At 35.8% G+C, this 72089-nt stretch overlaps 4 protein-coding genes across 12 annotated transcripts in view; 2 read left to right on the forward strand and 2 right to left on the reverse strand.

The window, feature by feature from the left end:
* Nucleotides 1–22858: 22858 nt before the first annotated feature.
* On the reverse strand, nucleotides 22859–24625 carry LOC129894417 (ammonium transporter 1 member 3). Its single transcript, XM_055970109.1, has one exon. It carries the CDS (start codon nucleotides 24470–24472, stop codon nucleotides 23084–23086), a length of 1389 nt encoding a protein of 462 aa, XP_055826084.1. The 5' UTR covers nucleotides 24473–24625; the 3' UTR covers nucleotides 22859–23083.
* Nucleotides 24626–43210: 18585 nt separating this feature from the next.
* On the forward strand, nucleotides 43211–45131 carry LOC129896100 (uncharacterized). Its single transcript, XM_055971924.1, has 2 exons — nucleotides 43211–43799; nucleotides 44645–45131. Exons 1-2 carry the CDS (start codon nucleotides 43557–43559, stop codon nucleotides 44900–44902), a joined length of 501 nt encoding a protein of 166 aa, XP_055827899.1. The 5' UTR covers nucleotides 43211–43556; the 3' UTR covers nucleotides 44903–45131.
* A 1641-nt stretch (nucleotides 45132–46772) lies between these two features.
* LOC129896940 (uncharacterized) lies at nucleotides 46773–60031 on the forward strand. Of its 9 annotated transcripts, none has more exons than XM_055972939.1 (10): nucleotides 46773–46980; nucleotides 47265–47294; nucleotides 49682–50095; nucleotides 50317–50401; nucleotides 50811–50886; nucleotides 55558–55638; nucleotides 56945–57078; nucleotides 58308–58557; nucleotides 58728–58791; nucleotides 59120–60031. In XM_055972939.1, the coding sequence occupies exons 3-10, from the start codon at nucleotides 49714–49716 to the stop codon at nucleotides 59638–59640; spliced, it is 1593 nt and encodes a 530-aa protein (XP_055828914.1). In that variant the 5' UTR covers nucleotides 46773–46980; nucleotides 47265–47294; nucleotides 49682–49713; the 3' UTR covers nucleotides 59641–60031. The 9 variants fall into 9 exon arrangements, with proteins under 9 accessions (XP_055828914.1, XP_055828910.1, XP_055828911.1 ...); XM_055972935.1 differs by having other exon boundaries at nucleotides 46803–46984; nucleotides 47265–47298; XM_055972936.1 differs by having other exon boundaries at nucleotides 46803–46984; nucleotides 47265–47298; nucleotides 49694–50095.
* Nucleotides 60032–67289: 7258 nt separating this feature from the next.
* The window catches only part of LOC129896938 (nuclear matrix constituent protein 1-like), a 9779-nt gene continuing 4979 nt past the window's right edge, over nucleotides 67290–72089 (reverse strand). Inside the window, exons 4-8 of the mRNA XM_055972931.1 lie at nucleotides 71919–72089; nucleotides 71750–71833; nucleotides 69502–71540; nucleotides 68591–68750; nucleotides 67290–67938 (exon numbers count right to left, since the gene is read on the reverse strand). The exon at nucleotides 71919–72089 is cut by the window's right edge and continues 100 nt beyond it. Of these exons, the coding sequence (XP_055828906.1) occupies nucleotides 67654–67938; nucleotides 68591–68750; nucleotides 69502–71540; nucleotides 71750–71833; nucleotides 71919–72089 (2739 nt within the window). The 3' untranslated portion in view covers nucleotides 67290–67653. The remainder of the gene's footprint in view (nucleotides 67939–68590; nucleotides 68751–69501; nucleotides 71541–71749; nucleotides 71834–71918) is intronic.

Below are 72089 nucleotides of genomic sequence, written 5' to 3' on the forward strand. Positions count from 1 at the left end.
ACTCATGCTTAAAATAATAATTAAGAGACTTCTCAAAATCAACTCATGGTCAAACTCTTTCTCAATCAAAGATGAAAATAGTCATTCTTTAAACTCAAAATAATGCATAATTTAATTAATGCAAAACGTTCATAAATCTTTCTTTAAAACTCCATCAATGCATAAAATACAAATAAAATCTCACTTAGGGTTCATGTGAATACAAACACGAATTCATACTCTCAACAAGACTCAACTCAAGAAACTCATCAAAGAATATACAACTAGGGTTCAAGTGAATGAAACCATGAACAAAACTCTCAAGAATTCAAGGTGTAAAATCAATAATAATCTCGATGCATAATTATATTGAACTCAATGAACGAAGAAATTATTCATTCGGAACTCAAGAAACTAAGGCTAGAACTCAACTCAATTCTTTAATGATAGAATTTAGATGTAGGGCACGTGGAAGAACTCAATCCAACGTTATGATTAGCCTTACATACCTGGAAGATTGATATTACAATCGAAACTCAAAAAATACTAGCTTTCTTGGAGGAAACCTTTGGTCTTAAAATCTTAGTACTTGATCTAGAGAAAAGAAACTCTTTTTATGGAGTCTTAGAGTGGAAGAACGTGAAAAACCTTGGGTGAAGGGCTTCTCTTTGATTCTTGAATTTTTGATTTGAAAGCCTTAGGGTTCTTGATGAAGAAGAAGAACCCTAGGTTAGTTTTGGGAGAGTTTCTTGAGACTAGATTATTTGGATTGATGACTATGAGAGGAAAACAAGTTAGTGGAATGATATATTCCTTCAAAACACTCAAAAATGACTTAGAATAAGGTTAAAAAGCTTTGGAAAGGATCAAATTGACCCAAGAACGTGTCCAGGAAGTTCCTAAAAAAAGGTGTAGGAAACCTTCACAGAAAACTCTATGGGTCATGAAAGTGTTTAAGACCCATAAAGGAGTTTCGTACAAACACTCTGCTCGATAGAGCTTCACTAAAATGGGCATAAATATTTACTCCAAACTCGAAATGAGACAAAATTGGTAGTGTTGGAAAGAGGACGAGCTTTAATTTGATAGGTCATGGGCTACCTAATTCTTTATATTCTTGGAGATATGATCGTTTGAAGTTGAACCATGTAAAATCTTTTACCGAAATTCAATCGGTAAGGAAGCTTTCAACTCGACTTTGTGCTAGAGGATCCTTATGACCTTAATTCATCTCCAAATCTATTCTCACACTAAAGAATTAACCTCCACACACGCACACAATTATAAATTATCCGGTACAACCCTATACACATATGAAGGAGGGCTCGGTCTTAGCTCAAAAAAAAAATTGGGGTATAACAATTAATAGTGTTTTTTTGGATAATGGACCTGCCCCTCTATCCTTCTCTACTTGAAGAATCTACTCAAACACACAGTTTGTAGGATCATTGAATTTGTTTCACTAGTCTAACAGTGTAATCACATTCAAAGACGAATACACCGCATAAAAATCACAGTCTGATCTTTACAAGAATTTTCAATTGAACTTCCAGGAATTGGAGATGGAAAAAGAAAGAAAGAAAGAAAAAAAGTCTCTTTTTTCTTAAGACTGCCCCTTTATAATTGTAAAGGGATACAACTTTTCAGAAGCATTCTGAATAATTGTGTCTCTTCCCTTTTATCTATTAAACTAGTTCTGGACACGTGCATTGCACGTGTTTCTCAAGCAAATTACTACAAATATTATAAAACAACTTAAATAGATTAGAATAAGTGCTTCATGAATTACACAAAATTTAAAGAAAAACATACAATTCATGGTAATACTATTTGATCGATAGTTATAATTAGGGCTGTACAGGACAAACCGATAAACCGCACCAAACCGACAAACCGAACCAAACCGGGAAAAAAACCCGACTAGTGGTTTGGTTTGACTTGGTTTGGTGTTTGGAAAAAAAACCCGACCATTATAGGGTTGGTTTGGTTTTAACTAAAAAAAGTCAAACCGAACCCAAACCGATCCGATTATAGATATACTACTTTTAAATTATGTTATACATAAGAATATTTATTAAAATATAATTTATAAATATTTTTTAAAATTTTTTCATAATTTTTATTTTCTTTCTTACATTTAGATTTAGAGTTGAGAAGCCCATCTAAATAATATACAAAAAAAAACCATCTTATAAAGTTATATTATAAAGTTAAAACTTCAAACAGTGTTCTGCCTCCATCTTATACGTTGATATTTTGTACTAGAACTCTTTTTAAGAAGCACTGCTCTGTGTTTTTTATTAGATACTATGAAAAACCCGAGTAACCCGAAAAACCCAAAAAACCCGAAAAAACCCGAAAAAAATTAATATCGAAAAACCCGACTTTATTGGTTTGGTTTGGTTTATAGATTTAATAACCCGACATAAATGGTTTGGTTTGGTTTGTAAAAAATCTGAATCAACCCGATCTATGTACACCCCTAGTTATAATCATTGGAACCATAATTATACTTGAAACTCTATCAAATGAAATTGAAATAATATCTCTTCATTTTGTGGAAAGAAATAAAGTTTCTTTAGTGTTGTTGAACATTATAAAAGTTTTTTTTTTTTTGCAACTATACACAGTAAACTTAATTTGTATAACCTTCCCTTATAGAGTTTCTACTAATATATCAACTGTTAAACTTACCAATTTTCTTATTGTTGATGCTTCAAGAACACATGCTATAACTATAAATATAAGCAACTCGACAAATGTAAGGCCTGATCAAATGTTAAAGTAAAAACTCAAACTAATGGCTAATGCTCCAATCATGTTATTGAATTGAGAAAGTTTTCTAAACTAAATGACTAATAACAATAGAGGACAGAGCTTACCAAATAATAATATACAATTTCATAAATATTAGCATGTTCAGGAAAATTGGAAGTAACAGAACTATAACATAAACATACATGGTACATAAGGCTAGCTATAAGATTGTTTTCAAAACCATTAAGTGAACAAGAATGCTATAATTTCATTAGATAACAGGAGGAAAATTAGTATCAACTGCTTGTGCCATGTGGCTTATATCCATTTCACACTTAATTTCGAAATCAGAATGATTCCACCTTTCTGCTTTCATTTACCAATTGAAATATATATTGATAGTGTGATAAAGAAATGAATTACTTCTGTCATTTTGACTCCTGAAATAAATTATGCAAATCCTCAATTTATTGGAGTAGTAAATTAGTCAAACGCGCGTATTTAATCTATATTGGATTACTCAAAGTAAATCTTGAAATTCTCTTATTTTGTATTTATCTAAGAACAAGGAAGAGACTGTTGGTTAACCTACTGAATTATGAAGAGATAATTTAGTTATTTATTTATTAAAAGACAAAATAGTCATCCAATAGATAAACTTAATTTAATTTATAGAGTTCTAATGAAAAGGTAGATCATCTCAATTAATTTCAAATTCTACTTATACAAGTAAAGCTTTTATCAAAACTTAATTATTTTTGGAATAATTTCATTAACAATTAAATTGTGTAACTTAAGATTTTCTTCAACTGCTTAATTTTGGTCTACCCAGCTTTTAAATGCACCATCATTATTCATTAAATGTACCACTATAACAATATGCTAACCATCCGAATGGTTTTGTTTTCCTTCACTTTTTTTAAAATTATTATTAGGATGTGTAAATTCCATCATTGTACCAAAATATTATTATATTATAGTATTATCTGTTTGAAGGGGGAAAAAGTCATTCAATATTTAAAGTGTAATATGACGATATATGATATATGATGTGGTATATATGATGATGGTATAAATAATATGATATGATTGCTATTTAATAGTTAATTTAATAAATAGATATTTTATAATATTTTAATTTAGTGTAGGGGTAATTAAAATCGTAATATAACTTTTTGATTTCGATCTTTCCATTTTTAGTAATATATGACATATGATATATGATGATTTAAAATAAATATATATATTATTTATTATTTAAATAGATTCGGATTGACCCACATGGTTTTCCTAATTTATAAAAATATCTCTCTATCTCAACGGTTCATTAGTTAATTATTTAACTATTGGCGGATCTCTTTGTATGTGTTGACACATACGAATTTTGTATTTCTCAAAAAATAACAAGATTTGACTCCTTTTAATATCCACCAGTGCTATATATATATATATATATATATATATATATATATATATATATATATATATATATATATATATATATATGTGTGTGTGTCATGAATTTTGATAAGGAAATAACACAAAGCACAGCTTTTTATACCATCTTTCTTGCAAAATGGACTACAGGCACCTCTTGTTTCTAATCTTTCTTTCTCCCTCAAGTTGTTTGTTCCTCATTGGCAATATGTTGGGAAAAAGTATCGGTTAATTTCCATTTTTTTGGACCACGTTTTCAAACAGAAAATAATAACAGAGAAATTAAAGAGAATAACAACACAAAAATTTAACGTGAAAATTCAATGCGGGAAAAATCACACATCACTCAGAAAAATATTCATTATATGGAAAAAATTTACAACTATATAATACACAATATTTCTCTCACACACCCCAATACCTAAAATACTATACCCAAGAGACCTCCAAGAGATATAATCCCTAAATCCCTTAATGGTAAAAAAATACAATATCATGTATTTTATACATTCTGATATTTGGTGTATTTACAAACAATGGAGCTAAGCTCCTTAAATAGCTAACAAAAGCTATTTTTCATTTGCTATCTACCGATGTGGGATAGCCATTTTTGACTAATATTTTTTTTTCTCCTTTTTCAAACCTACCAACAAATCTCCACCTTTAAAAATGAAAAAAAAAGTGAAAATTTCATAAATGACATTTATAAGATATTTTATTACTAGTTATAACATGATTTTTTATCTTTCAAATACTAACAGTAAAATACTAACATCTTATAATATTTTTTTAATATAATAAAATAATTAAAAAATGATTAGAAAAAACACAAAATAATAAATGTATTAATTATTTATCTTCCTTAAATCACTCAAACAAATTATAAATGGAAAAGATAATTTATAGTAATTGACATCTAATCAGGAGACTATAACTGATTAGATATTTCTATTGCTTAAATTACTCAAATTAGTTTACTCAATTTGTTATTTGCTTTTATGAAAGATTTTTTTTTCAATCGTCTTGTTGTCTTCTCTCTCGATCATTTTTTCTGGTTTTTGTTCTTATCATTTTTGAAAGATTTTTTTTTTGGTATTGACGTATTGACGTATTGACATGGAGAGTAAAGGATTATTATCGATATTTATACAATATGGTGGTAGATAAAATTGTACAGGTTAGTGCTATAATAATTTTCTTTATGATTGTTGTGTTCATTGATAAATATATATTTAAATAGTTCAGTTTTTTGAATTTATTTGTATTGAGAAATTTGATATTAATGTATAATAGTGTTCGATTTTATTGATTATGAATACATTAATATTGGTGTATTTAATTTTAATTTTTTTCAAAGAATGAATTACAGAATAAGGTAACATCTGAATTAGCGAATGTGATTTGTTTGGAAGAATCGTTCATTGAAATGTTATATGAAATTGGTACATAGTGTTTTTTTGTTGTCTGTTTATAGTGTGTTTTAATTTGGTATGAAATTAATATAAAACTGGTATATTATGTTTAGATATAAGAAAAAATTACCAGTGCGAACACTTTTTAATAAATAATTATTGATTTTAACGATACTTTTTACTTATTATCATTTATAGCAATACATAGCAATATTAAGATATATAGGTCATGTATTAAAAGTGAATTATGCATGCAATATAAATATTTTAAAATATATTATACTTGTTTGTAAGAAATTAACACAAAATGTATTATAGGTGTATTAAAGTATGTGATAAATATATTATTCATAAATAAAACTTGTATTATATGAGTTTTACAAATTCTTCTCACTAATATGTATTAAACTTGTATTAAAACTGTATTATAAGTTATTAGTGGGAAAAAATATTATTGTTACAAATGGTAAATATTTTTTTAATATAGTATATTTATGTAAGTTTCCCTAGATATAATCTGTTTACAGTTTGTATTAATTTGATATGAGATTGGTATAAATGTGGTATATTTTTTTAGAATTGTAGGTAAATTTTATGTGTATAAATTTGATATGTAACTGGATTTTAATTTTATAAAATTAATTGCTAAGCTTTATTCCAAATATTATACACAAATCAAATGACACTAAAACGTTTAGTTTATTGCATAGTAACACTGACAAAATAAAAATATAATATATGTTATTTAATGTCAAAAACTTGAAGCATAAATTTTACAGCAATCTAAATCAAAAAAAAGGAAGATATGAATCGAATCTCTATCTCGCAAATGATTTCAAGGGTTTTGGTGTAGGATAATTATAGTGTCCGGGGCCTATTCTTTTTCTATACGTGGTCCATCAAATTTTCTAGCAACAATACCGGTTACTTCTCTCTCGCTAATTGCGCCCTCACTGATCTTGTATGTTCCATATTGCCAGAGGATTGTGTCGTATCTTGGTATTTTGCATCAATATCAATATCACTCATGCCAATTTTATACCAAATAATACATACGTTATAACATCATGCACAATATGAATCTTCAATTTCATACTATTTACACATGTTATGACAATTTCATACCAAAAAAATACACACATTATAACAATATTCATCGTATGAAATTTATACCAACTTCATGCTAATTAAAAACAGAAAGTACACACCAATTTCATAATAAAGACTTTTGATAATGTTTCATATCAATTCCACATCAATTTCATAACAAATAATACACAAGTTATAAGAATTTCATACTAATTTCATACCAAGTAATGCACACATTATAATAATTTCATACTAATTTCGTATCAAATAATACACACAATATAACAATTTCATACTTGCATCTCTTTGCATATACACACAATACACCAAAAAAAAATTATTACCAAATATACAAGTACCCCAAGCAACACCACTAGAATAGCAAACTCCACCGGAATCAGACTTTACTTGCTACTCCACTAGGACGAAACTTCTGCTTAAAAACAATAATTCTAATTCAGAATTTTTTTCTGATGTGAAACATCAGACAAAGCTGCAACCACAGAGCATACTAAAACTTGAAAAAAGAATTATTCCATACCTAAGGCTCTGATACCACTTGTTTGGAAAAAGCACCGACGAATTCTCATCCCTTTCGGATCGCCTTCAAGAAAAAAAAATAACAGAGAAATTAAAGAGAATCACAACACAAAGATTTAACGTGGAAACTCAATGCGGGAAAAACCACACACCACCCAAAAAAATATTCATTGTATGAAAAATTATTACAACCATATAATACACAATATTTCTCTCACACACCCCAATATCTAAAATAATATACCCAAGAGACCTCCAAGAGATATCATCTCTAAATTCATCAATGATAAAAAAAAATACTATACCATGCATTTTATACATTTTGGTATTTGGTGTACTTTCAAATATTGGAGCTAAGCTCCTTAAATAGCTAACAAAAGCTATTTTTCATTTGCTATCTACCGATGTAGTATAGCCATTTTTTACTAGTATTTTTTTTCTCATTTTTCAAACCTACCAATACAATATGCCTTAGAGATCAAAGTCTTGCCCTTGTAGAATTCAACAAGTCTTTTGTTGTTGACTCATCTGCATCTTCTTTTTGTGACAAGCAATCTTATCCAAAAATAAGTTCATGGAACGTGAGCAGAGATTGTTTCTTGTGGGATGGAATAATATGTGATGAGATGACCGGTCATGTGATTGAGATTGACCCTAGTTGCAGCCATCTTGTTGGGAAGATTGATTCCAATACCAACCTATTCCAGCTCTCTCATCTCCAAAGGCCCACTCTTTCTATGAATGACTTCTACGTTACTCATATCTCGCCTAAATTTAGCAGATTCTCGAGCTTGACATATCTTGATCTTTCCTACTCTAATTTCTCAGGTCAAATTCCTTCTCAAATCTCTCATCTCTTCAAGTTACACTCTCTTTTTTTATCGATAAACAGTGAGCTCAGATTTGCAGCTCATGATTTCAAGATGCTCCTTCTGAATTTGACCCAATTAAGATAACTTCATCTTAGTTACATAAACATCTCTTCCACCATCCCTCTGAATTTCTCTTCTCATTTAACAAGTGTGATTCTAGATAACACGGGATTGAATGGAATATTACCTGAGAGTATCTTTAACCTGCCAAACTTGGAACTTCTTTCCTTATGGGAAAATGATCAGCTCAACCATAATTTTCCAAATACAAAATGGAATAGTAATGCATATCTTAAGGAATTGGATTTCTATGCAGTGAATTTCTATGGTAATTCCCTGCCTGAATCTCTACTTAATTTCTGCAATCTCTCAGGGCCAATTCCGAAATCTCTTTGGAATCTCATCAGTATAGAGTTGTTGAAGGACCAACATTTCCTCCATTTACAAGTGGACTGCAAAATCTGAATACACTTTGGCTACCAAATAACTTCCTAAATGGGGCAATACCATCCTGGATATTCTCTCTGCCATTATTGAGTCAACTACTCTTGAATAATAACCGTTTTTCCAATTAACTTGAGGATTTCGGTTACAATTCAGTACTAGTCGATATTGATATAAGAGAGAATGAGTTGCAAGGATATCTTCCCAAATCAATCAAGAACCTTGTGAACCTAGTCTCGATTGATATAAGCGATAATTATTTGCAAGGTTCTCTTTCCAAGTCACTTCAGAACCTTGTGAATCTAACGTCGCTTGATCTTTCATCTAACAATTTTAGTGGCAGTGTAGATGTCAGTGTCTTTTCAAACATCAAAAAACTCAAGCAGTTGGATCATTCGTATAATAGCATTTTTGTGACCAATGAGAACAACATCAAGTCTACCTTGCCCCAATCTCTTGAATACTTGTTTCTGTCTGCTTGTGAGGTAAACTATCTCAAGTTTTTGAGATCAGTAAATAATCTTTATTCTTTGGATCTTTCAAATAACAAGATTCAAGGACGCATGTTGACAAGTATTGACCTGATTCCTTTTCTATCTCTAAATACTATTGAATTACTATCACGACTCAAAAATCGAGGTCATGATGACATGCATCTCAAACTCCATTCCGATGCGTAAGCTAAAAAGTAAAACCATATAAGACTCCCAAAGGGAAATCAGACCACAAATAAATGCAAAATAAAGGACAACAACAACAACAAACCCAGTATAATCCCACCATGTGGGGTCTGGAGAGGGTAGAGTGTACGCAAATCTAACCCCCACCTTGAAAGGTAGGGCGGTTGTTTCAAAAAAAACCTCGACTTCAAGAGAGGAAAACAAGAGAAAAGGTCAGATAGGGACAAGCATATCGAAAACAAGATAAAAATAAGGAATAGCAAAAGTGAGAAAGTCATGGTAGAATGGTACGGAAAGAAAGAGGCATTAACTACTATAAATAAATAAGATAAGATAAGATAATCAAAGTATAATGGCCCCACACCTATAAACAACAATAAAAGTAGAAATCAAATGGCAATAAACAATGAGTAGAACTACAACTACTATGGTGTAAAGGATAATTCACATAGCCTTTTATCCTAATCTGAGTCCTCCACAAAAGGATAGAATAGCGAGATTATGTACTAGCCTTCTACCCTAGTGTGGGTCCTCCACACCCTCCTATCTAAGGTCATGTCCTTGATAAGTTGTAACTGCGCCATGTCTTGTCTAATCACCTCACCCCAATATTTCTTCGGCCTACCGCTACCTCTTCTGAAACCATCCATAGCCAACCTCTCACACCTCCTCACTAGGGCATTTATGTTTCTCCTCTTCACATGCCCAAACCATCTCAGTTGCATTTCCCGTATCTTGTCTTCCACCGAGGCCACTCCTACCTTATTCTGAATAGCCTCATTTCTATATACGTCGCTCCTGGTATGCCCACACATCCATCTCAATATTCTCATCTCGGCTACTTTCATCTTTTAAACGTGAGATATCTTAACTGGTCAACACTCTGCCCCATATAACATAGCCGGTCTAACCACCACTTTGTAGAACTTGCCCTTAAGTTGTGGTGGCACCTTCTTGTCACATAGTACACCGGAAGCGAGCCTCCATTTCATCCACCCTGCCCCAATACGATGTGTGACATCATCGTCAATCTCCTCCTACCTTGCATGATAGACCCAAGATACTTGAAACTACTTTTCTTTTGGATAGCCTGGTCACCAAGCCTAACTTCTACACCAACCTCATGAGGTGTCTCACTGAACTTGCATTCTAAGTACTTTGTCTTAGTCCTACTCAGCTTAAACCCTTTAGACTCCAAGGTATGTCTCCAATACTCAAGCTTAGCGTTAACTCCGCTATGAGTCTCATTGATTAGGACTATGTAGCCTGCAAAAAGCATACACCATGGCACCTCACCTTGAATTTGTCAAAACGCAAAATAAAGGACGATAACGAAAATATCCCAAAACCTGGTGTCATAAGTGTGAAGAGCATCTAGATACAAAATCTGAATTTGAATACACAGTTTAAGTCTCTGAATGTAGAAAAAATTGTAAATAAAAGATGAACTAGCGGCGATCTAGATCCTAAGATCTCACTACTGATCCGATTATGATGTATCAGCTAGAATCAACTACAGCGCTGGGTACCCTGACTAGTATCTGCATAAAAAAGGACACAAAAGTAGGGGTGAGTACAATCTACATGTACTCAGTAGGTTTAACCAAGTGAGTATAAGAAATTAATCAAAAGCTATGAAATAAACTAAGGAATGCTTCCACCTGCATGCAGAAAAGTCCCACGTCGGCTACTCTGCCGCCAATTTATATAGAACGACGCGAATATAGTAAACACATAATTATAGTTCAATATCACAATTAAACAGATAAAATAATTATCACAGGTGTCAATGCAATGCAATGCACTATGATGATGTAATTACATGATGGTATTGTAGGATCAAGGCTGTCTCACAACCTGTCGTATACACCTACTGAGTTGTGCTACCAAGCAGGACCCATGGGGGTCTCGCAGACCATAAACCTTGTCACAATCTTAATGTATCAACTACCTCACCACCCAGCCTGTGGCCAAATACTCATGATGTTAACATCTCTTCTACTCGCTACCTACTCGTGGTCAAGGGATCATAATGTATCCACTACCCTGCCGCAAAACTGCCTCGGTCAGGGACTCAAGGTACAAGGGCTTAAAGGTGTCACATTTTTTTTCTCAAAAAGAATTTCCACATATCTCAACTTCCCAATGATCAATGATAATATGATGAGGATGACTGCATTCAACTCATATAAGGCATGGAGGTAATTTACAACTCAACATATAATATAAGGTTCAAAGTTATCAAAACTTAACCTAAACATGATATTTACCCTCAATAGACAGTAATGGGAAGGAAATAGATCAAATTAAGTGTTCACCCCTTTCTCAACAATATTTCAATACTCAGGCATGCTCAAAAACCCCAACTCAACCCCTCAGGCGGGCATTACAAGTCAAATAACCTCTTTACATCTCTAACTCAGTTAAGTCATGGATTACACAGTCTCAATCACAAATAAAATATCACATAAGACCTCCTTTCGGAACTAGTTCTTTTCCTTTCTCTCTCTGCCCCTTCTCCAGGGCGGCAGATGGGTCGCCAAACGGGCTACACAACACATATAATCCCCCACATAGGCATCACAATATAAATTATCAGACCCAAACTATACTACCACCCCATTCCAAAGTCTACAACATAGAATTTGACTAATCACCCCAACTCATCCCAAGAAAAATAGTCAAACCTACCTCAATTGCCGAAACTGCACTGGAACACTCTACCGGACGAACAACCTTTGAATTCAACGCCCAAAATGATAACCCACTATCAGAATGAAACATACGCGTCATAAGGAGTCCAATGAAACCTATATTGATAGGTTTCAGAATCGGAGGTAAAATAGTCCAAAAATTGATAAATTTCAAAAAGGGTCAAATCTGAAATTTGATTGCAAAAATATGTTTACTAGTAATAAGAAACTCATGGTTGAAAAATCTATTAAAATAGAGTATAAAATGAGTTAGAAATCACCAATTTTCTTGAATTCGGATTAGGGAAGAAACAAGAAGTTTTGGGGGTTTGAATCTAACATTTAGGAGTTAAAATCATGATATATATAATGGAATATGAAAGATTTTAGTGAAATTACACTTACCCCACGAATTTACTCAAAGAATTCTCTCCAAAATCACCCCAAGGAGCTCAAGAAACTCAAAAATGATGGAAATGAGGGTTTTCCCCAGTAAACATTGTTCAGGTCAAAAATGACCTTCGCGATCGCGATCCATCAAAGCTCGCGATTGCGAAAGACACAAAAAGAAATAACCCATCGTGATCGTTAACCTCCCTCTCGTGATTGTGAATACAAAGTCCCTGACACATCTCGATCGCGTGACCTAGGGCCGCGATCGCGATGAACAATGGAGAGCTGCACCAGAAACAGAAACAACAGCTGAAACACCATTCAAAAATGCTCTCAGTTGGACCATCGGGAATTATTCAGGGTCCGATAAAAATAAACTGGATATGCTACTCTACTGAATTCGATATTTTGGACTCAATGAAATCGTCATATTTTCGAAAGGAAGTTGTTTTGACCAAAATACCCTCCCGGACCCCTTAATGGCCTAAAACTCAACTTTTGTCCTAAAAACTCAAAACGACGATTAAGGTCCTGAGGCTCTAAGTCAATGTTCAAATAGATCAAACTCGACATTTTGGATTCAACAGAACTGACAAAATTCTCATCTGATGCTCGAATCTCAAAACGTTGACCGAAGTCAAACAAACTTATTTAAAACCTCACTTTTCAACTTGAGACCTCAAATTCACATATTAACCTCAAATCTGATTACGACGACTCTCCTAGACCAATTTTCATATTACGGAGCTGATAAAACTAACGCAATCCCTTTTTGATACCCATAGCTTTGATTGGTCCCAAAAAACACTTTTTCACCTCTTTACTCTATAAAACTCAAAAATTGCTCGATTCACTAACTATTAAGGCTTTAACACATTAAACCATACAAACTGAAAAAAATAATACTCAGGGGCACTACTAATAAGGATAAAATGGTAATTTCGTATAAATTTCAAAAAATGACCCTCAAGGTCATTACATTTACAGTCCCATTTTCTTCAAGGGACGCTACCAATTCCACCAATCTCTGTAGAATTCTTCTTCATGTCAAATAATAATCTCACTAGGGAGATCCAATTCCTCTATTTGCAATATGACATCATTAATAATTCTAGATTTGGCAAGAAACAATTTGAAGGGAACAATTCCACCATGTTTGGGTAACACGAGTGACTAACTCGAGGTTTTGGATATGCAACACAACAGTCTTTCCGGGAATCTCCAAACAACTTTTAGCTTTCGAAGTGGACTGAGAAGCTTCAACTTGCATGGTAATAAGCTAGAGGGAAAAATCCCAAGATCCTTGGCCAGTTGCAAACAGTTGGAAGTTCTTGACTTAGGAAACAATCACCTCAATGACACATTTCCTATGTGGTTGGGCATCTTCCAGAGCTACGAGTTTTAAGCTTAAGATCCAATAAATTACATGGGCCCATTAGAACTTCAAGTAGTAGGAAACTGTTTCCTCAGCTTTGGATGGTAGATCTCTCTTGCAATGCATTTATAGCAGAATTGCTGACAAGTCTTTTCAGAAATCTGAAAGCAATAAGGAGAATTGTTCAAACAATGAAGGCACCAGGTGGTGACGCACAAACATATTACCAAGACTCGGTAATTGTTGCAACAAAGGTGCTGGAGCTTGAAGTTGTGAGAGTCTTGTCTTTGCACACCACTATGGATCTTTCAAGTAACAAATTTAAAGGCATATTCCTAGTATGTTAGGAAATCTCATCGCACTACGTGTGTTGAGTTTATCTCGCAATGGGTTGCAGGGTCATATATCACCATCACTTGAAAAGTTATTTGTAGTCGAATCATTGGACCTTTCATCCAACAAGCTTTTAGGAGAGATACCAAAACAACTGTTAGTAAACTGTATTGGAAAATATTAAACAGTAACAGAAACTTCTGAAAAATAATAAAGACTGAATCTGGAATTAATCAAAAAAATAATAACAGTATATGAATAATTATTATAAGAACAAAATCGAGCCCACTGAATACACAGTGTGTCCTTAAGGAAATTATTCCCCTCAAAGTACCCGAGGTTTTGGAATCTTTCCTCCCAGGGTAGAACGATTTACTCACCAAAGTAGAGGTACTGCTAATTTTGGTGACTGCGAACCACTTGATGGCTGTATTTCACACGAGTTTTAGGAAGTGCAGAAAGAAGAAGAAGATTGTATATTCAGAATTTCGTATGGAACATTCTGAGGATTAACAGATATTTATATAGACTGTTTACACCTTTTAAGAAAAGGCACCTGTTGGGAAAAGGTTTGCCTGTTGAGAAAAGGTTTGCAATTTTTCGGACAAGGTTGCAACCTTTCAAAAATCCGTTGGAAAAAACGGAGGGAAATTTTAAATTAATCCGGGAAAGAAACGGGTCGCGGGTCGCGGGTCAGGATTTTTTTCCACTTAATTAATTAAATAAATAAATAATATTAATTAATTAAAAATTTAAAGAAAATTTGGTCCAAAAAGATTATCAATCAATCATATCAATTGACCAAATCCAAATCCAAATCCAAATCCAAATCCAAATCCAAATCCAAAGCCGAAGCCGAAGCCGAAGCCGTAGCTGTAGCCGTAGCCGAAGTCGAAGCCGAAGCCGAGCCGAGCGAGCGACGACGACGACGGCGCGAGGGGAGACCCTCTTCTTGACCCTTTAGCAACATGAAAGAGTGCTTCTACTTTTAAATAGGAGACTTTTCATTTCCACCACCTATGTGGGACCAAAGCTTATTTAATAAAGCAAGAGAGAACATATCATTTCCTCTCCACTTCTTTTTCCCTCAATTTCCCATTCAACCTATCAATTAAACCCAACAATCCCCCACATGAATGGGGAATGTCTACAAGATAAAGAAATGCATGGATAAGTGTGTGATATACAAGCGAAGATTAATTGCATCTGGATAAGTAGGTTTCCCTTTGAACTTTCCATAGTGAACTTATATAGGATATACTCGATCAATCGGTAGATGAGATATCTTTGAACCATCGAACTTTGTTGTATAACTAGACAATATAAGTCACACACAATCAATCATCAACCATCTATGGTTCTCACGGTTGTGTTCGTTTCAGCCATGAACACTGCCTGGTTTCGTGAATGCATAGAGAATGGGCCTTTACTGTCATTCCCCTTGAAACGGCTTATACTTCACATTCACATAGATGATTTCTAAACGTGTAGTCCTATAGACACACTATCTAGTCATTTTCCGTCAGATTTAGATAATCATTAAAAAACCTTTAAAGCTTTATTAACTCATTAAAAAGCCTTAAGGTTTTATCCTTTGTTTCTGAACATTGTCATCATCACGAGAATGGATTGAGTTATTTGACAATGTTGAACCGTCAATCATAACTTTGTTTGATCTCTTTGAACCTAGTTCTTGGGATCTCCAGTCTACTAGGTAGAGTTACCGCCATGTTGACTTGTCCTAGGCCTTAACCCCATTCCCCTCGATGATCTTTCAACAGCCTCTCTAGATAAGCCTTTTGTTAGTGGATCCGATATATTATCTCTTGACTTTACGTAGTCAATAGTGATAACACCACTAGAGAGTAGTTGTCTAACAATATTGTGTCGCCGTCGAATGTGACGCGATTTTCCATTATACATAACATTTCCTGCCCTCCCTATTGTCGCTTGGCTATCACAATGTATACATATGGGTGCCAAAGGTTTGGGCCAAAATAGAATATCTTCCAAAAAATTTTGAAGCCATTCAGCTTCTTCACCAGCCTTGTCTAAAGCTATAAATTCAGACTCCATTGTAGAGCGGGCGATGCATGTCTGTTTTGATGATTTCCAAGACACTGCTCCTCCACCAACGGTGAAAACATATCCACTTGTGGATTTAACTTCAGATGATTCGGTGATCCAGTTTGCATCACTATATCCCTCAATTACTGCGGGATATTTATTATAATGCAAAGCATAGTTTTGGGTGTGTTTCAAATACCCCAAGACTCGTTTCATTGCCATCCAATGAGTTTGATTAGGATTATTCGTGAATCGACTCAACTTGCTAATAGCACATGCTATATCTGGTCGTGTACAATTCATAATGTACATCAAACTTCCCAAAACTCGTGCATAGTCCAATTGTGAGTCACTTTTACCTTCATTCTTTTGAAGTACAAAACTTACATCAATTGGAGTTTTTGCAACATTGAAATTTAAATATTTAAACTTATCAAGTATATTTTCAATATAATGTGACTGTGATAATGCTAGACCTTATGGAGTTTTATGATCCTAATTCCTAAGATTAAGTCAGCAACCCCTAAGTCTTTCATGTCAAATTTGCTAGCAAGCATACGCTTCGTAGCATTTACATTGGCAATGTCTTTACTCATTATCAACATGTCATCAACATATAAACAAACAATGACTTCATGATTTGGAGTATTTTTAATGTAAACACATTTGTCACACTCATTAATCTTAAATCCATTTGCCAACATTGTTTGGTCAAATTTTGCATGCCATTGTTTAGGTGCTTGTTTAAGTCCATAAAGTGACTTAACAAGTTTGCACACTTTCCTTTCTTTACCTGGAACTACGAAACCCTCAGGTTGTTCCATATAAATTTCTTCCTCCAATTCTCCATTTAAGAAAGCCGTCTTAACATCCATTTGATGAATTTCAAGACCATATACAGCTACAAGTGCCACTAACACCCGAATAGATATTATTCTTATTACCGGCGAGTATGTGTCAAAGTAATCAAGACCTTCTTTTTGTCTATAACCTTTGACCACAAGTCTTGCCTTATATTTATCAATAGTGCCATCAGCTTTCATTTTCCTTTTAAATAACCATTTTGATCCTAAAGGTTTATTTCCAGGAGGAAGATCAACCAATTCCCATGTATAAAAGGGCAGCCCGGTGCACTAAAGCTCCCGCTATGTGCGGGGTCCGGGGAAGGGCCTGACCACAAGGGTCTATTGTACGCAGCCTTGCCTTGCATTTCTGCCAGAGGCTGTTTCCAAGGCTTGAACCCGTGACCTCCTGGTCACATGGCAGCAATTCCCATGTATGGTTATTCAAAATTGATTGAATCTCACTATTGATTGCCTCTTTCCAAAATGCTGAATTAGAAGAAGACATTGCAGCTTTAAATGTTTGAGGCTCATTTTCAAGCAAGAATGTCACAAAATCTGGTCCAAAGGAAGTAGATATCTTTTGACGTTTGCTACGCCTTGGATCCTCTTCGGTTGGTTTACTTTCCTTTTGAACTTCTCTTGGTCGTTTAGATCTTTCACTTGAGGATTCACTTTTAGTTTTATACGGATAAATATTTTTAAAAAATTCAGCATTATCTGATTCAATTACCGTATTAACATTAATTTCAGGATTGTCCGATTTGTGAACCAAAAATCGACAAGCTTTGCTGTTTGTAGCATAGCCAATAAAAACACAATCCACGGTCTTTGGTCCAATTTTTACCCTTTTGGGCAAAGGAACTTGGACCTTTGCTAAACACCCCCACACTTTGAAATATTTCAAGTTGGGTTTTCTTCCTTTCCATAGTTCATATGGAATAGTTTGTGTTTTGCTGTGGGGTACTCTGTTGAGTATTCGATTAGCTGTAAGGATAGCTTCCCCCCACAAGTTCTGCGGTAAACCGGAACTTATTAATAAAGCATTTATCATTTCTTTTAATATTCGGTTTTTCCTTTCCGCAACTCCATTTGATTGAGGTGTGTAGGGGGCAGTAGTTTGATGAATAATTCCATATTCTAAACATATCTTTTCAAAAGGAGATTCATATTCTCCACCCCTATCACTTCTAATCATTTTTATCTTTTTATTCAATTGATTTTCTACTTCGTTCTTGTATTGCTTAAATGCATCAATTGCTTCATCCTTACTATTAAGCAAATATACATAACAATATCGACTGCAATCGTCAATAAAAGTTATAAAATACTTCTTTCCACCACGAGTTGGTGTAGACTTCATATCACAAATGTCTGTGTGAATCAATTCTAAGGGACTAGAATTCCTTTCAATAGATTTATAAGGATGCTTAGCATACTTAGATTCAACACATACTTGACATTTTGATTTATTGCAATCAAAGTTAGGCAATATATTTAAATTAATCAGTTTTCGCAAGGTTTTATGATTAACATGTCCTAAACGTGAATGCCATAAATTATTTGACTCAAGTAAGTAAGAAGAAGCTTGAACTTTATTATCATCAACAACCATTACATTTAGTTTGAAAAGACCCTCAGTGAGGTAGCCTTTTCCTAGATACATTTCATTCTTACTGACAACTACTTTGTCTGAAACTAGAACACACTTGAATCTATTCTTGATAAGAAGGCCGGCAGACACCAAATTCTTTCGCATTTCTGGAACATGATACACTTTATTCAGCGTCACCACCTTGCCGGATGTCATTTTCAGAAATACTCTCCCATATCCTTCAATCTTTGCAGTTGCAGAATTTCCCATATAGATGGTCGCATCAGGTGCTGCAGGGGAATAAGTAGAGAAGGCTTCTCGGACTGCACACACATGCGAAGTAGCTCCCGAATCAAGCCACCATTCTTTGGGATTACCTACTAGGTTGCATTCTGATAGCATTGCACACAGATCATCAATACCTTCTTTATTTTCCACCATATTGGCTTGTCCCTTTCTCTTGTCCTTTTTCGGAAGACGACAATCTGGAGCTTTGTGTCCAACTTTCCCACAATTATAACAATTGCCTTTGAACTTTTTCTTGTTCTGCTCCTGATTCTTTCCAAAAGGTTGCTTCCTTTTCTTATTCTTTGGAGCAGCATCTTCAACGATGTTCGCTCCCATAATTGTTGAATTTCCACGCAACTTCTTTTCTGTTGTTTTGTTATCTTCCTCAATCTTGAGACGAATCACAAGATCTTCCAACTTCATTTCCTTACGCTTGTGCTTTAGATAATTTTTGAAATCTCTCCACGAAGGAGGCAATTTTTCTATCATCGCAACCACTTGAAATGCTTCATTAACTACCATACCTTCAGCAATAAGGTCATGAAAAATAAGTTGTAATTCTTGAACTTGGGTTCCAACAGTTCTACTATCTATCATTTTATAGTCTATGAACTTAGCAACCACAAATTTTTTCAAGCATGCGTCTTCAGTCTTGTACTTCTTCTCAAGTGCATCCCATAATTCTTTAGAAGTTTTCACAGCACTATAGACATTGTACAAATCATCATCCAAAGTACTTAGGATGTAACCCTTGCATAGAAAATCTGCCTGTGTTCATGCCTCAGTAATCATAAATTTTTCATTGGCCGGCATATCAGCAGCGGGCACAGGAGGATCTTCGTTAGTGAACTTTTGCATACCAAGAGTAGTAAGCCAAAAGAACACCCTTTGCTGCCATCCTTTGAAATTGGCTCCAGAAAATTTTCCTGGTTTTTCTGCCGGTGGCACAGAAGTGCGGCTTGTTGCAGCAACAGTCGCAGAAGTAGTAGCAGTATCACTTGCCATTTCTTTTCACTGTCAAAATAGACAAACTGTCTTAATATTTCAGAATATCAGACCTTTTACAAAAACAACGATGAAGTTTTTATACTCTTCAAATCGTTGTACAAGTATGAACTTTAATATTCCAACGAAGTTTTTATACTCTTCAAATCAGAATATTTATTTCATACGGAGTAGAAAACCACACAGGTTTTAGTCTCCAAAGACAGAATACAGTTTGATTAGAAAACAATAATAATAATAATTTCCTTAAGATTGTTAGTAAACTGTATTGGAAAATATTAAATAGTAACAGAAACTTCTGAAAAATAATAAAGACTAAATCTGGAATTAATCAAAAAAATAATAACAGTATATGAATAATTATTATAAGAACAAAATCGAGCCCACTGAATACACAGTGTGTCCTTAAGGAAATTATTCCCCTCAAAGTACCCGAGGTTTTGGAATCTTTCCTCCCAGGGTAGAACGATTTACTCACCAAAGTAGAGGTACTGCTAATTTTGGTGACTGCGAACCACTTGATGGCTGTATTTCACACGAGTTTTAGGAAGTGCAGAAAGAAGAAGAAGATTGTATATTCAGAATTTCGTATGGAACATTCTGAGGATTAACAGATATTTATATAGACTGTTTACACCTTTTAAGAAAAGGCACCTGTTGGGAAAAGGTTTGCCTGTTGAGAAAAGGTTTGCAACTTTTCGGACAAGGTTGCAACCTTTCAAAAATCCGTTGGAAAAAACGGAGGGAAATTTTAAATTAATCCGGGAAAGAAACGGGTCGCGGGTCAGGATTTTTTTAAGAAAATTTGGTCCAAAAAGATTATCAATCAATCAAAGCCGAAGCCGTAGCCGTAGCCGTAGCCGTAGCCGTAGCCGAGCCGAGCGACGACGACGACGGCGCGAGGGGAGACCCTCTTCTTGACCCTTTAGCAACATGAAAGAGTGCTTCTACTTTTAAATAGGAGACTTTTCATTTCCACCACCTATGTGGGATCAAAGCTTATTTAATAAAGCAAGAGAGAACATATAATTTCTTCTCCACTTCTTTTTTCCTCAATTTCCCATTCAACCTATCAATTAAACCCAACAACAACTTGTTTCTCTTACGTCTCTTGCAGTTTTAAATCTCTCTCACAATCATCTTGAAGGATGCATTCCGAAAGGAAATCAATTTGATATATTTGAGAACAATTCATATGAAGGTAATGATACATTGCGTGGATTCCCAATTTCAGGAGGTTGTGGAAGTAACTGGACACCAGAGACAAACAACACAACATTTGTGCCAGATGAAGAAAGTGATTCGACATTTCTAAGTGAGCTCAGTTGGAAAGTGGTTCTTATGGGATATGGTTGTGGATTGATTATTGGATTTTCCATAGCATATATCATGCTTTCTTCTCAAAATCCAAATTGGCTTTCAGGGATTGCTGAAGATTTAGAATACAGAATCATTATGAGAAGGCGGCAGAGAAGAAGAAGAAGAAATAATGGCATCTAGACAAGTTCCCAATCGTACGTTGTAATGTCAAAACCTTCAGGTGTATATTCATATTTGTGAAAAATAAAGTTGATTTTTCGAAGGTACAAAAAATTCTAGATATTTAGTGGATCTTTCTTGAACTGTGTAGAGTAATACCTTTAGTATTTGTTGTATCTAAGAAATATGTAGATGTTACAGAGAATTAGATATTTATAGTAAATTATAGAATAGTCTAGATTCTTGTTAGATAGTTAGAAGATTAGGTTATATAGATAGTTCTTGTAGATGTATCTCGAACAGTATCTAGAATCATCTTTACACAAGTATAAATATAAGGATGACCTCAGTCATTTGGAAACCAACCCAAACAAAGACAATTCAAAAGTAATTCAAGAAGTCTTCTTCCATAACCAAGTTATCTCTTCCAAAATTTTCCTCCTACTTTCTAGCTTCCTCTTCTTTAGTTGAATCTTCCGATCTTATTTAACTATCTTGGACTAGCAAAAGGTCTCCCCGATTATACTTTTCTCCTGCTATTCTCTACAATATTGAGCTCTATAATGATTCTTTTTTAGTTTATCGTAATGGTATTACATTATATAATATCTTCTAAATATATCTTGTCTTATTAGATAAGTGAATGATTTCATGAAAAATACACAATGCTATTCTTATCTACTCTTATGGAGAAACATAAATAAAAGAAAAATGAGATATAAATTATCAGGTCCTAATGTATGCAAAACCATTGAGAATCATTCTAGTCACCACAGAAAAATATGTTCAATCGTCATCCCAATTGTAATATCTTAGTGATCAAAAGATAATTACAATAATGTGTTATTATGAGTTGAAATTCCATGGACCATCTCCCTAGTTATGTTAAAGAAAATAATAGTAAGTTTCAATGGCAGGTTTAGCTTGTGTTTCCATTTTTTCGTTTTGATAGAAATGTGTAAGAACTGAGATAACTGTTCTGCATCTAACTCTTTCCTTTTAACCTTTTGTGAAATAATTGTGGGCATGCAATGACTTGAGAGATAAAAATGGACAAAGAGTGTGTCTAGCTGAAATATCAACAACTGGAATGACTCTGTGAATTGTTTTTCGCGTTTATGACAGTCAGTGTAGAGTTGTGTGTGCCTGTGTTGTCTGTAGTGTTTTGTTGAAGAATAGCTTTTGTACTTCAATGCTGATAAGTGGTAAGGACCTTTGTAATATTTTGGGGCCTTGTCTTGTCAGAGTTCATCTCTGCTATAGCTAATACTAAGTGCAGATTCTTAAAGTTACCTGGTTAGATCAGCTGCTTCTTTTTAACATCAAAATGTAAGTTGTGTGTCGTGTCTTGGATTATACTACGAAGGCAGAGACCCCGTTTGGAAGTGATATAGATAAAATTGCTTTAGCCATTGCATAATCTACCACACTTGTAGGCATTTGGTTATATTATTGAACAGATCAAGGACTATTTGGTTGTGCAATGGAAATAGGAGCAATGACATTGATCCAAACCTTTAAATAACCAGATTTACTTATTTTCACGTGAAGCAGTATGAGCTATGAAACACCATGTGGCTGCAGTAATAAAAGTCAATAATTAAACGAGTGTTGTCTGATTTATGCCACAACTTTGCTCAATACAAAATATACATGTTCATTGAATCAGAAGCGGATACTAAGAAAGCCCATACAACAAAGATGTGGGGAAATTACAAAGTTGTATATCGTATATACATTTGATGAAATCAATCTTGTATGGTAGGGGATAGCAGGTACCGGTGAAATAGTGGAGGTGTGCACCTTACGATTGTTGTTGCATCCTTAAATACTCGCCATAGAAGCGAGGACCACTTTCTTCTTGACTAGCATCGTAGGCATAACCTCCGTGACTGGAGATATCAAGACCAGCAACCTCCTCATCTGATGATATCCTCAAAATTCCAAGTTTCTGAAGTAGATAGAACAAAGGCCCCATTGTCAAACTTACCCAAACCACAATACTCAAAAGTTCAACCATTTGTGCCCCAAACAAACCCCATCCACCTCCTAAAATTAGCCCGGAAGGTCGTATAGTTTGTGTTTTACCTGAATTATAAGCTTGTAATACAAATCCTTCTTTAGCAAACAACCCTGTAAAAATCAAACCCCATGCTCCACACCCTCCATGCAATTGTGCTGCTTCTAACGGATCATCGAATTTGAATTTAAGCGCCAAAATATTTAATCCAATCAGAACCCAAGCTGCAAAAAACCCACACACAATTGCAGCCCATGGTTCTACCACTGAACAACCTGAGGTGATTGCAACAAACCCACCAAGAACTCCATTACAAACATCCATTGCATCCCAATGTCCCACCAGTAACCTTCGTCCGAACAAAGTAACAATCCCCGCTGTGGAACCAGCCAGGGTAGTCGTGACTGCTGTCCGTCCCACAGAGGTCCAGTTACCTTGATCTACCATATGCGGATACGGAACAAGAATTTTGTCAAACGATCCAGGATTAAACCCAAACCATCCAAACCACAACAACAATGTTCCTAGAACTACTAGAGTAGCATTATGGCCTCTCATTTTGACAGGGTTACCAAACGCATCAAACCGTCCAACTCTTGGTCCTTCTACAATCGAACCCCAAAAACCCGCAATCCCACCAACCAAATGTACAACACCACTGCCAGCAAAGTCAATTGCACCAGAACCAAAAAGCAAATAACTCGAACTCGGACTTAACCAACCATTAGAAGACCAAAGCCAATGAGCAACAACAGGATAAACAAATCCAGTAAGGAAAAAAGAGAAGCAAAGATAAGCAGTAAATTGGGTACGTTCAGCAATAGATCCACTAGTGATTCCAGCAACAGCAATAGCAAAAGCCCATTGATAAAGAAAGAAACTGTAATCATAAGAGGTAGAAGGAATGTCTTTAAGAGCAAAATAACTTGTACCTATAAATGGATTATTGGAATCACCAAAGGCAAAAGCAAAACCGAAAAGATAGTAAGAAAGGCTACCAACAACAGCATCGACAACATTTGTAAGCATAATATTCATGGCATTTTTGGCCCTAACAGAACCAGCACAGAGCATGGCAAAACCCAATTGCATTACAAACACTAAGTAAGCAGAGAATAAAAGGTATATTGCATTTATAGAATCAGTTACACTAGCTTCCCATGAAGAATCCATTATTGTTTTGCTTCAGAGAATATTGAGAGATCATTGTTTTGATGAATGGATACTTTAAAAAGAAGAAATTTGGGTGAGCTGGAATATTCAATGGGGTGGTCCAGAAAATTTGGAGTATATTCGGGGCGGAGCCAGGTAGGACCGAGGGGTTCATGTGAATTTTCTTCAGTGAAAAATTATATTATTTATATATGATTAAAATTACTTTATATGTATATATAAAGTAGATATTGAATTCTTTTTGGCCTTTTCGTCTGTCTATTCTTTATATTGTGAACCTCTTAGTGAAAATTCTAATTCTGAGACGGAGTATATTCTCAAGAAGTTGTTTTGACAAGTTACTCATTTTCAATCACTGAAAAAGTTTTGGTATGGATAACAGGAAATTGGGTGGTTGATTTATTCCTTTTAAGATAACAAGGATATCATCAAAGCTGGACAACTTGTTTCTTTGATATCATACAATGAATGAATCCAAAGCCCGAAGGATAACTACTTTTTTTTCAAAATTTCCAAAGAAGCAATAGAAAACGAAATGAAACTAAAGGGGCAAAAGCGTGAGAGGCACCATGCCTTACCAAAACTGTTTTAAAACGTTAACTTTTATTAATAAGGCGTGAGTGTCACCACGACTTGTAAGATAGGTTGGGTCCCATGCCTTGTAAGGCGAGCTCCACCGGACGCAATTTCCATAGCAAGATGTTACATTCAATTGGTTGCTGCATTAGCATATGAGGCCTTAGTTGTTGCATTAATTGGCTGCAATCAGGCAGGCAAGGGAATGCATTCACGGAATTTTTCAATTTATAAGACGTGAATCGCCTCACGCCTTGCATCAATTCATTTTGATGTAACATATATAGTCATTTTCGCTTTTTAACAATTTTTAAAAATGTACTTTTTCTAGTTTAACTATCTATAGATAGTTGCATGTTTTTTGAACGTTTATTCATGAAGAAGAAAAAACTTCACTAGTTCACATAAATTATAAAAAAATTGTAATCTCCTCATTTTTAATTTTATGATGACTGATACTAAGGTAAGAGTAAATTTATATTGGGATGGTGAAATTTTGCATGAAACCAATTTTGTGAGATACAATTGTTTTACAATTGCACCTAATATTCCAGCAATTCACCGTACCATTAGCTAATAGATCCCAAGTTGTAAAATTAAATGATGAAGATCAATCATCATGTCCATGTACTTTCTCTTTATTACAAGACAAGCTAAATATAAAGTTGACATGTCCATGAATGCATATTAAACTCTTTGATGTAAGATAGTCAAAAATAATAGTAGTAACGCTTTTCCAAAAAAAAAAAATAGTAGTAACGATTTTTGTGTCGAAAGATCTCACATTTTTTTCTTAAAATCTACAAATACATATGTAATTTCTTAGATTTAAAATAAGTCTCGTTTTACCTTTAAAAAATTGTTTCTAAATAATTGTCACTTTAAAAATTTAAGACAATATTTAATATTTGTTTCCAATTATATCCTTATATTAAACAATAAATATATCCTCATTAGATATTTTTAGTGTTCAATTCTCAAGAAACATCTAATAAATAAAGACAATTTAATAAATACTATTTTGTATTTTTAATGAACGTGAAAAAAGTTACAACAATACTTATTTCAAAAAGGAGGGAGCAGAAGCTTAAGTGCACCCAAAACAATATTTATTTTGAAAAGAAGGGAGTAGAAGCTTAAGATTATTTTGCACAAATTTTTGCTCATTGTATGTGTTAAAATTGACAAAATTCTAGATAAATTAATGTACCAATTTGATAGGTGAAAGTTAGGCGAGAATTTGGCAAACTTTGACATCTTGACACAATGTGATGTCATTGATGACATCAAGAACAAGAATGTGATGTCATGAACGACATCAAGAGCAAGAATTTTTTCCTATAAATAGGTAGTTCTTGATTCATTTGAAACACAACTCTCATCACATCTCTCACTTGTCTTTTCATATTTTAAGACATCTGTAAAATGTATTAGAAGAGTAGAGAATTAATAGAGCAATTCTCTTAGATGTATTTGGGATCTCTCCAATTTTTTTGTTAATATAAAGCAGTTAATTTTTGGTGGACGTAGGATCATTCTGATCCGAACGACATTAAATATTGTTGTTCTTCCTTGTTCTTTATATTTTTATTTTTCCGCTAATAATTGGTATTAGAGCCAAGGTTCTGTCTGAGTATGCTTTGTGGTTGCAGCACAATCTGAACTTCCACATCAGAAAAGAATTACTTTGGTTTTCTGTATTTCCAAATACTTTGCAGTAGAAGAGGAAGAACAAGTAAAAATGAGTTCCATGAAGTTTGAAATTGATAAATTTAGTGGGCGCAACAACTTTAATATATGAAAAATCCAGATAATGGCGTTACTACGGAGGAAAAGTTCAATCCATGTTATTGACGGAAAGTACCCCGATACCACATTGATTTTCAACAAGGCAAAGATTGAAGGAGATGCATTGAGTGTAATCCAATTGTTCCTTGCACCTAACGTACTTTGTGAAGTGAGTACAAGTACCGAGGAGACGCCCAAATAGTTATGGGATAGACTAGAAGGGTTTTACCAAGACCGGTCGATTACAACAAGGATATTTCTACAACGGCATCTTCATACATTTAAGATGCAGTCAGGATGAGGAGACGCTTGCATGTGCTTTGCTATTTTCATTGACTTCAAAATATCGTGATATTGAGAATTTAATTATGTATAGCAAGGCCCCTATTACTCTTGAAAAAGTGCGGCAAACACTTAACTCTTGTGATGTGTGGAGGCATTTTGAAGGAGACAAAGATGATGAAACTAGTGGGTTTTTTGTGAGAGGTCGTACTAGCTAACATGGAAGGAGCAAATCAAAGCACAGATCAAAGTCTCATGTGAACAAGAAGAATACGGAGTGTTGGGTCTGTCACAAGAAGGGACATTTTGAATGAGATTGTCCTATGTCAAAGTTCAAAGAAAAGGTGAGTGTTTCCATTGTTAAGCAGGTACATGATTATGATGATGAATATGTACTAACAACATCATGAAATAGTGGAGTCTATGATAATAAATGGATGTTAGACTCTGGTTGTACTCTGCATATGACATTCCAAAGATATTGGTTCAGCAGCAATGAGACTAGTGGAGGAACTATAGTAATGGGCAGTAATGCAACTTATAAAATAGTTGGCATTGGTTCAATTCGGGTTCGCTGCCATGATGGAATCGTAAGGACTATTACAGAAGTCTGTCATGTTCCTGATCTGAAGAAGAATTTGATCTCCCTGATATTCTGGATAAACAAGGTTATAAGTACATGAGCGAAAGAGGTGCAATGAAGGTGGCTAAAGGTTTTTTAGTAATGTTGAAGGCCAAGATGGAGGATGGCCTCTACACAAGCAAGAAGCACCATTATTGGGTATGTTAATCCATCTGCAATACAATTATTTGACAATGACAAGGCAAGATTATGGCACATAAGACTAGGCCATATGAGCGCACGAAAACTAGAGATGTTAAGCAAACACAACCTTTTGAACAGTTAGAAAATCATCAGACTTGAATTTTATGAGCATTATATCCTAAGGAAGCAGAAAAAGGACAGTTTCAGCAATATCAAACATAAGATGAAAGGAGTGCTAGACTACATCCATTCAGATTTATGGGGTCCCTTTCAACTTCCATCTAAGGGAGGAAAGATATATCTTCTCATATTCATTGATGAATTTTCACGAAAGTTTTGGGCGCATTTCTTGAAGGCAAAAAGTGATACTTTTAAAGCATTTAAAGAATGAAAGATTTTGGTTGAGAATCAAATGAAAAGAAAAATAAAGTATCTTTGCACAGACAATGGCTTGGAGTTTTGCAGTGAAGAGTTTAATAATTTCTCCAAGGTACATGGGATCACAAGACATAAGATGGTTAGGCACACACCGTAGTAAAATGGAGTTGTCGAGAGAATGAATAAAACTCTTCTTGAGAAGGCTCGTTGTATGCTCTTACAAGCCAAAATGTCCAAAGTGTTTTGGGCTGAAGCAGTTCACACTGCTTCTCATATTATCAATCGATCTCCAGCATCAGCAATTGACTTTGATATTCCCAATGAGGTATGGTCAGGTGAACCCTCTAACTATTCATATTTGCGAATATTTGGGTGTGCAACTTATTATCATGTTAATAAAAGAAAGCTTGAACCAAGGGCTAAAAAGGCCATATTCGTAGGGTATGTAGATTGAGTAAAAGAGTACAAACTTTGGTGTTTGTCTTTACTCAAATTTGTAGTTAGTAGAGATGTTATCTTTGATGAATCTTTTATACTTGATCTTCATAAAGTTTCTATAGAGTTATAAAGAAACAAGAACAACGAGCATGTGGAGCTACCGATGGAGCTTACCAAGGAAAATGATCAAGAGACTCAAGTTGATGAGTCAAAAAATACAGATCTTGAAGAAATTTCTGTTAATGAACGATACATAGTTGCGAAGGGAAGGCACAAAAGGAAGATACGGAAACTGAAACATCTTAAAGAGAAAGCTAATTTGATTGCATATGCGTTCGTAGCTACAGAAGAAGAGATTAAAGATCTTGAGCCTTCTTTGTATGTTGAAGCAACCTTTTGCAAGGATTCTGCACAATGGATGTTAGCCATGATGGAAGAGATGGAGTCTTTTCATAAAAATGAGATATGGGCCTTAGTTGAAAGGCCAAAGGGAAAAAGGACAGTTGGATGCAAATGGGTCTACAGAAAGAAATAAGATATTCTAGAAGTGAAAGATATTAGGTTCAAGGCGAGATTGGTTGTAAAGGGTTTCGGTCAGAAGGAGGGAATTGACTATAATGAAATATTTTTTTCGGTCATGAAACATAGCTCAATTCGCGTGCTACTAGCATTGATTGCACAATTTGATTTAGAGCTTCAACAACTTGATGTCAAAAATGCTTTCTTACATGGTGATATAGAAGAGACAATCTATATGTATCAGCCCTAAGAGGGAAAAGAAGATCATATATGCCAACATTTGTATGGTTTAAAACAATTCCCTAGACAATAGTACAAGAGTTTTGATGCATTCATGACTATACATAGATTCTCGAGGAGTGCATTTGATAGTTGTGTGTATCACAAGAAGATGTTTGGTAACTCTATGATTTATCTATTGGTGTATGTTGATGATATGTTTATTGCTACTAACAACATCACAAAGATAAATATTTTAAAGAAATTGTTGAGCAATAAATTTGACATAATGGATTTGGGAGCTGCAAAGAAAATTTTTGGAATGGAGATTTCAAAAGAAGATGATGTTGTACATCGAAAAGGTTCTTGAGAGATTCATTATGCAGATGAGAAAGTCTGTAAGTACGCCGTTAGCTTCTCATTTTAAGCTTTCAAAGTTACAAATGCCCCAGTCTGAAGATGAGGTGGATCATATGTCAAAAGTTCCTTATGCTAATGCAGTTGGTAGCATTATGTATACTATGGTATGCACACGTGAAGATATTTCTCAATCTATAATTGTGGTAAGTAGGTACATGGCCAATCCAGAAAAAAGGCATTGGGAAGCTGTCAAGTGGATATTGAGCTATCTCAAAGGAGCTTCTGATGTTGGCCTAAACTTTCAAAAAAGTGAAGGTATTTCAATTCTTGGTTATGTGAATTCTAACTATGCAGGGAATCTTGATAGAAGAAGGTCTACAACCAGATACATCTTTCCTCTCGTTAGCAGTTTTATTAGTTTAAAATTGACTTTATAATTGAATGTTGCTTTATTTATATATGGCAGCAACAAAGGCAGTAAAAGAAGCTATCTGGTTGAAAGGTTTGGTGGCAGAATTGAGTTTGGTTCAGCTAGAATCAAATCTAAGATGTGATAGTCAAAATTCTATTCATTTGATTAAAAATCAAAGATTTCATGAGCGCACCAAACATATTAATGTCAGATTCCATTTCATTTAAGATGTCGTTGAAGAGAGAGCTATCAAGGTCAAGAAGGCTATCACAGACGATAACGTTGCAGACATGTTGACCAAGATAGTCCCGTTTGCCAAATTTGCACACTGCAAGGACTTGGCAGGAGTATGCATCAACTGATGCAACTCTGGGAGATCAACTGCTAGGTGGAGCTAGTGTGTTTAAACAAAGGTTTGATTCTTCTTGTTTCTTACAACAGAATTGCCCAGTAAAATTAGAAGTTTTGGCCAAAGTTGTTCAGACGCATGCTCAGAACGCAAATCATGGTGAAGATTGAAAGAGTTGAGGTTGAAGACAAAATCAAAAGTTGTTAAGAGAAAGCTGAAAATGAAGAATCTTGCCAAGGTGGAGATTTGTTAAAATTGACAAGATTCTAGATAAATTAATGTAGCAACTTGATAGGTGAAAGTTTGGTAAACTTTGACATCTTGACACAATGTGATGTCATCCACAAGAACAAGAATATGATGTAATGGATGACATCAAGAGCAAGAATTTATTCTTATAAATAGGTAGCTCTTGATTCATTTGAAACACACCTCTCATCACATCGCTCACTTGTCTTCTCATATTCTAAGACATTTGTAAAATACATTAAAAGAGTAGAGAATTGATAGAGCAATTCTCTTAGATATATTTGGGATCTCTCCCCTTTCCTTGTTAATATAAATGCAGTTATTTTCTGTTGGATGTAGGATCATTCTGATCTGAACCACATTAAATATTGTTGTTCTTTCTTATTTTTTATATTTTCATGTTTCGCTAACAACATGTGATAGAAAAAATAGTTAATGTGTATATGTATTCGTATCATAGCCAAGAATTTTTCTTGCAATTGTAAATAATAGTATTCTTTTGGTTTTAATTTATTTGACATATTTTTTTAGTATATTTCAAAAAAAATGACTCGTTTACTTTTTCAGCTACTCTTTAATTTCAATTTTTCACATGATCGGGGGTGAAGCCAGTGTGTTAGTTACGAATTTGACCAAACGCGGTGACTTTGGTTTAAACTTTGAATTTGTATTTAAAAAAATCTATATATTTAACAAATTATTAATTTAGAATTCAGTAACTTAAAAGGATTAGACTTTTGAACCCGTAACTTCAAATTCTAGCTCCCACATGACATATTTAAGACCTCAAGATTAATGAGCGTTTTAGTATATTTGATATATTTTTAATTTAAGACCATAAAATTCAATAATTTTTTTATTAACTCTGTGCTAAGTCAAAATAGAAAAAATAAACTGAAACGGAGAAAGTACTAAATATAAGTACTTGTAGATAGAAACCAGTATGCCATTACAGACATACAACTGTCTTCCTTTCATTCTTCTGTTATTTTGTTTAAAATGTGCTTATTATTAAAGATAATTCTATTCTTAAGATTCAAATTTGAAGCTTTTAATTAAGAATAGAGGGTACTTATCATTCTTTGATGATGATGCTTTGTTTTCTGTAATAAACAATGTTCCTCCCTAAATTGCGTGCATGACAATAGATGTATATCGTGATTAATGAATAAATAAACAAAATAGGAATGGATAATGAACCATAAACAATTCATATCAAAATCTCAACTTAAGTTGTTACAGACCCAGCTAAGAAACAACAATATACAAATGGCTTCATGGGATCGCACCTTAGACACATAGATATTTTGGTGAAGATGATAATGCTTAACTTTATTTATGAGAGAATGTACTCGAATATATACATATTACCGATTCCCTATATAGCTATCAATTAGTTTTCATTAATCTAATCCACTAACAATTTAACTAACGGTCTAACAGACGAGTATAACAAACTAACACTAGCACTAATTAACACTAACTAATTTTATCTATAACTAATTATGCTGACTCAGCATGTATATACAGATAAGGCAAACCACAAACAATAGTCATTTTAGCAAAATTTTCACGATCACAATCCTTATTATAGAGTCGCTGTGTAAGAGGACCACTTGAGTTTAGTTCACCTTGAACCATGTTTGACCCTCTAACCAATTTTTCAATGGTGTTAGAACCTTCATTAACACCAATAGAAGCTAAATACGCAAAATCATTATTTTCTATGTTTTTGAACACCTCCCCCCCCCCCCCCACCCCGGTTAAACCTACAATCCCGCCAGAAGTATATTTTCATGTTTGTTATAAAGATTACATGTAATAACAGTTTTTTCATTATCAAAATAACAAATAACAAAATTTCTACACATGTGATTTTAAAATATATTGTACCTTGGTATTACCCCTACTTGGAGCAATAGGGGGACGACTAACTCCAACCGGAGGAATATCGTGAGGTGGATCTTCGGTACTATCGATGTTGGGACTAGTCGTCGTATCATCTAAATCTACTTCTTCGTCAACTTCTACTTCTTCATCTAAATATCGATCACAATTACCAATATCTTTCATAAATATCGTCGAAAATATTATGAGTATTTCCTTATTAATTTCTATAGGATCGGAACGGGAGAAACCAGTTTCATTCTAACAAGAGGAAATTTAGATTTAGATTTAGAAGAACGAGAATCTTTATCTTTTTTAGTGAAAAAATCTTTTGTACCTTCAAAACTTTTTTTAAACGAATCCATGATATAAGAAATAAAATATGAAATTAACAATAATAAATAATAAATACGAAAAAAAAATTAAGATTAGAAAGTGAAACGAATGTACCAAACGTATGTGTATAAATAGACGATAATAATAGAAAATTAAAAAAATTGATGCTGAAACTTAAAGTTTGAAGAAGATTGCTCCTCCAAAATTCACCAAATATTATTCAAATCTTCAATTGCAAAATAATAATAAAAAATAAGAATTATAGATACTAAAAATTGAAACTTTGAGAGAGTTAGAGAATTAAAAAAAATGATATTATAAATTTGTAATTAAAAATGTGAAGGGACGGGGATATTTATAAAAAAAATTTACCGAAAGGGGTGTTATTGGGGGAGGGAGGTCAAAATTATGACCGTTGGGCCAAAAAGTTACCGTTTGGGCAATGGTCCCCAATGGTCACAATTGTAAATTACTCAATTGCTGCATTTTTTTTAAAAAAAATTACAGAATGGACCGGATCGGACCAGAATTGAGATGAACCGATACCAATATATTTGTACCAAATCATGGTACCATCCTATTTTGAGTACCGATTCAACATATTTCATTCTATATCGAATATTACCAAACCAAAATGATTATCAGAATGGTACCGAAATAACCCTGTTCGAGTGCCCAATCTTAGGTGCAGGCACAAACACATCATCATAAACAGTAGGATGAGGAGAATGATTTGAATAATAAACAAAAATTGAACTAAAGTACTTAGAAATCAAATTAAATGAAGCTCATTTGGGAGCAGATGCAAATGAAAAAATACTCTCGCGAATTATTATATCTCTTGAAATGTGTATCTTTTTAGTAGCTAGTGTCATGACCCGCCACTTGATCATGAAGACGGGGGAAAGATCTAGAGTCTTGGAGAGGTTAATAGAAAGCTCTAGAATATCCAAGAGAATTCTTGAAAAGACTTAGAGAAATCTAGAATCTTGTAGACTAGTCTTGGAAGACCTAGATTTCTCTAGAGTGTAGAGATTTTTAGAGAAGGACCTCTTTGTAAATATGGATGACTTGTATAAAAAAAATTATTTACACTTAAGCCCCTTAAGAGTAGTATAAATAGAGGGGGCATTCATTTGTAACAAACCATCAAGAAATCAAGGATTCTTCCAAGTAATACAAAGCCTTCTTCATAAAAGCTCTCTTGTCTTTCTTACAATCTAGCGTTCACTTAGCGATCTAGTCTTAAAGGCTTACTTGAGCTTGCAAGATCATGAAAGAATCATGAGTAAGTTGTCAAGTGCCGTACGAAGGTCTTAGTTGAAGTCTAAGTCCGTGACATTGTGGTATCAGAGCCAGGTTCTATTAAGAGAAATGGCAAGTGAGGGAGACATCAACGCCATTACTGCCACCAATGTCAAGCAAGATGTTGGAAAGAAGCACCGCAAGAGAAAGAAGAACTCTAAGAGAAACGAGGAGGTGTCGCTCGAGCCTACACCAAGCAAGGCCCTAACATCCTACTCACCCTCGTCTACCGAGGTAAGTGACGATGAACGAGGTGAGGAGCCTGTGGACGTCACGCCCAGAATAGAGTGGATCGTAAGGGTGGATGTTGCTCGGTAGGCTGTAGAGATATTAGGCAAGCGCTTGAATTAGTTAGACGATAAGTTCAAGTCTCTAGAGGAATTAACCCTTGAAGAGAATGACAATATCCAAAAGGAGTTAGATGTGTGCAAGGCGGCCAAGTACGAGATGAAGGAGACGATCACTTCCTTGGAGTGTCAGCTCATGGACGCGCTAAGCATGATAGAGACCATGAAGGCCGAGATGGCAGCACTCAAGAAAGACATAGAAGCGAGAAGATGAGTGACGTCCACGGACAGGGAGGCCAATATTGAGGCTCCCAAGCCACCGATGTTCAAAGGTGCCCGTGACGCACAAGAGGTGGAAAACATCCTTTGGCATTTGGAGAATTACTTCAAGTGTAGTAAAGTGAAGAATAACGAGACGAGAAATAACACAGCCGTGCTATATCTCTCGGAGATGGCCTTGTTATGGTGGAAGCGCAAGGAGTCCGAGATTGGGAAGGTTCTATGCACCATCAACACCTGGGAGCAGTTCTAAAACGAGTTTAAGAAGGCCTTCTTCACCAACAATGTCATCTATGAGGCCAAATGCAATTTTTGGGAATTGAAGCAAATGGGTAGCATACGGGCCTATGTGAAGGAGTTCACTACCCTTACGCTTCAAATCCCCAACCTCACGGATGAAGACATGATCTTTCACTTCATGGATGGACTACAAAGTTGGGCCAAGACGGAGTTGGAGCATTGCCAAGTCAGCACTATCGATGAGGCCATCACACAAGCCGAAGATTTGACAGACTTCAGGCATGACAAATATGACCAAGGAAGAGGAAACGCGATGAGAGGTAGTCATGACCAAGGTGGGGGAGATTATGAAGAGAAACAACCTCATCCCAAAAACTATGATAACCATAAGTCCGATGGTAAGAAGGCTAGACGATGAAGCAATACCGATAAAAAGACACAGACTACGAAGAGGAACGGATGCTATATATGCGGAGGGCCGCATGGCTATGCAAGGTGTGCTGAACTAAATAACCTTGGTTCCATCTTAATAGGAATGGAAGGGGAAAGATACTCAAGGGAAAAAGAAAGGTTCAGACAAAATGCAATTGGGCCTGATTGGACTATGGGGAGCTATTGCAAAGCAATCAAGAAAGCCGAAGGAGTACGATGCACACTATGTAGACATCATGATCAATGGACGGCCTGCTCGTGCAATGGTTGATGCAGGTGCATAGGCCACCATAATAACCAAGTCAGTAACTATGAAGTTGGGGCTAAGTTATGGTCCAAGTTACGCCCGCCTCAGGATGGATAATGCACCCCTAACACCGATGTGTAGAGTCGCTCAAGGAGTAGACATCACATTAGGCAAGTGGTGAGGTAAGACGAAAGTTACCGTCGCTCCCTTAGATATCTTTGATATCATCCTTGGGCAGGAGTTCTTCCAGCAATGCCACATGGTGATCGACCCCTACCTCAAACAACTCGTGGTTATGGAGTAAGAAGGATCGTGTATGGTGCCCCTAGTCAAGGAACCGAAGATGGAAGGACTAACCCAACTTTCAGCCCTGCAGCTTGAGAAGGGCCTAGAGGTAAGAGTATCGATGTTCATAGACACCATTGTGAGTTTGAGCGAAGACAATGGTGCTAGAGAGGCATTGCCACCTTTCATGAAGAAGGGCGTGATGTCGAAGAAGTTGCCAAGACACTTGCCTCTAAGGAGCCAAGAAGAACGGAGGCCATGTTGACTTAAACCAAGTAGAAATAGGGACAATAGGCCACTGCCATTTTCCTCATCCACTAGAAGGGACAATCTCTAGAAGAGGCCACATAATAATGGCATGAAGACTTATAGCAGTTCCAAGACTAAGTCTGGAAGATTTTTGTAGCAGTAGTGCGCCGAGGTCATCGCCATGTCAAGTGGGGGAGAGTGTCATGATCCATCACTTGATCATAAAGACGGAGAAATATGTAGAGTCTTGGAGAGGTTAATGGAAGGCTCTGAATGCACAAGAGAATTCTTGAAAAAACTTAGAGAAATCTAGAATCTTGTAGACTAGTCTTGGAAGACCTAGATTTCTCTAAAGTGTGTAGAGATTTTTAGAGAGGGACCTCTTTGTAAATATGGGAGGACTTGTATAGAAATTTTTATTTACACTTAAGCCCTTTAAGAGTAGTATAAATAGAGGAGCATTCATTTGTAACAAACCATCAAGAAATCAGGCATTCTTCCAAGTAATACAAAACCTTCTTCATAAAAGTTCTCTTGTCTTTCTTACAATCTAGCATTTCCTTAGTGATCTAGTCTTAAAGGATTACTTGAGCTTGTAAGATTATGAGTAAGTTGTCAAGTGTCGCACGGGGGTCTTAGTTGAAGTCTAAGTCCGTGACATTAGGCTGAGTACCTTGCATCCTTTTGTTCAAAATGGGTAACCAACAAAAATGTGAGGTGTTATTATAGGTTCACAGTTGTCTTTATGGACTTTTGGTACTATTGGATATCAAAGGCATCCAACACTTCTTGGGAAGGAATGAAGAGGTTTTCTACCATAAAGGACTTCAAGGGGACATTTATCATTCAGATGGGTAGTAGAAAATTTGTTTATGATATAAGTGGTTGTCAAAATGCACTCTCCCCAATATCTTTGGGGTAAATGTGATTGGAACATTAGGGTCCTGACTGTCTCAAGTAGATAATTATGTTTTCTTTCAATTACATCATTTTATTGTGATGTGTAGGGACAAGACTTTTGATGGACAATGCCTTTTGACAAAAAGAAAGAAGTGGCTTTACTATTTATAAATTCAAGGTCATTATCTGATCTAATGATTGTCAATGTGGTGTTAAACTAATTTTCAACCATGGAAAAAAAGGTCTTGATCACTTGTAGAGCATTGCTCTTACAACTTAACAATTGTGTCCATGTGGATCTGCTATAATCATCTACCATGATAATGAAATATTTGTAATTATCATGAGTGGGCACATGGTAAGTCCCCCACAGATCCACATGTAATAGCTCAAATACTTTGGTGGATTCGGTAGTTCTTTAGAAAAAAGTCAATCTAGTTTGGTTTTCTATAGGGCAAACAAAACATAAGAAAGGTTGTTTGGCTGAAAAAACGACAGATATAGAAGCTATGGTTCTTATTTTTGCAAACAGAATATGACTAAGTCTATTATGCCACAACAAATTTACATCATATATGTGAGTCAAACGTTCATTCTTATTGCTTGAAATGGAGTTATGTACATCTGAAAATGAATGACAAGAATGAAGAGAATGAAAAAAAGATGCATGTTTATTTGCTACAAAGTTTAAAATGCAGAAGTAAGGAACAACAACATTGATAGAAGAATCAGTAATGGAAGTAGTACTACCATTTTCCAAGCATCTTGAACACAAGAAATAGATTTTCTCGAATCACGTGTTTTTCTCCTCGTAAGACTGAGAGAAATGAATAAATAGCAAAAGAAATGGTGCTCGATGAAAGGATCCAGATTCCACACTATGCTGTGGGCTGGGGAGAGGATTCCATTCTTGCACTTACTAATCTCCTCAGGCCTCTTCATAGAAAGGGCTTGCAACAGACAAGTAGCATCAGTAAACAAGGCAATTCCTTTGAGGCTTGATGTGAGGGAATGGATGAAATTCAAATTAAAATTGAAAGATGACACATATAGCACCTTGTGCAAAATGATTTTAGGTATAGTTACATATCCTAATTCAATTACTTTCACTCTTTATCTATTAGGTAGACTTATCAAAAAAGGATATGGTAAGGACTTGATGTTAGTCATAGAAAGTCTTTTAAAGGTCATTTGATTCGAAGACCCTGAGTCTAATATTCATAAGTCAGATTTTGATTCAAAATGCTTACATAAAGATTTACCAAAATCAATTGAGGAAGTGCAGATCATAATATCTGCAAAGTTCACCAAGCTATTTCCCAAGTTGAGGTTATTTGTATTTTCTCCTGAATTGTTCATTTGGAAGTGATGTAACATAGTCATAACATTGCGATATTGTTCCTTGGACAGGTTAATGGGTTGATTGTCCTTCTTTGCCTCAGGTTCCCCTTTTTTGCAGACAATATATCAAATGGCAGCCCATGTACATTTGCCACAATGCATTTTTTTAATTGTATCTAGGATGTAGATTATAATAGTGAGTTGGATTTCAATTTAATTTCTAAATGAGATTAAAGTTTTGATTGTGAAAATTAGAGTGGGGTTTTGGTGAAGGATATCCAATTAGCTTGTATTAATTTTTTCTTGTGTGCCTTGATCTTTTACAGTAATTACAAAATAACTTTGACTTGTCCACATAGTTGCCTTTGGAGAAGTTTACAATATTACCATTAGAGAGGTAATTTGAGCTATGATTAAAAGAGTATGCAGTCTTAAAGTTTCTCGTTCCAGATGAGCTAGCATTGAGTGTTGCAAAGTTTAAGTTCATCATGTTGTTAGGGCAGAATTCTTTTTGTTTCTCCTCTTAGAATCAAAATTGGGAAAGCTTGTGCCATCAAAGGTAAGGGAGTCATCATTAGGATGATCTCTTTCACCTTCATTCATCCCCATAAAAAATTGAATTAATCTACGATCATGATCTGCCTTGTATGAACTTTCTTTGCTCCACACACACAAGTGTAAGTACAATGGTTTCTGTTGCTTAAGGTGCTCAATTCCTCCTACAATATTTTCATTCTCGTGTAATATGTTGTGATGTCGAGGTTACCTTGAGTCAAATTTTTGATAGCCTTATGTATTTGATAAAGTTTTGTCTCATTAGTCTGATCATACCTTTCCTCAAGCTCCTTCCATAATTTCACTAAATCATTGACATATACTACACTGTTTGAGATATCTTTAGACAGAGATTTCAAAATCTAGAAAGTCACCATATCGTCTCATCCCTCCCATTGTTAGAATTGGGGAGAATTGAGCTCTGATTTCTTACATTCTCCATTACTAAAATCTGATTTATTCTTGACAGATAGAGCATGAAGAATACTTCTTATCTAGGATCGATATCTCATTCCATCAAAAGAAACTAAAATGGTCATTGTACAAGAACTATCGGAGGGATGTATGTACCATGGATTGATTGAATCAATTTGTCCATTGTTAGTTTCACTACCTGTAGACACTCCGCCTTATTCAGTCGTCATTTGGATTGGTCTAAATAATCAAATTTTTTGAATTCGGGAAAACATTGGCTCAAATTTTACAGTTATGGGTTGACAACGAAGATTCGAGAAGAAAATAAAAAGAAAATAATGGCTTTGATACGATATCAAAAGCTACACTGAAATTGTTACAGATGCAACTAAGAAACAACAATACACAAATGGATTCATGGGACTACCTTAGACAGAGAGATATTTTGGTGAAGATGATAATGCTTAACTTCATTTTGAGAGAATGTACACGAATATATACACATTGTTGATTCCCTATACAACTGTCAAATAGCTGTCACTAATCTAATCCACTAACAACCTACCTAACTATCTAACAGAAAAGTATAACAAACTAACACTAGCACTAACTGGTTCTAGCTATAACTAATTATGATAACTTAGCATGCTTATATAGACAAGTAAATCTCAACAATTGAAACAAGAACTTAAAAGCATAGTACTTTATTGTATCAATGATCGTTTGTGCTGATTCTTTTCTTTTTTTTTACAAAAAAAAAGGTTTCAATTTTATATTTTTCTTATTCACTTTAACTACTTTAGTGTAGTTTATAAACAAAGCATTTTTGTTTTGTTTTTATTCTTTTGTAGTTTGTAACTTTGCTATCTTAATTCAATTGCACTTTTACCTCTATTTTGTGCTCATCTTTGATTTTCATCTCTTAAGACAGCTAATGTTTTGTGGCGCATAAGATTATATTTTTGCATCATAATATTTCACAAGTTTTCACATTCTTAAAGTACTTATTCCTCACTAGACATAAGTTCGATTTCTAGGAGGAGGAAATTAAAGACCAATTCATTTAGGACAAAAATTAAAGACCAACTTATTTAAAGGGCAAATCATGCAATTAAATAATCTTAATTTATATTCTATAATAATAGCCTAATTATAACATCTAATATTCCCTCCATTTTGTTTTACTTGGTCTCTGTACCAAAAATAGATATTTTATTTTACTTATCCATTTTTAACAAATCAAGAGAGTTTTTTTTAATACTACCCTTGGTATTAAATAGAGGAACTTTCAAAATGACTATAGTTTGAGCTTAATTAAAGAACTATAGCTATAGTTTACTTAATTATGATTCATAGATACATGTTAGAAGGAGTGGCGAGACGAGTGAGATTATGAGAGAGGGGAGAAAAGCGAGCGATATTGGGAGAGAGAGGACATAAGCGAGTAAAATTTGGGAGAGAGTGGAAAGATATTGTATCAATTGATTTGTATAAACAAATACAATTGTATCAATGAATACAATTGTATCTAGTTGTATAACAATACAATTGTATCAAGGAATACTAATTGTATCAAGCGTATCAACGCATACAATTGTATCAAGCATATCAACAAATACAATTATATCAATGAATATAATTGTATCAACAAATATAATTGTGTCAATGAATACCATTGTATTGGTATCAAACAAATACAATTATATCTAGTTGTATTAATGACTACAATTGTATCAAGTGTATATGTTTCTTGTGTATTCATCATGTATCAAGTGTATCAATGAATACAAATTGTATCATGTGTATTAACGAATTCAAATTGTATCAATGAATACAAATGGTATCAAGGTTCCATGTCTATTCACCATATATCAAGTGTATCAATGAATACAATCACATTAAGTGTATTAACAAGTACAATTGCATCAACAAATATAATTGTATATGTTCCTTATGTATTCACTTTGTATCAAGTGTATCAATGAATACAATTGTATCAAGCTATATAAATATCATATGTTATACATTTGTATAATGTATTGTATATTCTTTCAAAATACAATCGATACAATATTGTATCTTTTCCTCGTTTAGACATGCTGAGAGCTTGAGTATGAAATCAAAGATGAGAAAAGGAAGAAGTGAGGTCTTCGCAGTCTCTTGCCTATTACAAATCTCTCACATATATTTGATAGAACAATTGAAAAATATACAAATACAATTGATAGAACACAATTGACACAATACAGTTGATATAACTTCATTTGCAATCTGAAACGATGTGGTCTAAGAGTAGTCAATGATTTCAATAACCTTCAATTTGACTAGACAACCTTTCCCTAAAGGGTTTGACTTGGTTGTAGCTTAAAAGATATGAACAAAGTGACAAGATCCTTTAGAAGTTAGGGATGTGTTGTTCTGTTACTTCCACAAAAAGAGGAAAAAGGAGAAATAGAAAGAGCAAGCGAGCGAGCGAGGGTAGAGAGATGAGAGAGGCAAGCGAGAGTGGGAGAGATGATAGAGAAATTTGTTATAAAATCCTAATTATAGTTACGAATTGTAATTCTTATAAATTATATTGTGTATAATAAATACATATCACATATTTGTCTTACTATGTAATTTTTCTAATTAAAAAACTATATAAAGTAGTAGTAGACAAATTTAGAGTTTAAAATATCATTAATATGATTAATTTAAAAATAGACCTCCAATTGAAGTTTTCTTAAAGAAATATGTCAAGTCAACATGAGTCAAGTAATATGAAACAAAAAAAGTACTTACAGTGTCATAGCTAAAAGTTTCATGAATGGTGTTCAAAATTTGGATAGTAAATATTATTTTCAAGGTAATTATTGGGTGTACAAAACAAAATTAAGATCAAACTACGCAATATTTAACTAAATAGTAAAACCTTTTTTTTCCATAGAATTAACAATTTAACCTTGGAATAGTTTTAAATATATACAATAAATTAAAGTAATTAGTTTACAATGAATATAACTATGTTTTTATTTACATAAAAAATAGTCAAAAGTCATAAAAAGTATACGCGGACTCTACATTATTATACACTCAAAAAACTGAATATAACTTATTATACATAAAATATACACTGACTATTTAATCTTGATCAACTCAAAATCACCTCTAAATCATACCAAATTTTAAATATGAAATTCGCTCAAAATAATTAACGTTTGTGCTACGTCGATTTTTTTTTAAAAAAAGGGGAAGCAAGGATGATGAAGAAAAAGAAGGAGGCGGAGGAGGAGGAGGAAAAGAAAAAAAGAGGAGGAGGAGGAGGAAGGACAAAGAAAAAGGAAAGAAAGTTTGCGTTGGAGGAGGGAGGACGAAAAAGAAGGAAAGAAAGGCTGTGTTGGCCATTTTTTGGTACGTCGAATTTTAAAAAAAAAAAAGGAAAAGCAACGACGAAGACGAAGAAGAAGAAGAAGGAGGAGGGATGATGAAGAAGAAGAAAAGAAAGGTTGCGTTGGCCATTTTTTTGATGAATAGCATAGTCGAACGACGATTGTCTCTAATTTATATAAATTGGACTAAATAGATGGTAAGTAAAATTTATGGGCTAACAATCTGCATAATTATCCCATTAATCTTTGGGTAAATTACCCTTTTACACATATTCCCCTAATATATTTACTTTTATTCCCATATACATCAAAAAATTTCCAAATTCCCTCTTTTTCCTTTCTCTCTCTATACCTCACTGATACATCCGCCTCTTCCTTCATCCTTGCCCTAATTTGCTCTAGTTAATTTGTTATTCTTCAACTGTTAATCAATTTCAAGGTTCCAAATAAGGTATATTTCAATCTTCCCTTATATGGAATTTTACTTCATTCTCATTCAATCTGATTTCTCCTAAAATTTGTATATTTTGATTTCTTCTGAAAATCTTTGAAAAATCTTCTAAATTTTTATCATTTGCTTTCTTCTGTAAATCTTTCTATTTTTGTTTCTCATACCTTCAATGATACATATGGAATCCGTTCATGGTCTCAAAAAGTCCAATAAAAATCAACGAATTCTTGTTTCTCCTGGTTTTGATTCGTCTTGGGAAGGTTACGACGAAGTTAGATCCAAACATCGTAACGATCCAGCAGTGATGAATAAGCTACGTGAGAAATTGAAGTCGAAAGCTACAGTTAAACATGCACCCAAAGAAATAGACAACAAGATTGAAGGGGTTACAACATGCCCTAATCTCCCAAAGGTATGTGTTCAATTAAATTTTTGTTTTAGAATGAAAATTTTGTGAAGGTTTTAATGATTCTGATACATATCATTTATGTATCAGACACATAATGTCTTTTTAAAAGGAATTTTTTTGAAGATTTTCTATTTCTGATACATCATGTTTAAGTGTCAGTTTCTGTTGTTTTAATTTTTAATGATTCTGATACATATACATTTATGTATCAGATACATAATGTCTTTTTCAAATATAATTTTTTGGAGATTTACTATTTCTGATACATCATGTTTAAGTGTTATTTTATGTTGTTTCAAGTTTTAATGAAGCTGATACATATCATTTATGTATCAGATACATAATGTCTTTTTCAAATGCAATTATTTGAAATTTACTATTTCTGATACATTATGTTTAAGTCTCAATTTCTGTTATTTCAAGTTTAATGATTCTGATACATCTACATTTATGTATCAGATACATAATGTCTGTTTCAAATGCAATTTTTTGAGAATTACTATTTCTGATACATCATCTTTAAGTCTCAGTATTTGTTATTTCAAGTTTTAATGATTCTGATACATATATATTTATGTATCAGATACATAATATTTTTTCAAATGCAATTTTTTGGAGATTTACCATTTCTGATACATTATGTGTAAGTGTCATTTTTTGATGTTTCAAGTTTTAATGATTCTGATACTTCTACATTTATGTATCAGAATATAATATATAACTGTTTCTGATACATCTTCTGTATGTATCAGAATCTCATCTCATGGTTTAGATATTTTAATGCATATGATACATCGTATTTATGTATAAAGTTCAAGTTGTATTTAACCATTTTCATGCCAATGCAGGAAATGAAATACGTCATCAAGAAGATCCCGTCCCACCCATTGAGATTCGGAACGGCATATGGGGCTAATTTTCTTGATGATTTTGAATCATCAATAGGTGAAGAAGGTATAAAGTTATTTAGGATGGAATTTCTATTCCAAATACTGGACTACATGCCGAATTCTTCCGTTCAAGATATGCCACACTATTGTGGAATTTTGGTTGTCGAAAGGCCAAGGATGGTTATGTTAGCGATACCGAAGATCCTAAAAATCTAAGAGAGATTTCATATCTTCTAGTCAAGGAGAACCGATGGACGTCGAGTAGTTTTTTTTTGAATTTTGTATTAGAAGAATGTACAATTACCAGACTTTTAAGTTTTTCTCATGTATGAAACTCTAATATAAGATGAAAGTTTATATATCATATTATCAAGCATCAAACTTGACTGCTTCTTGATTCTGATACATACTATTAATGTATCATATTCTAATGTATAAAACTTGACTGCTTCTGATACATATTGTTAATGTATCATATTCTAATGTATTAAACTTGACTGCTTCTGATACATACTGTTAATGTATCATATTCTAATTTATCAAACTTGATTGTTTCTGATACATACTGTTAATGTATCAGATTCTAATTTATCAAACTTGAATTCTTCTGATATTGTATATGTATCAGCATCTCATGTATCAAGATTTAGTGATTCTGATACATCTTATTTATGTATCAGAATCTCATTTATCAGCTTTAATGAATTTGATTCATCTTGATTATATATCAGATTATCATGTATCAATATTTAATGTTTCTGATACATCTTGTCTATGTATCAACACCTCACGTATCAACCTTTAATGTGTCTGATACATCTTGTTTATGTATTAAAATTCTCATGTATCAAAATATAATGATTCTGATACATCATGTTTATGTATCAGATTCTGATACATCTCATGATTCTGATTGAATTTTTTTTTCGCACTGATGCTCTGTTTTTAGAATTTTCCTTGATCTTCATAACTATTTTGTTCTTAAAAGGATTCTTTACCTTATTTAGCACTTTAATTGATTGAAACAATCAATCATAACTTAAATTACGTTACTATCCATAAATAAATCACAAGCATTAATTATTTTACACCCAAAAACTGATGTATCAGGAAGGTGAGTAATGTATCAGAAATTTGAAAAAAAAAGGGAAATCGGGTAATTTTAGAAAAATGAGGGATACATTGTAATTGAGCTTTTTCACTATGGGATTTAGGTAAAGTTTACTTAATCTTTTTACGAAATTATAACATGACTTTTAAGATTGAATTTACGTTTTTTGGCCCATCTTGATTTTAGATGCTTAGGCCTCGTTTTAAGACAAAAAGGCAGGTCACAAAACACATATCAATATGTGCCTTGAGGAATCAAACATGAGTGTCATGCAAAATTATGCACAACCTTGATTGTTGAGCTATTACTCTTTATTGTTCTTAGGGTGTCCAAAATGTCATATATAGGATATATAGTAATATTTGAGCTCAATGACAATTAAGAATTTTTATTAAGGGAGTTTGAAAAATAAAAATATAATGTCCTGAATTTGAACTTAAAATATCGAGGTGAATTTTGAACCTGCCTAAACCACTAACCTAACATTTAGCCTTGTGTTCAAGAGATTTAAAATCTATATATATACATTATAAATTAAAAAAATACCTTATATAGTGTATTTTTTTGGCGAAGGGGTTCGGATGAACACCCTCGTTCCCTCTTAGATCCATCCCTGTTTGACCTATATATACAATGTAATATTTCAATAAAGGATATTTGATTGACCACCCCCACACCATTGTAGCTCCTCCGGGTGCTTACGTTTCTAATGGACCTTGCTACATGATTTACACATCGGAGATCGGATGGAGTCTCATGCTTTACAAATTAACATTGATGCTAGGAATTTTTATTAGTTACTGCACAAAAAACAACTCTTTATATGTTAATTTCATTAAGGATTGAATGTATTTTCTCACATATATAAAGCAAAACGCGGTGACAAACGCAGTTGTTAAGAAAGAATGTCGCTTTGCAACTCTATCTACTATTGTAATTTCAAAGGAACTTTCTCTTTTTGTAAATATTTGCTGAAAGAAAATAGGTCTAACACTACTGCACCAAAGACTATCAAAAATTCAAATTGTTTTTCTTTTTGTGCTAATATCATTTGCAATAAATAAATATATATATATTTTCCAACCATTACATTCCAGACATTGGAAGTTCGGACTCAATTCAATTCATTTGATCTCAAAAATCTCCATCAGCTGCAACTTCGATCTCTTTCTCCAACAAACTCGTAGGTGATCTCTTCTTTCTCCAGTGAATCTAAGTTCTATTCGTCCTTTTATTTTCTCCTAAGAATACGCTATAATAATCTTGAAAGTCATCATAAATTTCAATCTTGTATTTCCTTTTTGATGGAGAGTTTAAAACCTGTTTGAATTGACTTTTCATTTTTGATTTATAAGCCAAATATTATAAATTTAGTCAAACAAGCCATGGTATTTTGGTCATTCATTCTGCTGTTTTGCTTAATACGGTGTTTCTCACGCCATTAATATTTTGCTTGGCCTTCAACAGATTTGTTCAACTCTGGTTGTCTCTTCCCAGGTATGTATGTATCTCCTTCATCTTTTGGGTTTGTGTTCTGCTCGGTGCTTTTCGTTTGTTCTCCAGTTGTGTTTCTTCGTTTAATCTTGCCTCTTCTCTGCGATTTGCCGTCTTCGGATGTATATCTCTTCGTATTTGAACTGAATTTGGGGCTTTTTGGTTCTTTTGGGGATTTGCAATTTTGAGGCCCTTTATTATTTCTGGGCCTAAAGCCACTCGCTTTAGGGTTTAGCCGCCCTTGGTAGTGTTGGATTTCAGGTTCTTGGAGCTCTACTTTGTCAATGTTGCATTTTTCTTGCTTTTGAATATTTATTACTTATCTTTATTAGTCAGTTGTGCCCCTTCGGCTTAACGGACCATTCCCTTTTATATGCAAAGATTCTTTCCAGTAGTCAGTTGTTCGCCTTCGGCTTAATGGACCATTCCCTTCTATATGCAAAGAAATGGGAATTTGTCTTCTTTACAGTGTTGTCAAAGGCAAGCTTAAGCCTTGAAGCGAGGCTCAAAACGTGTTGAGTGTTTCGCTCACTTGATGTGCATTTCAGTCTCGTTGTCAGAAATAGAAACAGTTACCAATCTCAAAAAAAGGTTCTAAGGCATACTTTTCCTGGGCAGTGAGCCTCTTCAGACACTAAACAAGTGATCTATCACTTTGTCGTAATTTTTTCCCAATTTCTTTGTTCATATATCTGTCATTCATGCTTATAATTATTAGTCTTGGACTAGACATATATATATATATATATATATATATTTGTATTTTTCTCCGTTGCGTCTCTTTTCATTAAAGCCCACGATTTCTTTGTGCTTAAAGCCCTAATGGACCTTAGAGCTTTTTTGCGGCTTTTGCTTTTGATAACACTGATTCTTTAAAGTCTGATTTGCTGCCATTTTGTTTTGTAATTAAGTTGTATGGTGTATTTAGAAAGCAAAAGTTGCCAGGAAACCCACCCGGCACTCAAGTAACTATATTCAATTCAGTTGGTCATTGTTGAATGAAACCATTTTAAAAGCTAGGGAAGAATTTTGTGGAAAAATATTAGAGTATCTTATATTTATGTAGGGGCGGATGCATTTTTACTGCAGTGGGTGCAAGCACATGCAGTCCATATATATCTTGTAGAAAATATGCCTGTCAAAAAAAAATATATACTGCATAAAGTTTTTATAATTATATACTTTTACAAAATCCACGTCAATTGTTTCAAAGGAGTAGTGGTTGGACTAATATGCTGCACCTGGTAATTCAACTTCTAGGATTGACCTGAGTTTATATACGAGTTCTGGATACTTTTCTCCATTTTCCTTAAATATCGAAGTTGACAAAAGGACTATATCCCAGAAAAATTAGCCTTCTACAATTAGTGTGACTTCTTCATTCAACTGGATGAAATGAAGATACTAATGCCTTAAATTACAGAAACTTCATTTTAGTCTCATTTTCTTGTCCTTTGTCATAATAGAAAGGTTTGAGATATTCCTACGAGTTATATGGCTGTCTTTTGTCATGTGCCACTGTGTTAAAGTGTTTGTGTCTGATCCTTTTTCCCTAACTAATGAGCTAAGAAATCATCATCTGACTATCTGAGTATTTTTGATGTTACCTTAGTATTGGACTCACTTCCCTTCTGTTCTGCAAAACTTGTATTACACTCAGTAGCGTAATTGCCAAACTGTATGTGATTCATTTCCTTGCACTTTTATATGAGCATCCAAAGATGCATAGATTATGACTAAGATTTCATCAGTGGAGAATTTTTTATGTTACCTTATCATTGGACTCACTTCTCTTCTGTTCTTCAAAACTCGTATTACTCTCAGTAGCATAATGCCAATCTGTATGTGATTCATTTCCTTGCACTTGTATGTGAGCCTCCAAAGATGCATAGATTATGACCTATCTACTTAGTTACGAAGCAGATCCTGTCCTACGATTCATGTTTACACCCTAGAATTCTTGTATGATATGGCAATTTTATAAGCAAAATGTGCAGTCACTTTAAGACAACAACAACAACAATTGTGTCTCAATTTGAAACTAGTTAGGGTTCAATCATATGAATACTCACTATGCAATAGGGTAGATGATAGTGTGGGGACTAACAACAACAACTTACCCAGTTTAATCCCACTTTTGGGGAGGGTAGAGTGTACACAAACTTTACCTTTACCTCATGGAGGTAGAGAGGTTGTTCCCGAAAGACCCTCGGCTCAAGTGCAACAAAAAGTGGGCACTAAATACACAATAATATCCCGATTAAACCACTATGTGTTGTAGATTTTTTATTAAATTTAGTGAGCAACACTACATATATTATTGTTCTTCTTAATTTATTTGAAGAGACTTGTTTAGCAAAAGACTAGTAAACCATGGTGTTTATTTGTAGACTGTTTTGCAGGCTATAGTAATTTCACTTTCATGGGGACTGAGGATCCAAACAACCTTCCTGCATCTGATAATCTTGAAAGAGGAATTGAAAATAGTGAAGTTGGTGCAAATGGAGACACTTCCAAAACCACTAATTACGTTGTCAGTGAAAGCAAGGAACCTTTACAGGAAAGTGATAGTGACATGGATTTGGAGAGTGACCCTGGCTCACAAGTTGGTGTTGAGTTGACTGGAACACCATCACAAGTTGGCGTCGAGTTGACAGAAACAGTTGTGATGACAGAAGTAACTACGGTCGACTCTGTAATAAATGCTGAGAATGGACATCTAAATTTGCAAGACGGAAACAATAGTAGCAATCAGAAAGAGGATCAAGATCATGTCAGCAGTCAGGAAATTGTTGGTGTCAAATGTATGTTGTTTGTTTGATATTTTCTGGTCTATTTTTGCCCAATGGGTACTATATTTTATGTCTTGTAATTGCCTTATAATAAGTCCTGACTTGTAAGCAATTGAATCTTTATTCCTATAGTTCCATTTTATTTCAGTGTTGAGTTTGCATCTTTTTATTAGTTTCTTTTCCACTTTCTCTATTGGTTGAGGTAAATTTCTCTAAATATTGACCTCCTTTAGCAGGCTTATCTGGAGTTAAGAGACCTCGTGCAACTCTTCATGTTGAGCAACCGTCAGTGCATGTCGTTTATAATTCTTTAACAAGGTTTGACAAAAATTCTCATGTTCTATTACATTCTTCCGTGGCCACATTAAGATTATGTTTATTTCGAGTGATAAGGGGAAGTACTTGAGGAGGGCTAAGGATCATTTCTCTTGTTTTGTTCAAACTCAATGAGAATTGGAAGGGAATTTGTGCCCCTAGATGTCAACTTTTTTCACCTGTTTAAAATGGAATAAGAGGAAGTACATCTCATATAGTTCTCTTCCTATTATGAGAGGAGGCTAAATACATCACATAAGGAAGTAAGTCAATCACCTTCTTCGCACTTTTCTTTTCCCTTTGTTGAACCAAATGTAGAAGTCGTGATCCATCTATATTATTAAATATATATTGCTAGTAAAAATGTCATCTTTGTATTTCTTGATCCTGGCGGGTTCACTTATGTTTCCAGAGAGAGCAGAAAGATGCTTGAGGGGCTGCTACAACAATGGTCAGAGTGGCATGCCAAACATTGTTCTTCAGAAACCGTAAGCCTTTCATCTTCTTCTTCTTATTATTTTTGATAATGGTGGTGTCCGGTCCAGCTAGCGCGTACCTCAACTATTCACCGGGTACGTGCTATTTTCCACTAGTACATGGTATGCGCACCTCTACTATTCCCTTTCTCTGCTGAGATTTGAACCTTTGAAGAAGAACCTGGTCTCCAAGGTTTGTACCACTTCATTGACTACTAGGCCAGACCCTTGGGTGCTCATGTAAGCCTTTCATCTTTGATTGCTAATTGTAGAGCTGAAAGGGAATGATACTTCGAAATGAAAAATTAGTCGGAAAAAAAAATAAGGCATTTCACTTGCAGTAAGAATTTGTATTAGTTAAATTTTGACCTGGTTGCAACTCATGTTCCAATCATTTTGCTATAAGTGGAAAACATTTTAGTAGGTTTTTGAACTCAAAAAGCTGAGAGTAAGGGCCGTTCAATATAGTTAGGAGCTTTATATATCTGTTTTCAAGTATAAGAGATAACAATATGTTAACCTAGTTGCACCGTTCCAGCATATGAAATCTGTTTTTGCTGTCCATGAGGATATTCTTGCCACAATTTTCTGTATTAGAGGCTTCCATTGTAGGATAGTGAGTTTCTTTGTGGCTAAGGGGATCCCCAGATATTTGAAAGGAAGTTCTCCATGTTCAATTCCCGACACCTGCTCTATATTAGTCATCACTGCACTAAACACACCTCCAAAGTAGAGCAGCTTTTATTCAGGTTAGCTTGGAGTTCTGAAGCTTGAGAAAACATAGTAAACTTGTCAAAGAGCAGTTGAATAGTTCATCACCCCTGACAAAAAAGTAGTAAGTCATCTGCAAAAGAGAGATAGTGTTAGTTTTAACTTAGGACACATAGGATGATATTTGTATTGCCTGTCTTCAGCTAGAGTACCAAGGTTTCTGTTGAGATATTCAATGGCTATGACAAACAGATAGGGAAACATAGGATCTCCTTGTCTCAGTCCCTTTTCTGCACCAAAAGGCTCAGTTGGTTCTCCAGTGATGGTGATTGAATAACTGACTGTCCTGACACAGTGCATTAGCAATATCCAAGTAATGAATTTTTCTGGAGAACCTAGTCCCACTATAACTTGTTCTATGTAAATCCATTCCACAGAATCATAGGCATTTTGAAGATCCACTTTAAGCATACATCTAGGTGAAATATGCTTTCTAGTGTAATGTTTAACCAGTTCATGAGCCATGATTATCTTTGTCTGCTATTTTCCTCCCAGGTATGAACCCTGTCTGATTCTCAATTATGATACGAGGCATAATGTTTTCATCCTAGCAGTTAACACCTTGGAAATAATCTTGTACAAAACTGTGCAACAGGCTATTGTCCTGTACTCTTTGATGTTACTAGGTTGTGCAAGTGAATGCCTTATACATACTATTATGAAGGAAGAAACCCTCAACAGAAGCACACACATCAATCCTAATCGCTTGCCAAGCTTTCTTGAAGAAAAAGCATTGTACACTACCCATCAATAACTGGAGCTTTGTCATCCCCTGTGGAGCATTGACCATCACATATTTCCTGATCAGTGATATTTGGGATTCAGTCTTACTGGTCCCAATTATTCCTTATTTCAGCCAAGGTGATAAAGTCCATAGAAACAAATTGTAGAAGTAATATATGGTCACGGACTAATGAGATAACTAAAAGAGCACTGGTTGCATGGAGTACAACATGTCTGCCACTGCTGGTGGATTACACTTGTTTGATATCAATTTATGGAACAAAGCAGCAGTAGCAAAAATGTGCTGGAATTTGGCTCACAAATAAGAAAGACCGGATTAGATAGATTCATGCAACATATATCAAAAAGAGCCCACTTAAGCAGATTTCCATAAAAATTTTGGCAACAAGAGTAGTGCAGAGTCAAATTCATGAGCTCTCCTCCACTTACAAGAGCAAGATCAGTCAAATATATATGCAGCTCTTGGGGGACCATCCAAAGGTTGATTGGAAACACGTAATGTGCAAAAATGAGGCAAGACCAAAACAATATTCACTCTATGGGCATATTGTCATGGTCATCATAATACTGTTGATAGGTTATTAAGATGGGGAGCAAATCTTGAACCAAATTGTGTGATGTGTGACACTATTGAAAACCAAGGAGCATTTATTCATTGAGTGTGCATTCGCCAGGCAGCTTTGGAAGAGATTAATGGAGTGGCTGCAATGGGCATATAATGATACACCTGACAACCTCAAATGTAACAGAAGATAATCGTAGAGATTAAGGCCTCATTTGTTTCATTAAGATCATGTCTGAATCTAAATGCACATTTGAATGATTAGGATGTGGTCTTTAGATCTGAATATTGAATGATTAATATTGTTTATTTTTCAACATCTGAATATGCATAAGTTTTTTTGTAAGCATAATAAATATACAATTCAAATATAAAAGTAATTACATATTCGAAATATATAAATTTAATAAAATAAAAACATGTTATTTGATTAAACAAATGAAACATTTATATTTGCTAGTGATAGTGGAGATGGTTTGTAATGACAATGGTTGATGTTAGTAACTAATAGTGGTGGTGATAGTTGTGATGTTGGAGGTTGTTGGTGTTGTGATTGGCGTGATGGTGGCTGTTGTATTGGTGGGGCTGGTTGTGTTGATGAGGTTGATTGGTGTTAGTAGTTGATAGTGTTGTTGGTGGTAAAGGTGGTGGTCGAGGTGGCAGTGGATGTAATTATAACAATGGAGGTGGTAGGTGTGGTAGCGGCTGATGGTAGTGGTTGACAATGGTGGTGTTTGTGATGACAGAGGTGGTTGGGGACAGTGTTGGCAAAGGTGCGCTTAAGCCCTTGTTTGACTCAAGACAAGTTGCAAAGAAGGGGAATACACCTATGCTTTATCTGCCTTCTATGTGGGGAGTATGCATAAACAAATAGTCATCTTTTTTGCACGGTGGTTGGGGATAGTGTTGTCAAAGGCACTCTTAAGCCCTTGTTTGACTCAAAACAAGTTGCAAAGAAGGGGAATACACCTATGCTATATCTTCCTTCTATGTGGGGAATACGCAGAAACAAATAGTCATCTTTTTTGCACGTGACCACTCAATAGTCATTTAAATGTTTGACTCACATTCTTGCATTAGTGTATATATGAACCTTTTGCCATTAGAGACATATATAAATAATATTGAGGAATTGAAGGAGACCACCAGCCTTTTACTTCATCTAATACAGGAATGAAAAGACAGAGGTTAAGAAAAATGAAAGGGTTTGAAAACTGAAAGACTTCATTTTTTTAAATGCATTTTAATTGAGCAATGAATGTAGACACTTGCAGATTTTTTTATAGCAAAATTAGGGAAAATTAAAAAGACAAAAAGACGAAAAAGATAAAAATCAATGCAAGGGTATTTTCGTAATCCAACTTTGAACTTGGGGGCCTTCCCACTTTTAATAATATATGATGTATGTATGTATGCCTGCATTTTTTTCATCAAATTCCACAATTTATTTGTGCTTAAAGCCCCAATAAACCTTAGAACATTTTTGCGCTTTTTGCTTTTGATAACATTGGTGGGTTGAGGTGGTAGTGATGGTGGTGGCCATGGATATAATTACAATGATGGAGATGGTAGGTATGGTAGGGACTAACAATAGTGGTGGTTGTGATGGCAAAGGTGGTTGGTGGTTGGTGACGGTAATGGTGGTGGTGGTTGTGATGACAAAGGTGGTTAGTGATGGTGGATGTTGATGGTTGATAGAATGGTGGTGAAAATTATCCATATAAAAAAATTACCTCTTAATGATATTAAGACTTTGTTCAAGATCTTAATGATTAAGATCTATTCAGACCAAATAAGTGTTTAAATCTTGATGTAAACTAATGCATTTAATGATCTAAGATCTGAGACATTTAGATCCAGACCTCCACTAAGTGCAAACAAATGAGGCCTAAAGGTAGATCAACCAAGGCTCAAGTTCTTAAACTAGTCTTCACATAAACCGTTCAAGCTATTTGGTCCGAAAGAAACAGAAGTGTCTTTGAGCAGAGGAGAAGAGAACCAGCAAGTTAAGAAAGAGTAATTTAATGTGTTTTTAATGTACAAGCATCATAAAGCTTAGGAATATGTTTCACCAATGCTAATTTTGATGTAAATGCTTAGTTGATAGATTATGGAGGTTATGTGATTAACATTATGAATTGGCAAGGCTGTGTTGTAGCCTTGTTATGAACTTACTGGCCACTTGGTGATTAAGACGACTGATTAGTTACCAAAAAAAAATGTTAACCTAGTTGGATTAAGTGGATATTTGGCTGGATGTCTTTGATTCTTTTACATTGAATATAAACTAATAAGTAATTACGTGTGTGGGGGTGGGGGGTGGGATAGTCAAAGTTAAGAGAATGTCATCCACTGTCCAGATTTTGCACCAAGGTGGAAATCAGTTGGCATGTTTAACGCATAAATTAAAAATGGTCAAACATTGGTGTTCCTAATCTGGCATCATTTAGGCATTATTTTACTATTCCCAATACTGTTTACTATACGATGTTACTGGAATGTCTGACTGTGAGTCTGACCTTATTATTGAGGTTTTTTTCTAGTAATCTTCAGTGTCTCTGTAGGTTTCATCTTGAGAGTGCCGAGTCTTGTTTCTTTGATTTCAGGATTCAAGAGAAGTATTAGAATCTGGTGAAGAGACGTACTTCCCTGCTCTTCATGTTGGTTTGGAGAAACCTTCTGCAGTGGTATATTTCTATCTCTGCCGCATTTGCACATTTAAATTCTCTGTTGAGCTATTGCTACTGTTGTATTTGAGGATATTTTTAAGTTAAAAAGTAAATAAAAAAGACATTTGCCTCCACTAATTTGCACACTATATTTTGCTTAACGCGTAAAAGTTGACATTTATTTCGTCAGCCACCATGGATTCCTAGAATAGACAAATCATTCTGATTTGATTTTGCAAATTGCATCTTCATTGTTGGTGAGTGTATAATTAGGGAAGAACTAGTTTATGAACCAAAAAAAAAAGGAAGAGAAGAAAAGAAAAGAAAGAGAAAGGAAACAAAATATTAGAAACCTTTCAAGTAAGTGTATCCCAGAAGATCTAGAATTGGCTTGATGAGGATCAATTAATATCTGGGTTAAATTGGAATAATTCAGTATTTAGGTTAGTATCTATATTTAAAAATTAAGAAAAAATGCTATATTATCTGGAATATGGTAAGTCTATAACCATAATTATCTGTGATAGCAGTATATTACGAATTTATAGTTTACCATGTAAAAATGAACTTTTATTTTGTATCACATGTTCACTTTGTTTCTTAGAAATAACTGCCACTATTGTTAAAGGCTCGCCTAGGCGCTGAGGCTAAGGGCAAAATAGGCTGAGCACTTCCTATTGCTTAAAAAAAAAAAAAAGGGCAGCCCGGTGCACTTAAGCTCCCGCTATGCGCAGGGTCCGGGGAAGGGCCCGACCACAAGGGTCTGTTGTACGCAGCCTTACCTTGCATTTCTGCCAGAGGCTGTTTCCAAGGCTTGAACCCGTGACCTCCTGGTCACATGGCAGCAACTTTACCAGTTACTCCAAGGCTCCCTATTGCTTAAATGTGTATTTATCAACACTGGGTTTGTCTAAGGTTCTATACATTTTTAGGTGTACAGAGGATAGACAGGGTTATCACCATCCATTAGTGAGAATTCTCTTCATAAAAATGTGGGCATGTTCAAACGCTCAATCCTAAAATTAATGCTCTTGATAGTTGCTTTCAAATTATGGTGTAAATTCATGGTTGTCCGTAAGTGAAACAAATTTTGTTTGCAAAAGCTTTATGTTGAGTATGCTATACTATTGAATTCTTATCCGACCTATGTGGGCTGTACACTCCAATCCTCTGATGGTGGCAGGTGAGCATTCTGTTATTGAATCCAGTGTGGTATATCTACCCATACTGCTCAAATTGAGAAGAGTAGTATTGTAATTTGACTATCTTGGCTGCGCAGCATTAGTTTTTTTTTAATAGGCTAAAAAGTACTGTTTTCTGTTAGACGTATTGGGTGGACAAACAAGCAAGTAACAACAAGAGCGAGTTTATTCCATTGGATGGCAACTCTATTCCTCTTTATGATCGTGGATATTCATTTGCTTTGACTGCAACAGATAGTTCAAACAATGTGGAAAGGTAATTTACAGTTTCAGTCTTCGTAGGGAGTAAGTTAATTCCTAGAACATGTATCCTATATTCTTTCAGTTTGTTAGTTTCAAGTAGGGTGAGTGGCACCGCAGCCAGGGTGCCCATGTTATTTAAAAATACAGATATTAAAGGCTTACACATACTCAAATTGTTGACTGTAACTGGTAAAATTCAAATATTTTCCTTTTTTTTTGACAAGGTAAATGATATTATAAACATTGGGAATGAAAGCTCGCGTATACAAGAAGTAAACCAAAAAGTAGAGAATTTACATCAAAAATTGATTCTCTACAAAAAACACTCCCAATCATCTATACAAGAAGGAATTTCTAGGGTGCACCAAAAACAATCAAAGAAAAAAAAGGCTATTTCTTAAATGTGCAAACTCATTTTCGATCCTCTCAAAAGCTCTCTAGGCTGATGTGATAAGCAAATGTTGATGTAGTTCTTAAAGAACTCTTACGCAGTTGGTCTCTACCTGTTCAACCCTAATATTGCCCTTCCTCTTTTTCTTTTCCTTCCATCTCTTATTTGCCTCTTCCTCATTTTCTTTTCCTTCCATCTCTTATTTGCCTCTTCCTCATTTTCTTTTCCTTCCATCTCTCTTCCTTCCTGTTGTGATAGTCTTTGAAGTGTACCTCTCGTACTCTCCTGAGTCAGATGTATCTTCCTCGTCTTGTCATCTTGTTAAACTCCTACATGATGACATCTACTGGGTGCCGTTTGATTACTCCTCGATGTCAGGTGAGTGGCATGTGTTGCCGGCTCCTGCATAAGATTCGTAAAAGTCAATATCTATAGTAGCATGTGTCAACGTTAGAATGCTCCCCAGTGTAGTGTCATGTTATTCTTTTCATGTTGAGATAATTATATGATATTATGTAATGTTAGTTTTTTCACTTCAAAACGATCATTTGACCAGGGGTTGCATTGAAGCACTTCATTTGGATTCTGTTGCATCGACAGTATTGAGATTATGCCTATGAATGTCCTTGTTCATAATTTTGAATTTTGATGGCACAGTTATGTCCTTTGCTGATCTGTGTTCTCTGCTTATATTCTTAATTGTCAAGGAAAAGGCAGTACAAATGAAGGAAGCATGTAGTGAACTGTGAGAAGATCCTTGAAGCTGATATTTGATGTTTACTTGGTGAAAAGAATTTTGTTTGTTTGTCTGTTTGATTTTTTATTATCTTATGATGTCTTCTGTATTGCAGAGGAATAGAAATGGTTGATAGTTCCCGATGTTTCAATTGTGGTTCCTATGGCCATGCATTGAAAGAATGCCCTAAGCCTCGTGATAATGCAGCTGTTAATAGTGCCCGTAAACAACACAAGTCCAGAAGGAATCAAAGTGCCAGTTCTCGCAATCCAACTCGATATTATCAAGATTCTCCGAGGGGAAAGTATGACGGTTTAAGACCAGGTGCACTGGATTCGGAAACACGAAAACTTTTGGGCCTTGGGGTGAGATTATGTTCTGAATTTACTTTCTCGTGTGATCAAGGTTTTACGTGTTCTTAACTGTTTTAAGTTTTTGATCCAGTGCAATTCATATTAATTATGAAAGTGGCAACACACTGGTAGCATGATATCTTGATTTTTATCATCAATACTTGTTCTTTTTCATTTTTCAGGAGCTTGATCCGCCTCCCTGGATTAATAGAATGAGGCAAATGGGATATCCACCAGGATATTTGGGTAAATAATCATATTCCCCCGCCACACATGCACACATTAGTGCCTGTTTATATTTTGTTGGTATTCCAGTTATGTTTTTAGTTTTTTGTCAAGGTGTAATATCTGACTTGATTAAACATGAGCCTTTTAACCAAATTAGTAGGTTAGGCCCAAATTAGTGAGCACCCAACTCTCTCTTCCCGTACTTGTATTCATCTTTTACCTCCAGTTTTTTGTACATACCAACTTTCTTTGGTTTTGCTTCCAGACAATAGCATGATATTTTCAATTTTGTCAACAGCTATTGTTGAATCTACTCATTGTTTTGCAATTTACTTGACCTTTTTAGAAGAAGACGAGGATCTACCCTCTGGAATCACAATATTTGCTGATGAGAAAAATAAGGAAGAAACAGAGGAAGGGGAAATTCTTGATAAAAGCTTTCCAAACCCACCTAGGAAGATGAGTGTTGATTTTCCAGGTGTAAATGCCCCTATACCAGAACATGCTGATGAAAGACGTTGGGAACCTGCGCCTTCGAGTTCACGTTATTCGAGAAGTCATTCACACAACCGTTATAACCATGCACAAGACTATGTCAACAGAGGGCATTATCATCATGAACAGCGTCGGTCTAGGGATTTTGAAGATGATGGACCTCCTGGTGTTGATCCTGGAACTAGCCCCTCGTCAACCTATTCTTACAGATATGGGACTTATGACTCACGTTATTCATCTCATAGCCCAAGGGACAGTGCTTCAATGCCAAGAAGCCCTAGTTTTGGAAGATCCTTGTCAGAGAGAGAAAGGAAAAGCCCACTTGTCAAAGATGGTTCCTATCACCACAGTTTCTATGGTTCCCCTAGATAGACAATCTGATTGAGTGAAGGATCAATACTATGATTCAGCATTCTCTTTGCCATCATTCCATCAAGTTTAATGGCATGTTTGAAGATGTACCTATTATCTCCATAATCCCCTGCAAGTTATTGAAATGCTACATGAGCTAGATCTGGAATGAGATTTAGTGGATATGTTTAGTTCTTTTAGGAGTTGCTAAACTGGAACTCCTAATCTATTGATGTTTTGTAAAATAGCAGCCGTATGATTTTCTGTCAAGACTGTTGATACAGTTGGTCGCCTTTTGGCATTGCAACGTGCTTGGCCAACTACTATGTTGCTGTTACTGACTTCTTATGAGGCTTACAACTTAGATGATGATAATCATTTCATGGCAATATAGAAGTGTTCTTTTAGATAATGGGCGGAATGACCTGCGAGACCCTTATACTTGGCTCTGTTTGTAAGTTGGATCCTTATACTTATGATTTTGTCAACTGAACCCTTAAACTCATTGAAATACAATATTTTAAACTCCTCTGACTATTGACCGGACTTAAGTGACATTAATATTGCTGAGTTGGAAAAATGTTTAAATGCACGCTTCTTAAAGTGAGCATCTTTTTTTATATTAAAAAACATTTAAAAAATTAAAATAAAAAATAAAAAAATCAACCCTTCAGCCCCCGCCCCCACCCCTTCACCTGCAACTTTCTTCTTTCTTCAGCCTCCACTCCCACCCCACCCCCTCCTCCTTCTTTTTCTTCATGCCTGCCCCTACATCTCACCCCAGCCAATTAAATCTCTTATCTCAAAATTCCATTTTAGTTTCTTTAATTTTGAAATTCAAATTCTTTTTCCATGAATCTTTTGAAATTCGGGTTTTCGAATTTTGTTGGTAAAAGAATGAAGTTTAGATAATCTTGAAATTTTGTGAGTCAAAAATAGATAAGATTTGCAAGAATAGAAGGTGAAAATGAGGGATAAGATTGAAAAATTCACCTTCACCTCTAGTTGTATGTAGTGTTTTTCTCAAATAAAATGAAAATTTTCAACTCAAAAATTTCTTTTGTTGCAAAGTTGCCACAACCCTTCTGCCACACTCCCATCAATTTTATGAGTATTTTTCGAATCTTGTATGGATTATTTATGAAGAGTAATGGTGTATATTGAAAAGTTGAAAAGCTTCATGAAGAAGTTTCAAGAACAATAAATGGGTTTTGTGAATTGATGAAATTAATCTAAAATTGTGATGGAAATTTGTTGAGTTTGTGTTGGTGAACTTTTAGTGTAAAAAAATTCAAGGATAATAGAAAGAATTAGACCAATTTGACATGAATTTAGTGCTCAATTATGAGCAAATATGAAGAACATGATATTGAAAATTTTCAGAATGTGCAAACTTATTTTTTTAAATTTTATTTCTTTATTTTTAATATTTAATTTCCTATGTGGCATTAAAAATGACATGGAATTCTATAAAATGACATGAAATTCCACGTGTAAGCACTTGTGCTACATGCACATACATCCAATGAGAAAGGGGTTTAAAATATTGTATTTCAGTGAATGTAAGAGTTCAGTTGGTAAAATCGTAAGTATAAGGGTGATACTTACAAACGAAACCAAGTATAAGGGTCTCTCAGGTCATTCCGCCTAGATAATGCGTCAGTGTATCTTGTGCAGATTTGTTGTGTTATTCATGTCACTGAAAGCGAAACACACCAATTTCATGACTCAGACACCATCAATTGCTCAATCAAGTGTCAAGAGTAGTTAGCAAAAAATAGAATTAGTGTAATTGATGCTAGAAAATAGATTTAGTGCAAAAAAATATATCAATGGGATCTTTTTTTCATCTTTGTAGCCAGAAAATAATTGCGAGGTAATCAAATAAAATAAAGCGCCTCGATAAGACCTTATACCTAGAGCTAACACTGTATGACCAATTGATGAATTCTGGAACAAATGCCTTTTTAAGCAAGGTGCCACAGACTTGGACTTCAACTAAGAACTTCGTACGGTACTTGACAACTTACTCGTGAATCTTTCATGATTTTGCAAGCTCAAGTAACCCTTTAAGATTAGATCGCTAAGGGAACTCTCGATTATAAGAAAGACAAGAGAGCTTTAATAAAGAAGGTTTCGTATATTGTTTTGGAAGATTGCTTGTTGCTTGATGGTCTTACAAATGAATGACTCCCACTATTTATACTACTCCTAAGGGGCTTAAGTGTAAATAAAAATTACTATACAAGTTCTTCCACATTTACAGAGAAGTTCCTATTCTAGAATTCTCTATACACTCTAAAGGATTTTAAGTCTTTCAAGACTTCTCTACAAGGTTCTACAAGGATTCAAAGTCTTCGATTAACCTCTCCAATACTCTAGGTTCTTTCTCCTTTCCGATGATCAAGTGGCGGGTCATGACATTCTCCCCCACCTGATGTGGCGACGACCGTGGCGCTCTGCTGCTGCAAGAACTCCCGGACTTTGTCTTTAAACTACCACAAGTCTTCATATCACTCCCATGTGGCCTCCTCCGGAGATTATCCCTTCCAGTGGACAAGGAACATGGCAGTGGCCTGTTGTCCCCCTTTCTTCTTGGCTTGGTAGTCCATAATAGCCTTGATGTCTTGGTCATGAGAGGTAGTGATTGTGATTGGTGCCCGACTCGATTCGCCTTGGATGAGATCATCTTTGTCCACATGGTACGACTTGAGGAAGCTGATGCGCTGGTAGCTCCAACTTGTATGAGATCTTTCCAACCTTGGCAACGATCCTGAACGGGCCCTCATATTTTCGCACCAAGTTTTGATGCATGCCTCGCAATGCTTTGAATTGCCTTAGGTTGAACTTAACCAAGACCATGTCTCCAACCTTATAATCTGTGGGACTAGACCTATAGTCGGCAAATATTTTCATCTTCTTTGCTGCCTTGTCCAAGTAGGACTTGGCAGTGTCAAGCTGAATCCCTTGGCCATATGATAAGCCCCAAAACTCTTTCCCTTGAACGCAGCTGGTAGTGAATGTGGAGTTTGTGGTTGTTGTCTTGTGGTTAGCTCAAACGGTGTATGCCCCGTGGCTTCGCTCCGCTGTAAGTTATATGAGAATTGGGCTACATCCAATAGCCTTGACCAATCCCTTTGGTGAGAGCTCACAAAGTGCCTCAAGTAGCACTCCAGCAAGGCGTTAACTCGCTCCGTTTGGCCATCCGTTTGAGGGTGGAAACTAGTGGAGAAGGGCAACTTCGTGCCAAGGATCTCGAACAACTCTCTCCAAAAGTTTCTTGTGAAGTGTGGGTCTCTGTCACTAATAATGTGCCTTGGCAACCCCCAATACTTCATCACATTCTTGAAGAATATCTTGCAGCTTCTTTGGTAGTGCAACCTGCGGTGGTGGTCATAAAGCTTGCATACTTAGAGAACCTGTCCACCACGACCATAATCATCCCGTACCCATCGGACTTTCGCAAACAAGTGATGAAGTCCATGGTCACACTTTTCGATGGACACTCCGATATGGGCAGGGGCTCCAAGAGTCCTCGTGGTTGACACTGCTCCACCTTGTCTTGTTGGCACACAAGATAAGTCTGCACTAGCATTTAATATCTTCCCACATGTGTGGCCAATAGTAAATCGCCTAAATCAATGCCCTTGTGCGACACTACTCCCGATGCCCATCCCACAATGTGTCGTGGCTTTCCTTCATGATCCGCCGCCTAATGGTTCCAAATTTGGGCACATATATCCTTCGTCCAGCGGTGACCAGGAGTCCGTCTTCTACCCAAAAGTGCCTCGTCTTGCCTTGTGATGCTAGCTCCATAAGTCTTTTTACTTCTAGATCATGCTGCAGGCCATTCTTAATTGCATCTTGAATGTCACAATGGGCTATAGTGATGGAAGCCAGCTCAAACTTTCTGCTCAGTGCATTGGCCACAACATTGCCTTTACTTGGCTTGTACTCTAGCTCATAATCGAACTCAGCCAAGAAGTCTTAACACCTAGCTTGATTTGGTGTGAACTTCTTCTGTGATTGGAAGTAGCTAGTGGCCACATTTTCAGTCTTGACCATGAACTTGGAGCCAAGAAGATAGTGCCTCCACGTGCGTAGGCAATGGACAATGACCGTCATCTCTTTTTCTTGCAAGGTGTACTGTCGTTCTGTCTCATTCATCTTGTGGCTCTCTAAGGCAATGGGGTGCCTTTATTGAATTAATACTCCTCCAATGGCATAGTCGGAAGCATCTGTGTGCACCTCGAACATCTTGGAGAATTCAGGCAGTGCTAGGACCGGCTCCTATGTTACGACAGCCTTAAGGTCTTCAAATGCCTTATTGCAGTGCTCGCTCCAAACCCACGACTTGTTCTTCTTCAATAGCTCTGTCACTGGAACGACTTTGGAGGAGTAGCTGCTTATGAACCTGCGATAATAGTTAGCAAGTCTAAGAAACAATCTGAGTTCGGTTACCTTTGTGGGCGCCTCCTACTCCTTGATAGCCCGAACTTTTGTCTCGTCCATCCATAGCTCACCTTGGTTGATAAAATGTCCCAAGAAGTGCACTTCATGTTGGGCGAACTCATACTTGTCCCGCTTGATGTAGAGCTCATTTTCTCGTAAGACTTGGAACACTTTCTTCAAATGCTCTGCATGCTCCTCCAATTACTGTAGATGACTATGTCATCCAAGTATACTACCACAAATTGATCCAAGTAGGGATGGAAGATATTGTTCATCAGTGTGCAAAAATAGCGGGTACATTGGTTAAGCTGAAGGGCATCACTAACCACTCGTAAGCCCCGTATCTCATCACACGCGTTGTCTTCGGCTCATCTCCTTCCTTTATACGCATTTGGTAGTAGCCCTTCCTCAGATCCACTTTGGTAAAATACTTGGCTTATCTAAGTCTATCGAATAGGTTGGAAATAAGCGTGATGGGATAAGACCGGAGCGCCATAAGGTGCCTTGGATGGAAGGATATGACATGCCTCGAGGAGCTCCCTCAACTTCTTCCTTATCTCCTCTAACTTGGGTGGAGCCATGCGGTATGATGGGTATGCGGGTGGCCTGACTTTGGGCTCCAGCTCAATCCTGTGGTCTACCTTGCCCCTTGGAGGTAGATGTCTTAGAAACTCTTCAGGCATCACATCCTTGTTCTCTTCAAGCACCTTCTCTATGCAAGGTGGCAATGCCTCTTTAGCACCATTGTCTTCATCCAAGCTCGCAATAGTGGTTATGAACGTCAGCTCCCCTTTATTTAGGCCCTTCACAATCTGGCTGATAGGTTGCCTTTTTCCTTCGGTGTTTGACACCTTAACTAGAGGTACTAAGTAGGGTCCCTCTCGCTCCATCACCAAGAGTTGTTGGAGGTAGGGATCGATTATCCTGTGGCATCGTTGGAAGAATTCCCGCCCAAGTATTATATTAAAGATATTTAAAGGGGAGACAATGAATTTGGTCTTACCTTGCCACTTGCCAATTTGATGTCCACTCCATGAGCGACTCCGCACACGGGAGTCAGTGAGGCATTGACCATCTTCAGGCGGGTGTTGCTTGGACCGTAGCTTAACCCCAACCTTGTTGCCGCAGACTTGGTCATGATGTTGGCTTCCGCTCCGGAGTCCATCATAGCACGAGATGGCCTACATTGATGGATATGTCCACATACTGTGCGGCGTAGTCTTCTACTTTCTCTTCTCACTTTGCAATGGCTCCGCATAGTCCGATCATGCCTAATTGTGTTGTGCCCAAACTCTGTCCTTGGTCTTGCACCTCTTTGTCCTTCCGCTCTCACAGTATGGCGCTAAGGTTCTTCATCTCCGGGCACCTGGTATAGCCGTGAGTACCTCCACATATGTAGCAGTCGCTTCCCTTTGTGGTCTGCTTCTTCTTCTCGGCATAGCCCTATCGTCCGACCTTTTTGTTGTCGGCCTTGTCATGACTCTTAGGGAGTGGATGTTGCTCTTTGCTCTTGTTGCGATCTCCCCTACATTTAGCATGACTACTCCTTGCTTCTTTGCCTTTGTTCCTGTCATGCTTGTCATACCTAAAGTTTGACAGAGCTTCGGCTTGCATGATGGCTTCATCGATGGTGTTGACTTGTCGGCGTTCCAACTCCGTCTTGGCCCAACTATGCAACTCGTCCATGAAGTGGAACAACATGTCTTCATCCGTGAGGTTGGGAATTTGAAGCGTGAGGGTAGTGAACTCCTTCACGTATGCCCTAATGCTGCTTGTCTGCTTCAATTCCTTGAACTTGCGCTTGGCCTCAGAGATGACATTGTTGGCAAAGAAGGTCTTCTTGAACTCGTCCCGAAACTGCTCTCGGGTGTTGATAGTGCATAGCCCCTTCCCTATCTCCGACTCCTTGCGCTTCCACCACAGCATAGCTATCTCCAAGAGGTATAGCACGGCCGTGTTGATCCTCGTCTCGTCATTCTTCACTTTGTTACACTTGAAGTAATTCTCCAAGTGCCAAAGGAAGTTCTCCACCTCTTGCACATCATGGGCGCCTTTGAACATAGGTGGCTTTGGAGCCTCAATCTTGGCCACCCTATCCCCACTTGACGTCGCGCATCTCCCAGCTTTCATATCTCTTTTGAATGTTGCCATCTCGGCCTTCATGGTCTCAATCATTCTTAGTGCGTCCATGAGCCTACACTTCAAAGAAGTAATTGTCTCCTTCATCTCATATTCTACAGCCTTACGCGCATCCAACCCTTTCCGGATGTTGTCATTCTCCTCAAGGGTGAAGTTCTCCAGGGTCTTGAACTTGCCGTCAAACATGTGCAAGCACTTTCCCAATATCTCTATGGCTTGACGGGCAGCATCCACCCTTGCGATCCACTTCATCCCGGGCGTAAAGTCCATGGGCTGCTCACCTCGCTCATCGTCACTCACCTCAGTGGCTTGAGAGGCATCTCCTTATTCCTCTTAGAGTTCTTCCTTCCCTTGCAGTGCTTCTTTCCAACATCTTGCTTGACGTTGAGTGGCGTTGATGTCTTCCTCACTTGCCATTTCCCTTAATAGCAATTGTGCTCTGATACCATGTTGTCACGGACTTGGACTTCAACTAAGACCTCCGTGCGACACTTGATAACTTACTCACGAATCTTTTATGATTTTGCAAGCTCAAGTAAGCCTTTACGACTAGATCGCTAAGAGAACGCTAGATTATAAGAAAAACAAGAGAGCTTTTATGAAGAAGGCGTTATATATTGTTTTGGAAGATTGCTTGTTGTTTGATGGTCTTACAAATAAATGACCCCCTTTATTTATACTACTCTTAAGGAGCTTAAGTGTAAATAAAAATTACTATACAAGTCCTTCCATATATACAAAGAAGCTCCTATTCTAGAATTCTCTACACTCTAGAGGATTCTAAGTCTTTTAAGATTTCTCTACAAGATTCTTTAAGGATGTAGAGTCTTCCATTGACCTCTCCAAGACTCTAAATTCTTCCCCCTTTTCAATGATCAAGTGACGGATCATGACAAAGGGCTAAACTAGCCCCTAATGTTACTGCTCTAATTGAGATCAAATACTATTAACTCCGAAAAGAGGAAAAAATTGAGCTACAATAACAATTCCTGCAGCATGTATAAGAGTCTGCTGCATCCATCAACTGCCTGAAACGGATGCACTGCTGAATCAAACTTATTTTAAGTGCAAATAAAATAGCATACCAAACGACTGAGTTATTGTAACATGGTTTCAATGACATTTAAGTACAAAGGGAAATCTAGTGTTACAATTTCACTAGTTAAATCGTGCTACCAAGATTTATGGACACTAAATTGTTAAGTAAAATGAAAGCACCTGGCAACCCTAATCAAAAGCATTAAAAAAACTACTACCATATTCCCGACCTGAACTGACTTCTGTTTTCACTTCATTTCATTTCAAGAAGAATACACACCACTACACAAACTCTAAAAGCATGAAACTGCTCTAAAAGTGTACCAAAATAAATGGAATACTTGTCAACATGCCTAGAAAACTACCCTGAGACATGCAACCGATGCACACTCATTTCTGCCTCACTTATGTGGTGATGAAACTCCAAATCTTCTTCCCTATTGAGACTTCACCAGGATGTGGAACCTCTTCCTCCTCGTTGCCCTCCTCTACTTCATCGTTGTCATCCTCATCCTCATCTCGTTCTCCATCTTCTTGCACAATGGTGTCTCCTTCGTGTTCCTCGTCGTAGACACTGAAAGCTGAGGGTCCTTCTGCTGTTCCATTCATTTCTTCACTTAAACCCGTATCATCTACCAATTCATTAGCTATATCAGCAGTGCATCCGTTACCATCTGCTGCATCCATCAACTGCCAGAGAAGTAAAAAAAAACTTTAGGGAACATTTGATTTAGAGACAAGTAATGTTGCAATTGCAATACAGAGATTACTAATGAAAAGACCAAAATTATATTGGATTATTTCTTGTTGGATGTGTTTGATTTGATATAGCTACAAATTAATGTTCAATGTATAGTTTAAAATGTATTTTACCTTTTAAATAAAATAAAAGCCCGTGTATCACTAGCCGTTTTAGTGTTTTTAATTCATATTTTACTAATACTTGCATTCTTGTTCCACATTCTATACCGCATACAATAATCTATATATTTTTGCATAATTTATGAATGTATTATTTATGAGGAAAAACAAAATAGCAAGTAAATGTTGTATAAAATAATGCTTGAATTTTATGTGGAGATTAAATCTCCTCACCACACCATCCAAACGATCCCTTAATGAAACAGTTGTCTGTCACCAGAAAAATGTATTCTAATGTTTCATTTGAGTAAAAGATCCAGTTCAGTAATTTCATGCACTTGCGCTGTTGTGGGTTAATATCCAGGGGAAGGAGGTGCTAGGGGAACAAAAGAAAATATTACATACAATAGCCTACGTGCAGATGCAGTGCATTAATTGAAACAGAAATATCAAAGCACATCAAAATAGAGAGTGTACTTACAGGGCTATTGGCTACAGCGGGAAGAGCAGCACCAGAGTTTCTGAGTTCTCCATCACTGATGGCTGCAGGAGTTTCTGGCACAGCTTTGGAGTCCCCATTTTCTTCCTGAGATTTTGAGACCAGCTCTGGCAAGGATCCATTAGCCGTTGCTACAGCGGCACTGATGGCAAAGATGTAAAGTCAAAACACCATTAGCTTTCAAAACAACACTTGTTCCCAGCTCATAGAATGTGAGAAATGTGGGGAAGGATGTAAAGTCAAAACACCATTAGCTTTCAAAACAACACTTGTTCCCAGCTCATAGAATGTGAGAAATGTGGGGAAGGAGCACCAAAAATGATAAATCTACCATGAAAAAGAGAGCAACTGGAAAGTTGGTCATCTCCTTCAAATGTTGGAGTTTCATGAGACCTAAAATCTTTTATCAGAAACAGGCGAACGACAGACCACCCAATTGACCCTCAAGCATGAGGATGCTAGTGATAAATCTAGTTCCTATAGTTCCGTTGGGTAGATTGGACAACTTTGTAACAAGAAGGAAACTAGGAATACCCCACAGACATTCAGGTGATTAAAGGACTAACAACCACTGCGAAGTAACTTCACTAAATTTAATCAAATCGAGCTTATAGAAATAAACAGGTCATAAAAAGAGTGCATTCCAATTGAACCAGCTCTTCCTTCCCGTTAAAGTAAACATCTTTCGAGCTATAGTAAACTGAACCAAGCTGTCTGCTGACTGGATTACAAGATTAGCTATATATATTGATAGGGTAGTAGATGATTAGCTATATTCTTTTTTCTAGAAAAAACTGGTAAATTTGTATTCCTCAGCATATAATGCTGGCAACTTCCAAAAGTGAGACAACTATAGAAAAGAAAATAGCTTACGAAGCATAAAAGAGATGTACCTTCTGGGACGGCGGAGATTGTATCTTTTTTCACCGGGAGCCTGCACAGATGGGGCAGCCTTTTGTCTCCTCTTCCTCCTACTGGTGGCTGTAACACTATCTGACTGTCCATCACTATGACTTCCATCAAATTCACTTGCTGTTCCATGGATGCGAGTACGCTTTCTGGTCTTACTTCGCGCTTCACCACAGAGACTAGATTCTTCTTTCTGGCTCTCCTCATTCACATTAATTGAGGTCTCCAAACCTCCATTGACATGTGTATTCTCAGACTCCTTGAGATTTTCTCCAAGGATAATTTCTGTACTTGCAGCTTTTGAACTAGTGCGACCTGTCTTGCTATTTTTACCACGCCCTTTCCTGACGGGTCTGCGGTGGCTATTCATGTTCGAATGCTGAGAGTCTTCAGGAACATCTTGGCCAACTTCCACCTCTCTAACACTGTTGTCTCTTTGAAGTTTTTGGTCATCAAATATGTCATTGATAGAGACAGCCAGATCTAGTTGATCTTTTTTCGACATAGCATCAGGTAATTCGCCAACAAATTTCTCTTCCAGAGATCCACCAATGAGATCTTGAGATGCAGGATGCTCAATTTTCTTACCTGGTGAGAATTTCAGAAGCTTTGTTGTACATTTGCGAAGCCAGGACATGGTTCCGGCAGAAGCCATAGATCCTGAATTAAGAGCACCAGGGGACACGTCATTGTTAGCCCTTCCAGGTGTGTCCTGGAAACCATCAGCTAAATCCTGTGCAACATTTCGCAGGGAAGGGACCTCAAAATCCACCACATCATTTAGAGATTGAAGGTCAGAAAGCTCAAATATACGAATCCCCTCTCCACATGAGCTGCAATTCTCCTGCTTCTTGACAAAAGCAATAAACCTCTCCCTTTCTTTTGCAAAAGCTTCTCTTTGATCCTTCAACTTCCTGCTCAAACCATCGAGCACATCAATGTCTTTTTTCATCTCTGACTGTTGTTCTGACAGATGTACCTTGTTTGATAAAATTTCCTGTTTTTCTTTCTCCAGCCTAACTCTTTCCGACTTCATCACTTCCATTTCCTTATGGGCAACTTCCCTTAAATAGTTAGCATTGCTGAATTCCCTCTGCCTCTCTTCCTCAAAGAGTTTCTCCTGCTCATGCAGCACGGATTCCATTTCCTCACGCTTCCGCTGCATTTCACTCTCAAGATCTTGTTTTTGTTTTTCGAAATCATGAAGCATTTGGATCTTCTCACTTTGCGTTTTCTCAGCTAATACTGATCTCTCGTGATCCATAGTAGCTGCAAATGTCTCTTGTGCCGCTTTAAGGGCTTCCAACTCTCTCTGAACATAATTTTCTGTTTCCAGCTTCTCCTTCTTCAACCTTTCCTCCTCAGTGTGCCGCAGTTTCTCAAATTTCTTTTTTGAATCATTAACTTCCTGCAACTCCTTCTTGATTGTAGATCTTTTCTCATCCAGCTCTTCCCATTCTCTCTCAAATCTCTCTTTTTCCTGCTTTAAATCTTCACCTTCCTTCAAAAGAGTGTCTCGTAAATCTCTGCACTTGTCGATCTCCTGCTTCAGTTCTGATTGAAGGCGAGCATGTTCAATTTTCTCATCTTCAGTAATTTTAAGCTGCTCGATTCCCTCGTTAATCTTGAGCTGTTGTTTTTCAAGTTCAGCTCTTTTCTTCTCAAGTTCAACCTTTAAAGCCAGTAAGCAATCCTTCTCAGTAAATATCTGCTTCTTTTCAGTTTCCAATTCTTTCTCATCAATTTTCAGAGACTTCTCCCTTTCCTTTAATGCTTTCAGCTTCAATTCAAGATCCTTCTCCTTCTCTTTCATTTTGTCACTTTTCTTTTCAAATGCCTGTTCACGTTTTTTGAGTTTTTCTTCAATGTGATTAACTTCGGCTTCCTTCTTCTCCAGTTCAATCACCTTGCTTTTCAGTTCCTCATCTAGTGATGCATGCTTCTGCGCCATTTCCAATTCAAACTCCTCTTCCTTAGATTTCAGGATAGCTCTATGTTCATCCATTAGCTTTTGAATCTCCTCCTGTTCATTATTTATCACAAATACAGTAAAAATATGATAGTTAAATACTTAAAAACTTTTTTTCTCAAGTTTCCATGTTCCTCAGAAACAAAAAACTTTAAAGGGAAAAATTACTGAAGAGAAATTGAATTAAAAAAGAAGGGGCTGTCCTCATAAATATCAATCAAGAATTCAGAATAACAAATCAGTAACAACATCGAGGTACTCACTCTTTCTTTTGCATTTAGCTTTTCCTGTAGTTCATCTAATTCTTCCTTTTTTATCTCCAGGCTCTTTCTCACATCCTCAAGTTCCTGTATAAAATGGAAAATTAATAAACATAAAGATAGATCAATATAAACATTAGCTACTCCATTGGAGAATTCAAAGGACACTTGCCTTCTCCGTAGAAGCAAGGTTTGCTAGTCGGCTGCTCATATCAACTTCTTTCTTCCTCAACACTGAGTTAGCTATGTCAATTTTCCTCTGCTCATCTTCCAGGTCACTCTGCTTTTGCCTCAAAATGTTGTCATTCTCATTTGCTCGCTGCTCTCTTTGGTTAAGCAATGT

This window comes from Solanum dulcamara, chromosome 7 (genome assembly GCF_947179165.1).
Source record: "Solanum dulcamara chromosome 7, daSolDulc1.2, whole genome shotgun sequence".
Taxonomy (NCBI): domain Eukaryota; kingdom Viridiplantae; phylum Streptophyta; class Magnoliopsida; order Solanales; family Solanaceae; genus Solanum; species Solanum dulcamara.

Coding starts and splice junctions, on each gene's coding strand:
- LOC129896100 (XM_055971924.1), top strand. CDS start 43,557: ATGATACATATGGAATCCGTTCATGGTCTCAAAAAGTCCAATAAAAAT. Junction 43,800..44,644: donor CATGCCCTAATCTCCCAAAG/GTATGTGTTCAA, acceptor ATGCCAATGCAG/GAAATGAAATACGTCATCAA.
- LOC129894417 (XM_055970109.1), bottom strand. CDS start 24,472: ATGGATTCTTCATGGGAAGCTAGTGTAACTGATTCTATAAATGCAATA.
- LOC129896940 (XM_055972939.1), top strand. CDS start 49,714: ATGGGGACTGAGGATCCAAACAACCTTCCTGCATCTGATAATCTTGAA. Junction 50,096..50,316: donor GGAAATTGTTGGTGTCAAAT/GTATGTTGTTTG, acceptor GACCTCCTTTAG/CAGGCTTATCTGGAGTTAAG. Junction 58,558..58,727: donor GAAAACTTTTGGGCCTTGGG/GTGAGATTATGT, acceptor TTCATTTTTCAG/GAGCTTGATCCGCCTCCCTG.